Source organism: Carcharodon carcharias, chromosome 9, assembly GCF_017639515.1.
Source record: "Carcharodon carcharias isolate sCarCar2 chromosome 9, sCarCar2.pri, whole genome shotgun sequence".
Taxonomy (NCBI): Eukaryota; Metazoa; Chordata; class Chondrichthyes; order Lamniformes; family Lamnidae; genus Carcharodon; species Carcharodon carcharias.
Genome location: NC_054475.1, coordinates 6,400,407 through 6,472,495, shown reverse-complemented (window position 1 = coordinate 6,472,495; position 72,089 = coordinate 6,400,407). Strand labels below are relative to the sequence as shown.

The following is a 72,089-nucleotide window of genomic DNA, read 5'->3' as shown; positions in this document are numbered from 1 at the left end:
GATTGAGAATTCTCCAAGTGATTGGCTGCTTACCCTGCGGGGTTGTATCATTGCGGCTGGACACCTGGGGACCCCCTTGATTCAAATGAACATCCAAAAAGGTTAAATTCATGCCAGAGAGATCATTGGACAGCTTTTCCCTCTGGCCAGCAACGAGTGCCATCACTTTGCACTGACTGCAAACTCTAGACAATGACCTTTGCAGACCGTATCTAAGATTGATTAAATCCTTAACAAGCACAGTATAATGAGGCATTCAGCATCAACTCACAGCTGGCTGTAGTGACACCCAGCAGCTAAAGTTATGAACTACACATAATAGTGTAACAAGAAGCACAGAAATAGAGCTGGCTAGAACTTCTCAGCAGGTCTGATCATTATGCTTCCAGAAATTAATGGGACATGTCCTACGTTATGTTGACAGTACCCTATGCCAGGGTGTTTACTTTTGTTTAAACTTCAACCTGCCCAATTCTTTAAAATTTAAATAAGTTCAGACTATCGATGCACATTCCCCATGCCCGACTCAATTTCTCAACCAATCCAGTGCCCCCTGCCCTCCTCCCATTATCCTTCTCACACCCTGCTGGAGTAGGGCAAGCACCTTTAAACTGACCTGGCATTCCCATGCAGTATTGAGGAACTGCTGCACTGTTGGACATGCAATCTTTCAGATAAGGTGTCAAACTGAAGCCTATAGTCTGCTGTCACAAGTGGACATAAAAGATCCCACGGCACTATTTCAAGGGAAGGCAGGGGAGTTCTTACTGCTGTCCTGGCCAATTTTCATCCCCCAACCAACATGAGGAAAAAGAAATGACCTGGTCATTATCAGACTGCTGCCTGTGTGACCTTGTTGCGCGCAAATAGGTTCCTGCATTCACCTAGATTGTATCAGTGACTAGACTTTGATTATATTTCATTGGCTGTAAAGTCCTTTGAGACATCCCCATGTCAGACCCTGTGTGCAATGAAACTATAAGCTTGGTGCATGTAGCACCGCACCAGGATAGGGAGAGAGGTGACATAGCCAGGGTAACTTAAGAGCAACACTCAGTTCAACCCAGCAAGCTACCCAATTATATCTAACAGTGACTCAAGAAGGCATAGAATGGTTACAGCATGGAAAGAGACAATTCGGAACTGAGGAGCTGCTGCAGTGTTGGAGTTGCAATCTTTCAGATCAAGCCTCAAACTGAGGCCCAGTTTGCCCTCTTGGAGGAACATAAAAGACCTCATGGCACTATATCAAGGAAGGGCAGGGGGGGGAGGGTCCTTCCTGCTGCCCCTCCTGCGATAGTACGCCATGGGAAGTTTTGTATTTTTAAAGTACATTTGCAGAACAGTTTCCCATTTTTGCAAATACACACAAATCGGTAATTCAGAGTGAAAATAATGCAGAATTGCCAAAGCTAAGTAGCACAGCCAGTGTGAGAGGAAGATCATTGTGCCCTCTAGAGGCGTAGCAAAGGGACTGCACGTTGTGATTGGTGTGGGCAGATTCAGTGCAGGTTCATGAGAGTTCCTATATCACCCCACCACTCACACCAAGGAGAAGGAATTTTCCCTCGTCAGCCGGCCGGGGGTGGTCAGGGCCAATTGAGGCCTGCCCAGCGTGAAAGGCGCGCTGCAGCGCTCAGCGCTGCCTGTGGGGATGGGGAGGAGGAGGGCGAGTGTGAACTTTGCGCGAGTGCGTGAGATTTTCATTCGAGCGCAACAATCTCCCCGAGGCACCGAGGAGACGGACACTTCTCAAAATAAAAAAATAAAGGTTTCCAAACTGTTACAAAGCATGTCCCCTCATGTCACATGAGCAGGGACATATTATTAATTAAAGTTTAAATTTTTTACTTTATTTTTATTTGCTGTTGGAAATCTCGTCCTACCTGTGGATGAGGTTTCCTTAAAAAATACAAAGGCCACTTGGACTTTTTGGTGCTGCCAACCGTAATGAGTCAATGGGAACCAGGGGGAAAACTCTCCACTGGGTGGGAGTCATACCCAACACAAAGGAAGATGGTTGTGGTTGTTGGAGGTCAGTCATCTCAGCTCCAGGATATTACTGCAGGAGTCCATCAGGGTAGTGTCCTAGGCCCAACCATCTTCAGCTGCTTCATCAATGACTTTCCTTCCGTCATAAGGTCAAGAGTGGGGATGTTCGCTGATGATTGCACAATGTCCAGCATCATTCACAACTCCTCAGATACTGAAGTAGTCCATGTTCAAATGCAGAAAGTCCTGGACAATATCCAGGCTTGAGCTGACAAGTGGCAATTAACATTTGTGCCACACAAGTGTCAGGCAATGACCATCTCCAACAAGCGAGAATCCAACCATTGCCCCTTGATGTTCAATGGTGTTACCATCACTGAATCCCCCACTATCCAACACTCTGGAGGTCACCATTGACCAGAAACTGAACTGAACTAGCCATATAAATACTGTGGCTACAAGAGCAGGTTAGTGGCTAGGAATTGTGTGGTGAGTAACTCACCTCCTGACTCTCCAAAGTCTGTCCACCATCTACATGGCACAAGTCAGGAGTGTGATGGAATACTCTCCACTTGCCTAGATGAGTGCAGCTCCCACAACACTCAAGAAGCAGGACAAAGCAGCCCGCTTGATTGGCACCCCATCCACAAACATTCACTCCCTCCACCACCGACGCACAATGGCAGCAGTGTGTACCATCTACAAGATGCACTGCAGGAATTCACCAAAGCTCCTTAGGCGGCACCTTCCAAACCCACAACCAATCCTACCTAGAAGGACAAGGGCAGCAGATAGATGGGAACACCACCACCTGGAAGTTACCCTCCAAGTCACTCACCATCCTGACTTGGAAATATATCTCCATTCCTTCACTGTCGCTGGGTCAAAGTCCCGGAACTCCCTCCCTAACAGCACTGTGGGTGTACCTACACCACAGGGGCTGCAGCGGTTCAAGAAGGCAGCTCACCACCACCTTCTCAAAGGCAACTAGGGATGGGCAATAAATGCTGGCCCAGCCAGCGAAGCCCACATCCCAAGAATGAATTTTTAAAAAACATTTAATTACATTGTTAATGGCCTTAATAGGACTTTTAATTGTTGGTGGGCGCGTTGCTGACTCCGATGTGCACCCACTGACGGAACTATCGCTCTTCATTTAATGCTGGAGCGGGTCAGACAGGCACCCACCCACTCAGTGAAAAATTCAGCCCAAGAACTGAAGAAGGTGAGACTTGTATATACATACCACCTTACACAGCCACAGGATGGTCCAAATTGTTTTACAGCCAATGAAGTATATTTGAAGGATTGTCACTGTTGGAATTCAGGAGACACAGCAATCAATTTACGCACAGCAAGCTCCCACAAACAGCAAAGTGATAAGCAGATGATCTGTTTTGCTGATATTGATTGAAGGATAAATATTGAACAGGATGCTTGCGAAAGCTTCCTGGCTCTTCTTCGAAATAAGACATTTTTACATCCACATGAAAGGTTAGACTTGGCCTCAGTTTATCGCCTCATCTGAAAGAGGGCACATCCAACAGAGCAGCACTCTCTCAGCATTGCATCGGTGTGTCAGCTTAGCTTATTGTGCTCAGGTCCTGGAATAGGACTTGATCCCACAAGTCTCTGATAGAAAACATTTCATGGTCTAGATTTTCCACCTCCATAACCATACAATAAATAGCCCATTTCAAGACATAACTAGGGTTTCTCGGTGGAATTGTGGTGATGCACAAAGAACAACTCAGGAAATGTCACTTATGTTATGATGTGGCAGATGACGTGTGCCAGGCAGATTAAATCCACCAGGGAAACTTGATCCCGCTATCACAACAGTTTTGCAATTTGTATTTATTTTGCGATGTCTGCCCTGAATTCAGAAGTAATAAGTCCACCAAGACTTCAGATTTTTTTTAAATCTAAATTAAGCATTTATTAACAAAATAAAAGATCTCAAGCACATATATGGGTCTACAAATTACTACTATAATACTTCCTAAAACCCCTGATTAATCTGGCTTCTAGTTACACCCCCGTTAATGCAACAGTAAAAAAGAACTAGATTTTAAACAGATCCAGCAAGCTAAACACAATACCCTGTACAGTAGCTTTTCCTAGTTTTAGTTTCTGTAGACAGCAGGTTTAATGTACAAATACTGGAGACTTCTCACACTTCTGGTAGATCTTATAATGGCTTCCTTCTGACACATATCATCATTCTCATTTTTACATGTTTCTCCCTTTAATGTATAAATTCCATTGTCCATCTGCCTTTGGAACTTTACTTTTTTCATAATATAAATCTTTTCACTATATTGTCAATAACCCTTGAGAAAAATAAACATTCTTTAAGTTGCTTGTCTGGCTATTTGTAAACATATATATATATATATATAGTCTTCCCACCTTGTCATGGTACTTACTGAACATTAAATGACCAAGACATTGAATACTTTGAACCATAAAATTATACAGCACAGGGAAAGGTGATTCAACATATTACACCTACACGTGACAGGAAAATTCCTCTTGTTACCTCTGGTTCTTTTGTTAATTACTTTAAATCAGTGTCTTCATACTGACACTTTTGCCACTGGAAACAGTTTCTCCTTCTTTGTATAAAGGTTTAGCATAACTTCCTTATTTTTGTACTTTCTGGCTCTGTCTATGAAGCCAAGGATCTCGTATGCTTTTAAACAGTTTTTTCAACTTGTCCTGTCACCTTCAAAGATGTGTGTATATATGCCCTGAATGTCTCTGTCCTGCACCTCCTCTAAAGTTCTACAGTACTGCACCTCCTCTAAAGTTCTACAGTATAGCTTATATTGTCTCCCTTCATTCTTCCTTCCAAGTGTATCACTTCACACTTCAAGGTGCTAAATTTCATCTCCAGTGTGTCTGCCCATTTCACCAATCTCTCTATGTCCCCATGAGGTCTGTTACTATCCTCCTCACTACATTTCTTAGGTTTGTGTCATTTACAAATTTTGAAACTTTGTCCTATATGCCCAAGTCCATTTCATTAATATATAAAAAAGAGCAATGGTCACTTCTCTCCAGCCCTTCTCTCTTTTCTTTAGCTTATTTTGTATCTGTGGTGCCACTGTGCCTTTAATTTCAAGTGCTTCAAATTTGCAAATTACTCGATTATGTGATACGTTATCAAGGGCCTTTTGAAAGATCATATGGACAATATTAACTGCTCTACTCTCATCAACCCTTTCTGTTACTTCATCAAAATAACTCAGTCAAGTTAGTCAAATATGATCTTCTCCTTAACAAATCCATGCAAGCTTTTATTTATGAACACTCACTTTTCCTAAGTGTCAATTGACTTGATCCGAGAATGTCTTTTAAAAATCCCTCACCACTGGCATCTGGTGTCTGACTGCCCTGCAATGTTTATCCCTCCCTCTTTTTGAACAGGGGTGTAACATTTGAGATCCACCCATCCTCCAGTATTATTCCCATATCTAAGGAGGATTGAAAGATTGTGGCTGAAGCCTTCACAATTTCCACCCTTACTTCTCTCAGCAACCTAGGTTGCAATCGTTTGGACCTGGTGACTTTTCGGCTTTGAGTGTTGTCAACATTTTAAGTACCTCCTCTATTTCTATATTATCCAAACCAATCTCTCTACTGTAACGTTGGCAACTTCCTCTTCTTTAGTAAAGACAGATGCAAAGCACCTCAGCCATGCCCTCTGCCTCTATGTGATGATTGCCTTTTAGGTCCTTAATCGGCTTTGACCTTTCACTGGCCACCCTTTTACTATTTATATGTGTCATATCCCAATATATTCTAAACTTGGGGTTAAATTTTAAAAACTGACCACAAAAGGTGACAAAAAGGTGACTTCCCAAAGGTCACATGGTGGATTGAAACTCTCTAAAGAGGAAACAAAAGGAACTTTCCAGACTGATGTTGTATCAATGCCTTTCCTGAAACTAATTCATAGTGGTATTATCAATTGAATGGCCTTTCAAATACAAAGGCTGTCTCAAACTCTCATGGTGTGGAATCTACAACACAGGATGCACAAGGGTTTTGATCTTGTAGGAGGTCACATGATGAAGAAGCCATTCTGCTGTTGGCTTTTTAAAAAAGCAGCAAAAACCTGTTCAGCAGACAGAGTTCCACGAAAGCCATCGAATCCGCTGCAAGTCATCCAAGCAGCCAAGGTAACCAACAGCAAGGATAAAAGCAAAATACTGCCGATGCTGGAAATCTGAAACAAAAACAAAAATAGTTGGAAAAACTCAGCAGGTCTGGCAGCATCTGCGGAGAGGGACACAGTTAACGTTTCGAGTCCGTATGACTCTTCATCAGAACTAAGAAAAATAGAAATGAGGTGAAATATAAGCTGGTTGAGGGGGGTGGTGGGAGAGGTAGAGCTGGATAGAGGGCCGGTGATAGGTGGAGGCAAAAAAGAGATTGCCAAAGATGTCATAGACAAAAGGACAAAGGGGTGTTGACGGTGGTGATATTAGCTAAGGAATGTGCTAATAGGTGACATTAGGGGTAGAAAGCAGGACAGGCAAGGTACCGATAACCCTAGTGGGAGTGGGGTGGGGGGAAGGGATCGAAATAGGCTAAAAGGTAGAGATAAAACAATGGATGGAAATACATTTAAAAATAATGGAAATAGGTGGGAAAATAAAAAAATATATAAAAAATATAAAAACTTTATATAGGATTGGAAAAGGGAGGATCGGAAAAGGGGTGGGAATGGAGGAGAGAGTTCATGACCTGAAGTTGTTGAACTCAATATTAAGTCCAGAAGGCTGTAAAGTGCCTAGTCGGAAGATGAGCTGCTGTTCCTCCAGTTTGCGTTGAGCTTCACTGGAACATTGCAGCAAGCCAAGGACGGACATGTGGGCATGAGAGCAGGGTGGTGTGTTGAAATGGCAAGCGACAGGGAGGACTGGGTCATGCTTGCAGACAGACCGAAGGTGTTCTGCAAAGTGGTCACCCAGTCTGCGTTTGGTCTCTCCAATGTAGAGGAAACCGCATTGGGAGCAACAAATGCAGTAGACTAAATTGAGGGAAGTGCAGGTGAAGTGCTCCTTCACTTGAAAGGAATGTTTGGGCCCTTGGATGGTGAGAAGGGGGGAAGTAAAGGGGTAGGTGTTGCACCTTCTGCGGTTGCAAGGGAAGGTGCCGTGGGAGGGGGTTGAGGTGTAGGGGGTGATGGAGGAGTGGACCAGGGTGTCCCGGAGGGAACAATCCCTGCAAAATGCCACCGGGGGGGTGAAGGGAAGATGTGTTTGGTGGTGGCATCATGGGCAATACCTTGAATGTGGGAGAAGGACTCCCCTCCTCCCAGCCTGTTTCAACTTTGAGTTCGTCTGAGAACCAACCTCCTTGAAATTCAACTACAAGAAGCCTCACGGCTTACTGAGATCCCCCTGCTTTACAAGATCTTCACTTCAGCTAAAGTACCAATTTCATCCAAGAAACTATGGGCTTGCCTTGAAAGAGACTGAAATAATTAAATGTTGCAACCATATTATTTTTACTGTCATCTATATCTAAGCGATGTATGTATGAAGCAAGTGAGTGAGACATTGTGTTAAATTCCAGGGCAAGTGTGTGATAATAAATAACCTCCTTTACTTTTAAATGCACAGAAAGCTTGCTGCCGGAAATATTTAATTGGGATTTTCACCCTGAGGATAGGAAAACACACCCCTCTTGGACAAATATACTGATCATAGGCAATGGACAGAAATACGTAAATTCTGTCCATGACAGATGATTATAAAAGACTTTTGGGTTTCCTTTTATGTTACCCATTAAAATATTCTTATACCTACACCACATGGACTGCAGAGGTTCATGAAGGCAGCTCACCACCACCTTCACAAGGGCAATTAGGGATGGGCAATAAATGCTGGCCCAGCCAGTGAAGCCCACATCCCATGAATGAATAAAAACAAAAATTTCCGCTTTGTCCCTGTTAATTCCTGTTTCAGTTCTTCTCTGTACATCCAATATTCTACTGAACTATGACCCTGACACTTGTTGATTGAAAATAGATGCAGCAATTCACCCAGGCTCCTTCAAGAGCACCTTCCAAACCCACCACCCCTACCATTTAGAAGGACAAAGGCAACAGATGCATGGGAAAACCACCGCCTACAAATTCCCCTCCAAGCTTCACATCATCCTGACTTGAAACTATATCACCATTGCTTCACCGTGGCTGAGTCATACTCCTGGAACTCCCTTCTTAACAGCACTGTGGGCGTATCGACACTGTACAAGCTGCAGAAGTTCAAGGAGGCAGCTCACCACCACCTTCACAAGGGCAATTAGGGATGGGCAATAAATGTTGGCCCAGCCAGTGATGCTCACATCCCACGAATGAATAAAACAAAGTCATCAATCCATTAGGAATAGTCCATTTTAAGGGTAAAGTTCAGAGGGGGTGCAAAATGGTTGGTAGGAAATTGGCCACTTGTTATACAACCCACAATTTTGGAAAGGAAAGTTGATTCGGTGATGTCCCAATCCCACTGTCGGCAAAGGTTCTAGGCAGGTTTCTGCTACATTCCCTGGAACTGAGTCTACAGGAGACTCCTAATGACATGATGTGTGAACCAACAAACCAAAAACCAAAACAAAAACAGAATTACCTGGAAAAACTCAGCAGGTCTGGCAGCATCGGCGGAGAAGAAGAGTTGACGTTTCGAGGCCTCAAGACCCTTCGACAGAACTTGAGTTCGAGTCCAAGAAAGAGTTGAAATATAAGCTGGTTTAAGATGTGTGGGGGGGGCGGAGAGAGAGAGAGAGAGAGGAGAAGTGGAGAGGGTTGATGTGGTTGTAGGGACAAACAAGCAGTGATAGAAGCAGATCATCAAAAGATGTCAACAACAATAGAACAAAAGAACACATGGGTGTTAAAGTTGGTGATATTATCTAAACGAATGTGTTAATTAAGAATGGATGGTAGGGTACTCAAGGTATAGCTCTAGTGGGGGTGGGGAGAGCATAAAAGATTTTAAAATATTTTAAAATAATGGAAATAGATGGGAAAAGAAAAATCTATATAATTTATTGAAAAAAGGAAGGGGGAAACAGAAAGGAGATGGGGATGGGGGAGGGAGGATGGGGGAGGGAGGAAAAACCAAACATTATTCTTTGTCTCAGGAATGACAAGTCCAAAACTTGAATGTTGAGTTTTTATGGGATCCACAGGAGCATATCAGACTCTGATTCTGAAAAGAATACATGACCAAAATTAAGGTGACGAAGGCAGCCACCTTGGGACATAGATTGTAAGTAACTGAATAAAGTGCTGTCTTTGCAAATGCAGTTCTAAAAGAAGTGATTTATTTTGGGACCAAAGCCAAGAAATTACTGTTGGCAAGGTTATTGGATGAGTACTGGGATGATATTATACTTTGACCAATTCTTTAATCAAAATGTTAACCCATGTAAAATAAATCAGTTGATGTCTCTGAAGTTGTAGGCAAAGCTATTTACCCATGAACATTGCCAACATTAACTTGTAGAGTCAAAAAGTTTTGACATTGCAACAGGACACCGGAAGTGAGAGTACATAAATTTGTGAATGAAGTATTACCACAACTGCATGATTTATTGATGTGATTATAGGTTGTTTCCTGTCTAGCGCAGTGGGGAATGTCTTTCTCCATACACATAACAGAGGATGTGGTACATCTGCTCCAAACTGTCAGAAAATGCATCAAATAATGTCAAACGCCTACACTTCCTGGTGGAGGAAATATTAATCCCACTTCTCCCGTGCACGCCCTCTCAGGGATGAAATCCCATACATGATATCTAAAGTTAACACAGCCCATTGCTTCTTAACCAGTTCCCATTTTTTACTAAGACTAGTAGGTCTTCTGTGGTATCACTTAGGAGCAAGTCCAAGATCTGGGCTACTGCTCTTGGTGAGTAATGAGGACTTGCCCTGTTCCATTGTGACCTCCCAAATTTGGCTCCCTGATTCACCCCCTGGTGTGGTACACAGTTCATCAGCCCAATCAGCTACTGCTGGATTAATCAGAAAGCAAACAGGAGCCCTATAATCCCATAAAAGTAACAGCAGGTTGTGTCTTCGCTAATCATTTCTTTCACCCAAGCTTGGACATTTGAGGGCTGAATTGCTTCTTCTGTAAATTGGTGTAACCTGGCCAGGGGAAGAAAATTAGAGACTGAACCACTCCCCTCCCCTCCACCACCACCTCCCCCCACCCCCCAACCATCCTCCCCCTCTGCTCACCAGCTCCCAGTCCAAAGAGAGTTCAGGTGCACAATGTTTGTGCCCAAGTCTGATTGCTCGGGAGTGTTTAACTTCTGAATGGTTACCTTGATGGCTGCACATGATTTTGTAAAAAATCTAAAATATATAAAAAGGAAGGGAAAATTGTTCTATATTTTCCATGGCCTCTCTATGCTGCCGCAGGTACCCCAGCCTTGAACCACTCAGTCACCCTCTCCTGCCAAGTGAGGAGGGAATCTGAGCTGCAGTTCAAGTGGGGTGATACCATTCACATGACCCCAGGGTCAGATCTGAGGTAAAGAGAAGTTCCAATCCAACAAAGTTCTGCCTCCCTGTGGAGTCAAAGAGGCAAATCTGCCTGGTTTATTTGTGTCCTCCATCACAACCATTGTATGCTTCTGTTCAATGGGTTTAAGTTCCAACTGTTCTAATTCTAAATGTCACCCTCTAGTCTGTATGTTCCCCCATTGCTGATTATTTTCATAATAGGCAAAAGTACATTAAATGCCTCAATGGCAGATCATTAGGTTGGGTTAGGCACGGGATTTCAAAGAATATAACATTGCACTGACTGTAGATATAAAGGCCCAGAGAGATCCTTGGCCCTTTTCACAAGGCTGTTCTGTTGTCAAATCAAAGGTGGAAATTATCCTGAGTGTAAATGACTACATCCCTTCGCTTCCCATTTTATGCGATCAGTTCAACCCGAAACTGTTTTTGCTGGTTACATTAGAGTTAACTATGGCTCAGCAAGAAGAAGGTTTTGAAATCATTTCATTTATTTGCTTTGCTCTTTTTTCTAACGGTGTGTCACATGAGGTGAAAAGGGGAGTTTGGGGTGGAATTTTTTATCTTCTCAGCTAAAAGCCTGCAATTGGTCAAGCTAAAGTAAATGTTGTGGCCTCAATCTTCCACTCCCAGCTGTCCATTGTAGCAGTGTCAAAATTGATATCCTCATAGTCACAGGGTAGAGGAAACCTGCATCCATCAGCGTGGGCTGTGCTGACCCAGCCTAATGACTTATCACTTCATTTGTGAGGCAAATGTACATTTGATTGACTGCGGCTTGTGAGAGAGTAGAGTGGTGCACTGGGTTTAATGGAATGCCTTAGTGCTTTCAGGGAAGTATATGGGGTACTGGGAACTAGGTTACATGACTGTGCTTTTGTTGAATACTATACTGGTACATTGGATCAAATAACAGATCGACTGTTTTTTTGACCAGCATAATAAGAAATTCTGGTTGCATGTATGCACTTCTTAAATTATTTGTCACTTGGTCTGTAATTTTAGAGCTAACCCTTTTTTAATACTGCTGCTTTCAGATGATGAGAAAAGCTCATGTTGGGATACCTAATTTGGGTTTCCAGTCGATGGCCTCCTGAGGCTCATACTCGGAGAGCGGGTGGACACATCATCCATGCCCTGAGCAGAGTTGGTTGGGTGCTGTCACTGCCATCGAGAACTTGCCAAGAAATTTCATCAAGATGTCCCGAAAGTGACCTTCCTTTCTGAAAAGAGGGAAGACCTCTCACTTCCTTGAATCACAAGGGCCCCGTGTTCAAGCGCACTCCAGGGCTTGAGCACAAATGATCAAGACTGACATTCCTATACAGTAAACACATAGAAAATAAGAGCAGGAGTAGGCCATTCGGCCCTTCGAGCCTGTTCCACCATTCATTATGATCATGGCTGATCATCCAACTCAATAGCCTTCTCCTGCTTTCTCTCCTTATCCTTTGCTTCCTTTCACCCCAAGAGCTATATCTAATTCCTTCTTGAAAACATACAATATTTTGGCCTCAACTACTTTCTGTGGTAACGAATTCCACAGGTTCACCACTCTCTGGGTGAAGAAATTTCTCCTCACTTCAGTCCTAAATGGTCTACCCTGTACCCTCAGACTGTGATCCCTGGTTTTGGACTCCCCCACCATCGGGAACATCCTTCCTGCATCTACCCTGTCTAGTCCTGTTAGAATTTTATAGGTTTCTATGAGATCACCCCTCATTCTTCTGAACTCCAGCGAATATAATCCTAACTGACTCAATCTCTCCTCATATGTCAGTCCCACCATCCCAGGAATCAGTCGGGCAAACCTTCGCTGCACTCCTTCTATAGCAAGAACAACCTTCTCCAATAAGGAGACCAAAACTATGCACAATATTCCAGGTGTGGTCTCATCAAGGCCCTGTATAATTGCAGCAAGACATCCCTACTCCTGTACTTGAACCCTCTCGCTATGAAGGCCAACTTACCATTTGCCTTCTTTACCACCTGCTGCACCTGCATGCTTACCTTCAGCAACTGGTGTATGAGGACACCCAGGTCTCATTGCAATTTATAGCCATTCAGATAATAATCTGCCTTCCTGTTTTTGCTACTGAGGGAGTGCTGCACTGTCAAGGGTGCTGTCTTTTGAAAGAGACATTAAACCGTGGCCCCATCTGAATGCTCAGGTAAAAGGTCCTATGGCACTATTTTGAAGAAGAGCAGGGGAGTTATCCCCAGAGTCCTGGCCAACATTTATCCCTCAATCAACATCACAAAAGACAGATCATCTGGTCATTATCATACTGCTGTTTGAGAGTTTTCTTGGAGAGCAACCTGGCCTGCTGGATTTCCTACATTACAGTATACAGCCATTTGGTAGCACAGAACGAGTATTGCTGAAAACAGAGACATTTTTTGTTTTTTGTCAAAGCTTTTAGCTTGCACTCATCAGGACAATTCGTAAGAAGATACCAATGTCAGGGGAAACAACTTATTTATACTCTATGGGAAGAGAGTGCTGATTGGTTGGCAAGTGGACTCTGATTGGCAGAGGCATTGCCCTGGAGAATGCACCAGTTGATGGTGACTGACAGTTAACTACCAAGCATTCTCCGTGTTGAACTCTCCATGGCAACACCCCTACCAATTAGAGATCATCATATAGAGGCAGAAGAAAGGTTTCAACAAAAAATATCTCTTTTATCAACATTACAACAGTGATTACACTTCATTGGCTATAAAGTACTTTGAGATATCGGATGGTTATGAAACAAGCTATATAAATGCAAGTCTTTCTTTTTTAAAGTCAATCAATGGAAAACCTCCATTTGGAAGATATCAACACCTGCAAAACATTTTTGCAAATTCCCCCCCATGTATATTATTCTTTAACAATGCATCGTCTTATTGTTACTGATCATTTGTTTTTAGTGAAGTCAAAATCGGCTTTTTTCTCCCTTCTCACCCATGTGGAAGTAGAAAGCAGAAACGTAAAAGGTTGAAAAAAAATTAATAAAAAGGAGACATTTCCAAAAATAGTGATGGTAAGAGTGAAGGATGTCAGAAATGGAGCAAGAAACACAGCCCAAAGCATGTGGGGTGATGGCAGCAGATGGTAAGAATGGACAGAATTTGGATCTAATGGGGTCGTGGATATTGACTCAATAGTAGCCTTCAGAAGGAAATTGGATAAACACTTGAAAGAGAAGAAATTGCAGGGGAAAGAGCAAGGGAATGGAATCAACTGGATTTTCTTTCAAAAGAGCTGGCAGACTCCCAAAGGGCCAAATGGCCTCCTTCTGTGCTGCACAATTTTCTGTGTTGGATTTGCTTTACTGAGTGAACCTCATTTCTCCAACATTTCTTACCACACTCCTTCCAGAATAAGGCAATTCATGTAAATATCTACAGAAAGCTGCCTTCAAACCCATTGATATGCTTCTGCTATTTTGACTGTTTAAATCACATTTCTTTTTCGATATTTTTGCTGATTTTTCTTCTGTCTTGTTGTGTTGACATTGCTCACTGTGTTGTGAAACTTCAGCTGCCTAAAGTGCTGGTTAAAAATTAAATGTCTCCAAACAAACTATTGCATTATAGTCCTCGAATGCAGTGCCGCTGTGTTTAAGTGAGTTGTGCAATCTTTATTTTGTACTAAGAGTTTAAAACCCTTTTCACTCCACCTTGTCATGTTGGCTTGAAGAATATCTTTCCATCTATTGGATAATACTCAATGCTAAATATCGATACTTTGCTCACTCATTTTTACCACAGGAACTGCTGGCATGTCTCCTTCTGCTGAAAGTACTAGATTTGCACTTTTGCAGCATGGCTGCTTTCATATTGATTGAGAAGGAAACTGAATCATTTTAAGGAGTTTAATACCCTTACATTAGAATCTCAGTACTAAGATCAGCATTTATAGACCATCCTCAGTTGCCATGAGAAGGTGCATTGTTCTTTTTAATTCTTTCATGGGATGTAAGTGTCACTGGCAAGGCCAATTTTTGCTGAACTGACTGGCTTGCCAAGCTGTTTCAGAGGGCAGGCAGTTAAGAGTCAACCACATTGCTGTGGACCTGGAGTCATATGTAGGCCAGACCAGGTAAGGGTGGCAGATTTCCTTCCCTATGGGGCATTAGTGAATCTGATGCATTTTATCGCCAATCGATGATAGTTTCATGGTTGCTGTTACTAAGACTATCTCTATATTCCAGATTTATTAATTGAATTTAAATTCCACCAGCTGCTATGGTGGGATTTGTGCCCATGTCCCCTGGGCCTCTGGATTACTGGGTCAGTGATATTACCACTATGCCACTATCTCCCCATAATATGCACTTAAAAAATATTTTGCAAAATGAAATAATTAAGCTCAAGATCCAGCAATGTCTCAAATTTAAAATGCTCGTTCTTGTACACCAATCCTGTGTGACTGTGACTTGTGACTGTGTTATCTAATCATGTCACCAGGTAGCTGGGAGACCCCCATCTCTCCTTCGCCATTGGTCATGCACTCCAAGACTCTCCTCTCCAGCGCATCTTCCTCTGCAGCGGTCAGGATCATGTTAACTTCACCATTTTCTCCCTGATGTCCTGCGTAATCCTCTACTGCAAGGAGAGAAGGAAAAGAGCAATGAGTGTGAGAAATGGCTTGTGATTATTCATTCATGGGATGTCAATATTGGTAGACAAGGCCTCTGTATCTCCATAGCCTTCCTGTCTCTGTAACCTCATCCAGTAAGTCCACACCTTTCACTACAGCATTGGCGACTGGGCCTTCAGTTGTATAGGTCCTAAGCTCCAGAAAGCCTTCCCTTATGTCGAACCTCTCTCCTCCTTCAAAACTCTCCATAGAGCCTACCTCTTGAATCAAGCGTTCAGTCACTTGTGCTATTATCTGTTTATGTGGTTCAGTGTCAAAGTTTGACTAACCACGCCCCTGTGGAATGTCTTGGGATATTTCGCAATATGGTATAAAGGGATTATATAAACACGAGTTGTTACAGCTGTAAATATGCTGAGTTTAATACTTCCTCACTTCTTTTAATTCTGGTCATGTGTTGCAGGTTTTGCTGATTCATGTCCCTTCCTGAGATGATAAACATACTTTAGCTGTTGATACATCGCCGTCAGCCATTTTGGTAAAATTCAATTGGCTTAAATTTAAACCCAGCTGGCTGATCGCATTAAGGGCAGAATTTTATGTCCTGCGGCAGGCATGCACCCAACCCAATTAGGCGTAAAACAGCAGGCATTGGCGTTGGGCGAGTGTCCCGATGTCATCGCGCACTCGCGGGGTATTTCGGTCAGTGGGTGCTTGCGAGAGTCGGCAGCGTGCCCGCCGACAATTAAGAGGCCTATTAAGGCCATTAACCGGAGGTGGATTGGCTGAAATTAAGGCCATAACTCCACATTATTGTAAGGTAAAGGTCTTGTGTCCATGGAGACATGCGTGGAGAAGGATCATATATCCTGACACTCCCTTTGCGTACTGTCATCTGGCAGGTTTTCCTGTCTATGAGCCCTTATTCACAGATTGTATGTGACTCTGTCCACCTTGAGCGTTGCCAACTCTCTGAGTGCACATCTGCTAAGCTCAGCGAGAATTGTGAACACCTGCCCACCTTTACGTGCCAGAGCTCTGAACTTCATCGGCACTTCATTTTGCTGGTGCTCAAGCTTCCAACCTTCTGCCTTTTGAACCTTGTCTGCATTGCGTCCACAGGGCTCTTGTCACAACGTAGGGATGCAGAGCTGAGCCACACGTTCGGAGTAGCGCCCCATCACCTATACCCTCGCCGAGGTCATTGAAGATAAATACAAATGGTGATGGGTTGCGGTCAAAGGAGATTTACAGCACACTTATGACATTCTTGAGGGTATCTGATGAGCGCTTTTTATTATCAACCAAGTGTTACCTTGCGTGGTTCATGATGTCTTTTTATTTTGCAGCTGACAAGGGTCAGGGCTGACTATGAGGGCAGATTGACTGTGAACTTCACGATCCTCAGGTGGTAAAAATCCATGGAAAGGTCATGGTGAATGTGCACCCACATCCCAAACTGAGAGTTCCAGATGTCAACGCGATGGTGCAGAAGGTAGCACACCTGACTGGACGATGTTGAGCTTAAAGTTATACCTGAGTAACGTTCTCAGCTGCCTTGGCCCACGTGTGACCTTTCAGCTACACCATCAAGTTGACACGTAAAGCGTTGTCCCATTTTGGCAGATGGATCTCCTTGTGGAGCTTTGCCCAGACTGAAGGCATGCAGCAACCAGTGCACTGAGGATTGTAGGAGCAGCTCCTGCCTCTATAAGGACACCGTGGTGACTGGGATGCTGCATAGGTGCTAGAAGAGGCTGTACCTTTTGATGTGTGGTGCCGGAACCTCCCCTCAGCAAGGACACATGTTCCTGAGGCTTCATCATCCTTCAAAAGACTAGGAGAATGGTTGGCAAAATGGCTGAGCACTTACTCTCAGATTGAAGTACATGGTTGCAAGGAGAGTGTTAGCAACACTGGTGTTCATGTGGACTCATGGGAGAGGACACTTGTCCAAGATGGTGCAGACTACTGCTCATCATCCTCCTCATGGAATCTGGTGGCTATGGGGGCCTCAGGTGCACGCCTGTCTCGTCTGGCCTGTGCTACGGCCTCTTCCCCCACAGCCTCAGCTTCCTCAAACTTATCAACCTCAATCCTTCCAATGTCCTCCTCAATGGTGGAGATGTGCAGATCCTTCCCTCTTTGCTGCACCAGGTTGTGCAGTGTGCAGCAGATGGTGATGAACCAGAATACCCTTTGGGAGTGTACTGGAGTGATCCACCAGACCTATAAAGGCATCAAAACCATATCTTCAAGATGCCAATGCTCTGTTCTGCCAATGTTCGGAGCGATATGAGCATCGTTTTACCTTCTCTCTAGATTTTGTGGTCACCGACTGAACATCATTGGCCAGGTCCTTTGTCAAGGAGCCAAGCCTGATTCCATGTGGTCCCTCAAATATATCAGGGATCTGTGATCTACTCAAGATGTATGAGTCATGGCAGCTTTCTGGGTATCTCATACACACCTACATGATTTGCTTCTTGTGGTTGCAGACCAGATGAACATTGAATGAGTGGAATTCTTTCCTGTTTATGTATTGGAACGCCAGTTAGCAGGGAGATTTGATAGCCACATGAGTGCAGCCAATAGTACCCCGCATCTGTGGAAATCTGGAAATCTCAGAGAAGCCCAGTGCTCTGCCCTGCTGGCTCTCTTGATCCCTCTGGTGAAGTGTACATAATTGTGGGCGTTCACAGAAAGGGCATTTGTCACCTCAAGTCTGCATTTGTGCGTTGATGCTTGGGAGACCCCACACAGGTGCCCATTGGAGCCTTGGAATGAGCCATTGGTGTAGAAGTTCAGTGCGACAGTGACTTTCAGAACTACTGACAATGGATCCTCTCCCAGTCCCCATGATGCCAAATCCTGGGGAATGTGGCAAAGGTGAGTCACCATGAGTCACAGTGAGTCCCTGGACATGCTGAGGCGTCGGCAACACTGTCTCTCGCTCATCTGCAAATAAGACATGCAAAGTCTGTACATCCTTGATCTTGAGAGTCACCTACACACAACGTTCCTGTGAGCCTCATCCTCTGCACCCGGAGGGGACCCTGGTGGCCCATGCTCATGAGGGTGTAGCTCCTCCCTTTGGCAAGCCAGATGCCACAATCACAATCTTCTCCACCTTCTCTCCTTCCTGTGAGCAATTATGCAAACAGCAACAAATCCCCCGAATTTCTGTAGATTACTGGAGTGTGACTGTGGGTTCAAGGACATGGTTCCAGTGGCAGCAGCTATTCAACACTGAAATCCTGGCCAGCGCAAGGAACGTTTGATGATGCACCTTCCCCACCACCCCCCCACTCCAACCTTGACATGACCGACTGCTACGAGGTTGCTTTGGCCAGACGCTGTGATCCTCAATGACTGCTCTGTTATTCTACACTCTTCCTGATGCCCATGAGGTCTAATATTCATTGAGGAGCGGTGATTATTTGGGGGTGGTGGGGGAGGAGGTGCTGAGACTTCTCATCTGTGAGCCTGCCAGCGCCAAGGCCCTGAGCTTCTGCATTAAGGATGCATCTGCAGCTTGTCCAGTCGCCAAAATGCTCTAGACCTTGTTATCACTGTGGGAAATTGTTACACTTGGAACAAGGGGTTAAAGCAAAAAGTTCCATTAGTGCCATGATTCGTCATTAATCTGGCAGGAATGTGCTTCGTTACTTCATTCTCCTGATTCCCTGCATTATCATTGAAAGGCTCCTAACATGTCTCAGGTGTCCATCCCTCCTCATTTGGGAATGTACAGTTCAGTTGGCTGCCCCTTTAATGTCCTCCCCCACCCAGTGCAGTGCGCCACTCCTCCAAACGGCCCTCACCAGCCGATCTATTCCTCAGTTTAATTTTGTGCCGCACAACCGCTTCAGGTTGCAAGATGATGGTGCCAAGGCCTCACTATCAGACCAGCTTGGACCCTACCCCGTGTGAGTGCGGTGACCCCTGCATTATGTTCAGGTTTCCCCCCTCCAATAACTCTCAAGCCTTCCCCTCCAAGGCTTTATGTCATTTTGATTGTGGAGGATATCCCTGTGTGACCCCCCTGAATGCATTGAGGTAGATGTGCCTATGCCCTAGTTGCAGATCCCCATCTTGAGGCCGATTGCACAGTGAGATCCTGAATGCCTCCTCTGCTCCACCTTGAACCTCTGGAATGACCCTACAGTACCTTTACCCATCGATAGCCTACCCTGACTTTGAGAGTGGCATCTGCAGCCCATCATTGAAGCAGAAACCCTCCACCCAGACTGAGGCGCCTGTTATAACAACTAGGCCCAACGCACAACATACTGGGCATGACTGATATGCCCTCCCCCCTCCCTGGTTTGGGACAAAGACAGTCTTTGAAAAGTCAGCAATATAAACTGAAGCCCCCTCTTCACTCTGCCATTTCCCAATTCTGGCCCCAACTCGCTCATGCCTCTCTCTAAGACTCTGTTCCCCATTCTGGCCTAGAGGATGGTTCCAACTCGCAGTCCCTGGTCATGTGCCGGAGGCCCTCCTTTGCCACTTTTACCCCTCCCCCAGTGGAGGCCTTGTCCTGTGGCCCATTACCTTGCCTCTCCGTTATGATGAGTATTCATCATATTCAAATGTAATAAAGTGAGATTCCCGACAAGGTATGGCAGGAATCGTGCGCCTCCATTGAAGTCAGGTGTCAACAATCGCAACCTGATTTCCCACCAACATGAAACCGATTTTTTCACTCTGACAATATTTTCCACTCCTGCCTGCCTTGGTGTCGGCTGCAGGAAGGAGCAGAAAATCCTGGCCACAATTCCAAAACACAACGATCTGTTAAACCTCACGATTGTAACAGAATCAACCAGACAGAATAGACAAATTATATTAAAGTAATCTTTATTAGTGACTGTTACGGACAGGAGAAAGACAGGCAAACTGTACTTACTTTCTCTCATCAACTACCCAGAAGCAGAAAGTGTTTTGAGTTATTTTTAAATTATGCAGTGGCAAGTTTTGCAAAATCCTCAGTTTGTGTGATCCTATTTACTAATAACTCACAGCAAACTCACGTTATGATTAACTCAGAAGGTTGGTTTATTCCACATTCAAAACCCAGGGGACGAGCGCTTGCAACTTCCCACACCACTAACACACACACACACACACACACACACACACACACACACACTCTCTCTCTCTAAGGGCGGGGATAGAATAAAGAGCTTCACAGCTATGGATAGTAACAGTACAAGAACCACAGAAATTAATATTAGTTCATGTGATTTCCAGGATCTGATAAGTCAAAAGTCCAGAGTGTGTGTTTCCTTCGTGGCTGAGTTCAGTCTCAATGAGTTTCTGGATGGGAGACAACAACACCAAAACCCTCGAAACAGATGGTGCTGCAACACAATGGGCTTTCTGTGCTTAGACCACTTGGCAGGCATTAATCAGACACTTTTAAAATCAAACGCGTTTCATGGAGTTAAGAGATGGTAACCGACTGCTTGCTCAGCTGGACTGCTAGAGTCCTTTCCAGTTGATGTTAAAACAGCAGTCTGCCTGTGAGGCCAATGATGGAATGTTAAAACTGTCCAAAAGGCCTGAGGCTTAGATCATGTGACAGGCCCCATTAATGGTCAATTGCAGCTTAAAAATCGATTTCTGTGCCTCTGGCCAGAATTCCATTGTTCCTCCTTGGGAGAGAGACTCGATGGAATGAGTTTTGATCTCCCACTCTTGCAATAGTTCAGGTTGGGGGGCCAGTTCATCTGTACTTCTTCTGCTTGTATTGATTATAATCGGTCATTAAAATGAGGTGTGAGATTCCACAGGTTGAGAGAGGAAATATTTTGTTCCAACAACTCCTGGCAGTAGCTCCCGGAACAAAGCATCAGTCCTGTGATCATGTGACTTGTGGCAATCATTTTTTTTTTCAACAGAAAGTCCATTTTTTTTAAACATGGCAAAAGAATGAGGTTTTGGATTCCTTTTCATGTCATATGGACCAACAGTGACTATTTGATTCATGAATGGGGTATTGACAAAGGCAACTATAACAATTTGCATTTACATAACATACTAAAAATTGCAGGATGTTTCACAGGAACATTATGAAACAAAATTAGGTAATAAGCCACATAAGGCAATGTTAATAACAAGTTGACTAATAATGGCCATCCTCCCATTCAAACAAACAGCCTTAAGGTCAAGGGTAATGTCGCAAGCAATAGATTATTAAAGTTTGTTTGAAAGCTAGGCTCCAGTGTGATTGGAATAAAGTTCAAGAAACAACAAATGGCAGCAGAAACTTGGGCAGTTCCTCATTGAGCAATGTAGATACCAAAGAAAATGCACTGGAGTGGAAACTGATTAAAGTGACCTATCAGCAATGTTCGTCAATCCCTGCACCAGAACAGTTAGGCCCATAGTCTGATAGTTTTTGGGTCCTGAGCCTCATTTTAATAAGAGTGACAAGCTGCAGATGCCTATCGCACTGCCCTTGGCAACTCACTGACAAAGGCCAGATAAACGTTGAGCTGCTGTAATAGAGGTGGCAGCCCTCAGGTAAGCCATGGAACAGTTAGGCTGAAGAGAGGGGAGAGGGTGGGCAGTGATAAAGAGGGGGCTAGTGTCAGCCTCAGGAGTCCTGCTCCTTCTGGCTCTAAGTTAAAAGTGTGTCATTTAATATCATGATTCATTGATCTAGGCCAAGTGTTTCAGGTTATCTATGGTAGCTGGTGATTAACACATTGTCCAGCCAGCTACAAAAACAGGATAATTTGACATTCTCTTGATATTAGCACATTAAACCTCACTTTATTTGAACAAAAAACCCACAAATTAGATACATGCATTTCACTTTGCCAGACTTGCAGAAACAGCCAAACAAAACATTAAAAAATCTAATAAAGACCAAAACAGTTCAAACACAAAGTGCTTGAAATACTGGCAGCATCTGTGGAGAGAGAAATAGAGTTAATGGGCTGGATTTTCTCCTAATTGGGGTGACTCAGGAGCCCTTTAAAAATTGTAGCGGATTGCAACTCTAGGGTTTCCAATTTTTGGGGGTGCCTTTTAGGAGTGCCGACTAGCTCAGGTCCCAAGGGCACACCCTGCACTCCTGGCTCCAGATGTTTTAATACGCTAATGGATGAATGGGGTCTCAGCCAGGAATACAGGATAAGGCTTGGCAGAGAGCCCATAAATCCATCAGCCTGTTGAAACACAAGAGCCCAAGGACAAACGTTGCTTGATTAATGTTCCTAGCTCAGTAATTTATTTTACCTGCACAAGCTGAAGAGGTTTCAAGTGTTTGCAGTTTCTGCTATTGAAACTTTAAGGGGCTTGGATAATTCCCACTTTAATTTGACTGTAGTAAAAAGGAGTTTTACTTAAGGAAGTGGAAAGATGTCAATGAATAACTTATTTAAAAGCTTATTTTGCAATCTTACTGTCACCATCATTTCTTCTACAAAGTGTATATTGAATGAATGGGCTTGGAAGTGCCATAGCTTGTCATGTGGGCATGACGGGCCATACGGAACATGTGGGGGAGGGGAGGGTATGAAATGGCATGGATGGAGCATGGGGAATGAGTGAGGGTGAGGGCACTTGAGGGGTGAGGGCTGGAGCGCCTTTCTGTTTTTCTTTTAACTGGGATGGTGTCCCACAGCACCGAGGCAGGCCTTTTAAACAGGACACCTCCAGATCTGGCAGCCCCTGTGGCTGCCTCTGAATGTTTCCTGGGTCAGCTGGCCAGACTGCACCAACGATGAAAATCCCGTCCTTGCTGGCACTTTCTCCTGAGGCAGCTGGGCGGAGCCAGGAATTTTCCCAACTCCTGCTACCTGTTTCAGGGATGAAAATCCAGCCCAATGAATCGAGGCAAATATGAGTCTTTATCAGGACTGTACAGCAGTTCTGAAGAAGAGTCATAGTCAACTCGAAACATTAACTCTGTTGCTCCCTCCGCCGATACTTCCAGATCTGCTGAGTATTTCCAGCACTTTCCGGTTTTATTTAGATCTCTAGCGTCTGCGGTATTTACTTTTGCCAAAGAATTTTGTCATTAGCCCTTCCCCATTCCTCAAAATGCACTTCCTGTGAACTTGAGCAGTTGAAAACTAGAATCATCCCCTTGTTTTCAGTTTTATTAGTCAATAAAGCTGAGTGAAGCAAAAATAAGGAGGGGCAGTTCCATAGATATTTGTTCAACTTTAAAACATAAAACATGGATTTGTCATTTCATCTTTTCATGATCTCCTTCTCAGGTAAGAAACAAACAATTTCTAGGAGCTTCTATGGTGAAATGAGAATTGTGTGCATTAGTGCAAGTTTTATGGAAACATTAATTAGTAGCAGATCTTTCGTCTAGAATATTTGCCTAGTTATAAGTTTGTTAATCCTCCCTATCCAATTTTCCTATAGGAAATTCAATACCCCCAGGCATAGGAACAGGAAAATCCACTGCAGCATTCCTATCAACTGTGGCTCAATAGTGGAACAGTAGTTATGGTACCTGTGAAGGTTGTGGGTTCAAGTCCCAGTCCAGAGACTTGAGCATGTTGAACCAGAATAGCACTTCAGCTTAGTGATCAGGGCTCAGACATCCCATCTCCCCTATCAGGTGCATGTGAAAGATTTCATGGTGTTACCTTGATGTGTGATATAAAAGTAAATCATCTGGTCTTTCATTGTTATTTGTGGGATCTTGCTGCTCGCACATTGTTTACCTCTTTGACTACTACAATGAGTATACTTGCAGCATGTTTGTTGGCTGTAAAGCATTCTGATGTCATGAAAGGTGCAATACAGATTCAAGACTTGATTTCTTTTTCCATTCATTTTAATGCACTTTAAACTATCCTTTTGTGTTTTACTTAAACATCTCTTTCAAATAATTGAAGCCATTTTATGAATCCGTGCGGATTTATGTGTCAGCAATCTGCTGCTGAGAAAAGACTCTCTATACTGTGACAGGAGGGTAAACACCCGTTCATGTCATAATCTTTTTGATCATCTTTTTGCTTGCCACTGCTTCATGCGCTGAACTATTATGTCCTTCAGCCTTATTGCACCAGAGCAAAAGAAACTAAATGTCAATTTTTTAAAAAGTAATAACAGCAATTAACATTTACAGGTTAACGTCCCATGTACGCTCTTCCAAATGCAGAAGCGATGTTCGATATTCAGCAATGTTTGTGTCATATTATAGGAACAGTAGGAGGCCCCTTGAGCCAGTTCCAATATTAGCGAACACTTCGAATTTAAATGTGTGTATTGAGATTGGTAAACTTACTCTCCCAATTTGGTCATTCGAATGATGTAGTTGAGGTGCTTACTGTGTCTTGCAAAGGAAGTACAGGAAGCATTCTGTATTGAAACTGTGCTCTGTATCGTGTCCTGGAGAAGGGTTATGTTTGACTTGAAACATTGGCCAGGGTTTTCCGGCCCAGCCGTGAGGGATAGGGCGAGCCAATCAAATGCCCGTTGACTTCGATGGGAGATCCCGCCAGCAGAAGGGGCTGGAAAATTCCGCCCATTAGCCTCGTTTCTCTCCCCGTAGATGCTGCGGACCTGCTGAGTCTTCCCAGCACTTTCTGTTTTCATTTCAATGAGATCATGGCTGACCTATGACCTAACTTCATACGCCTGCCTTTGGCCTATTTCCGCGAATAGCTTTGGTTGATAAAAATCTATCAAACTCAGACCTAAAATTAGTAATGACCAGGTATCAACTTCCATTGCGCAAGAGAGTTCCAAATCGTGTGTAGGTGTACAGGAGGTGTTTCCTTCATTTCACTCTCGGAAGGGCAGGCTCTAGTTTTGAAACTATCTCCCCTATAGACTGCCAACCATGGAAATAGTTGCTCTCTACCTACCCTATCTAATCCCCTTAACATCTTGAAAATTCCAGTAAAATCACCCCTTAACCTTCTAAATTCCAACGAATACAACCTCTCTGCATGAATAATCTCCCCACTTAATCCAGTCCTTGGAATCTCTATTTACACAAGGGCAACTGAATTTCAATCCAGCATGTTTTTTTGGTGCTCCTTTGCGAGACACGTTGGCCTGGATTTTCACTGAGTCAAGTTGACTGAGGAGCCCTTGGAAAAAAGGCAGTCGGGTCCCGATTCCAGGATTCCCGACCCCATGCCCAGGCTGTGCGATTCTTGGGGGTGTTTTCAAAGGATGCGGGTTGCTTCCTGTCAGAAGCACGCGTCCTGGTCGGCTCCGTTGCGGAGGTAGGCATGTCCCGGTCCTCTGCAGTTTTCATGGAGCCGGGCCAGGTTTTTAAAGTGATTCACGGGCCGTGAGTGGATTCCTGAACCGTAGGGCAGAATTTTCCACACCTGCCCACCACTGCTATCTTCCGGACCCACCACAAGGCAATGGATTTCTGGCCGGGGCACTGCCTTGCCCATAGCTTGAGGTGATCTTTTAAAATGTAAGTTCAAGAGGTTCCCCTCATGGCTCCTACATCAATTTGTGCCCCCACCAACCCCTTTAGGCCCCTCTTGCCTCCTATCCCAAGCTCTGCCCTGAGGGGTTGGGTGGAAGGTGAGGGAACATAGGGGTGAGTCATGAACATGGGGTCATGAGATGGCATTGATGGGACATAGAACCATAGAATCATAGAACCATAGAACACTACAGCACAGAAAACAGGCCATTCAGCCCTTCTAGTCTGTGCCGAAATATTATTCCAATTGTCCCATTGACCTGCACCCAGTCCATAACCCTCCAGACCTCTCCCATTCATGTATCTATCCAATTTATTCTCTGTGGAGTATTTGGAGGATGAAGGAGATGAGAAAAGGGGGGGGTGGGCAACGGAGGGGAGGGCCTTTGTGTATTTTTTCACTGGAACAAAGTCCCATGGCACCGAGGTAGGCCTTTTAAAAAGCCCCTCCCCTGCGGCTGTCTCCGAACCTTTTTCCAGGTCAGCTAACCCGACTCCAGCCAGCAGCCACCTCCCAGCAATGAGGATCCTGCCTGGGCTGGGCACGTCCTCCTGACACAGGCGGGCAGATCAGGAATATTTCCCCAACTCCCATTATCCGCCTCGAGGGTGAAAATCCAGGCGTTAATACAGAAATCCCTCAAACGCCATCATTAGGACCATCAAATTGGGAGAGTGAGTTTACAAGCCTTAATGCACATTTTGAAACTTCAAGTGTTCAAAGGACACTTTATGCTGTTAAACTGTTGCACTGATTTATTTTTATTGTACTTTACAACGTGTGTTATAATTTCACACTGAACAGTTACGTACGCTGCATTAAATGGACCAGATGTTATCAATGCATTAGTTGGACAATCGATCCATGTCACATGTACATATGACAAATACTACAGCAATTATCAAAAGTACTGGTGCAAAGGCAACACCCAGGAAGCCTGTGCTATTCTCGTGCAAACCCACAGCCCGAGCAAGACAAATTCTGATGGCAGAATCACCATTGCAGCTGATAATGAATCAGGGGAGTTTACAGTCACAATGGAACACTTAACTCAGGATGATGAAGGCTTGTACTGGTGTGGAATCGAAAGGCCTTTCTGGGACCTGTTAAGCCCTGTAGAACTTAAAATCACTGAAGGTAGGATCTGGATGTTTCTGTTTATTTTGGGCATTTTCAGCTGCATAGTTTCGAGTTTATAACTTTTGCAGTATGGTTTAGCATATGTTCTGCAACATTTCCAAATCTTTGTGGTGGTAAGTTAGAATCCTGTAAAGAGGATCATGAAAAATAACAAACTGGGTTGGATTTAACAGCCCCCAACTCGCCGACTAAAACATCGGGGGTGGGGGGGGGCAGCCTGCCCAGCAGAAGACAATTGATTGGCCACTAATAAACTAGAGGTGGGATTTCCACCCCTGAAGTTCCCCCACAGAGAGCTGCTGGCCACAGGAGGAGGTCGCAACAGGTGAGAGTTTGGCAGTCTTGCAGGTTCCCGCAAGGGGGCTTGTGGTGGGTGGGGGGTGGGGTGGGGGGTGGTGGTGGTGGGGGGGGCGGATGCAAGGGTATGAGAGGTCACAAGCCATGGGAGGGTGGGGGACCTGTGGTGGTGGGGGAGTAAAACTTTGGGAGGACACTGTGATGGGTCCAGAGGGCCTGTGAATGAGGGATGTCCCTGCCCAACGCCAGGCCATGCGCTTGGTGTGAGCCTCTTCCCTGCCACTGGTTAGATCCCAGTGAGGGCAGGATGAGACCCTAAGTGGACATTAAATGCCCACTAAAGGGACTCAGTTGACCCACAGGCACTGACACTACCTCCACCATTGGTAAAATTGCAGTGGGGGCAGGAGTGGGGATTGGTGTAATATGCCTTTAAGGGATAGCAGCATGACATCACTGTCTGTGATCAGAATGCAGCACAGCTCTGATATCTTCAAGCTTTCTACCTTTGTATAAATATTCTCATCTGCCTGTTCTCAGTAAATGAACCAACAACGTTTTTACACAATCCCATATGAGTGATTGGTGCCTATATCATTATAACAACACAACAGTCAGGTAGGCAGCACCCACGCCACCCACTGCATCTAAAATGCCATCCCCAAATCAAAATACAGGAGAGCATTAAATTCAGACCAAAATATATAATTTTAGTACTAATTCTGCTCATGAAACTTTCCACTTTTTTTCATCACAAATTTGAAGAAATTTATCTCTGTTGACTTAGACTGATGTGTAACATAATTTGGCAGTATAATTTAATAACAATTATTTATATAATTTCTAACAGGTCCCGAAGTACTTCTTTCAATCTCCCCATCAGACAAGGAAATCCTGAGGTAAATGTCATGCCTATTTAAACTGGTCTATTCTGAACATTTATTCTGTCTCTCCACAATCATGATCACACTAAAGAGAGGGCACCGAGGAGGTTTATGAGCGTGTTGCTGGGACTGAAGAATATCACAGGCAGAAGTGGAACTAAGACTGGATTACATGACACACTTCCCTTCTAGTGATGTCCTGGTGCTATCTCTTAAAGGTATATTACAACAATCCCCACTCCTGCCCCCACTGCAATTTTACCAATGGTGGTGGTATGTCAGTGCCTGTGGGTCAACTGAGTCCCTTTAGTGGGCATTTAATGTCCACTTAGGGTCTCATCCTGTCCTCACTGGGATTTAACCAGTGGCAGGGAAGAGGCTCACACCAAACGCATGGCCTGGCGTTGGGCAAGGACATCCCTCATTAACAGGCCCTCTGGACCCATCATAGTGTCCTCCCAAAGTTTTACTCCCCCACCACCACAGGTTCCTCTCCCTCTCATACCTTCACATCCCACCCACGCCCCCCCAACCCCCTTGAGGGAACCTTCATAAGGAAAGATTGGGTGGGCTGGGGTTGTTTCCTTTGAACAGAGAGGTTGAGGGGAGATTTAATTGTGATATGTAAAATTATGAGGGGGCCAGACAGAGTGGATTTCCCTCAACAGAGACGTCAAAAACTGGGGGCATAGATTTAAAGAAATTGGTATGAGGTTTAAAGGGGCGTTTAGGATAGGTTTTTCACCAGAAGATGGTGGGGATATGGAGCTCACTGCTGGAAAGGGTGGCGGAGGCAGAGACCTTCAATGTATTTTTAAAAATGTTTGGATATGCACTTGAGTGCCTGAACTTACAGGGCTATGCACCAAGAGCTGGAAGGTGGGATTAGGCTGGAATGCTCCTTTTTTGTGGCAGGCACAGACGTGCTGGGCCGAAAGGCCTCCTCCTGTTCCAATTTCCTATGGGCAGAATTTTCCAGCCTCCTCCCCCTCACTGGCAGGCGGTGGGGTGGGGGCACAATGTGGCAGGAGCTAAAAGACTGGTTTTTCATCGATGCAAAATGGCAGCGGAAATGCCCCCTCCCGCTCATCATGGTGGGGTCACCATTCCCACCAGAGGTCAGCAGGAAGCCGTTTTGCATCCCATTAATGGGATACCGATGAAGACCCGACTGGAATTGTCCCACCCCGTCCAATTTTCCACAATGCCGGGCTAACGTGTCCTGGACAATCACTGCTCACCTGGAAGGAGAGGCCATGGGGCAGCAAGCAGACATTGGAAGATGGAGGTCTCCAGTGACTGTGTACCCTGGAGCACCACATGCAGCCATGGGTGGGTGGAGCGTCAATCACGTGGATCTTCTAGCCGCAGGAGCTTCCCAGCAGTGGATCTTCTCACGACAGGTGTTCGACTGCATGAGGTACTGTTGGGCGGCAATGGCCTATGCTGGCAGGGGAATTAGACAAGGAGGACAGGAATCCCCTCATGCCTGTTCATGCCTGCACATCCCTCACACCACCACCAACCCCACCCCCACCCCAACCAACGCTCCATTATGGCCCTTTATCCAGCCTCCCACTCCATACCAGCTCACTTATTCTACAACTCCTGCAGCATCTCTCTCTTTCCCCTACCAAGCCCAATCTCTCCTGCCCCACAACCCCCACACCCCACCCCCCAAGCCTCCACATCCATCCCATCTCTTCATTCCTGTCCTCCTTGTCTAATGCAGTGGGGTGTGTATGTGGTGTGGTGCACACAGGCATAAAGGGCTATGAATGGCAGATAAACCACATCCGACCTCATTAAAGTTAGAAATGTGTCATAGCATTGACAATCACAGTGCACCCACGCAACCACATGAAAGCAAGATTTAATCTTACATTTCCTGCCACTTCTGCTAGGTGCTCCCCTGACAGCCACAGCAGTGGTGGAGGCAGCTTGCTAACTAGTTTGCCCTGTTTTCTTAGAGGATCTTGGTGGGCATCCTCTGGAGACCTGAGGCCTGGACTGCCCCGGCTTACTTTGGCTGTCCTGCTGTGGGGCCTCTGCAGTCACAGAGGGCGGAGCTGAGAGGGGGTGTCACAGGCAAGGGGGATTCCGAAGGCCCGGCGTTCTCCGTGAGTCCTGACACAGTGTTCCGGTGAGGCCCAACAGCCACGCCTCCTCCCTTTGGGTGGCTGAAGGCCCCTGCCTGACTCCTTGAGGAGCAGGAGTGCCTGGAGGGAGGTCGAGGTGCCCCATCCCCATCCTATATAGCCACTGCAAAAGCTTAACCATGGCTACAGCAATGGACTGCAGATCTACACGCATCTCCAGGAGAAACTGGGCATTCCATCTTCCTATGGAGACCTCAATGCGTGCACATGTCGGCACCACTTCATCAGCCAGCAGGTGGACGGACTCCTTTGCCTCACGTGTCACTCTATTGAGGGCCTCCGACACCTCTACCTGATGTTGCCCACCTCTCGCAGGGCCCAGCCCTGAGGCTCGTCCTCTGACTTGGGCATCACAGGTACCTCTTCCCCAGCAGTCCTTCCAGTGCCAGTGAGCTTGGCTGACCCTGCCTTCTCCTATTGTGGACACATGTCTGTGCGGTGACCACCAGAATGTGAGGTCCTGACTGAACTATGTCTAGTACCCACTAAGGTGTGTGTCTCTGCGCTGGTGGAGGGTGCAGGTGACTGCTACAGGTGCTCCTCCCCAATGTCCTCGGTCCTGTGTGGGCTGGAGGATCTGTTGGGCAGGGTCCCCACTTCTTCCCTTGCCCTTTTCCTACAGGCACCTGTAAGTAAGAGAGGAGCGGGCGAGCTGCCTCCAACATAGAGGAACACATAAACCTTAGGTTTCTATGTGACTACATTATGCATGGCTCCTTACTGGATGGAGGCTGCCCTCTGACCTCTCTATCCACTCAGGCTCAGTCCGGTTCTTCCCCTGTCGGTGGGGCTGCCTGCTCCTCGAACTCAGTGATGGCCTCCTCCTGTCTTCCCTCTACCTCTCCTGTTGTCCCTCAACTTTTCTCAAAGAGAGGTGGGGTTGAAAGCAATTAGGGATCAAGTTTCTTTCTCGTGCTCCCATCTGACAAATAACCCATTGGATTTTGTGCCGTGTGATTGATGCACTGCAGGTTGTTCACAAGGGTTCTCGGGCTGCACCCGCCAGACCGCTGAGCCCATGGAGGTAGAAGGGTAAGGCTCACATAGGCATATCATTAGCTGGTGATTGCCCTTAACATCTAATCCCCTTTCCCCCCACCGCACCCATCTCAGACAGCATCTGAGTTCTCTGTGTGAAAGGGACAGGGACCCACAGTGGCCTCTCCACCTGCACACTGGATGGACTGCAGTGGGGCTGGGTGGCATCACCTTGTCACGTTGAGTAGCTCCATCATGCATGAGCCGCGTGGATGGTGTTCTTACCACTGAGGCCCATGTGCCTTCTCCTATTCAGTGAGGCGAGTGTAAGCAGTTGAGGCTCCATTTATCTTGGCAGCGCAGTTGAGATCATTCATCCGTTTCCAGCCTTGCAGGACAGTCTTTTCTGGTGGAGGCCCTGAGCACTGAGCACCCCAGGGACTTCCTCCCACGCAGGGTTGGTCATATGTCTCGGCCTCCTCCTTCCATCCTCAGGGTAGAACACACCCCATTGGCCTCCACTGCATTGAGCAGCACATCAGGGGGAAGCGTCACTGAATTTGGGGGCTGGAGCTCCGTGTGATCAACAGGCATCTCCTCCTTCAATGGTGGGTATGGAAGAAGTTGCTGTTCAGATGCCTTTAAAATACGGTGCCCGGATATGATGGCGTGGCACACCCCATCCAACCTGCCCCACCGTGCCATACATCAGCAAACCCCCGGCTGCATAATTAATTAGGCCAGCACAAATTCCTACTCACCTCCACAACAGGAAACACTCCCGGTTCCCATCCCACTTAAGGCCTCGAATGGAAAATTCCTCCCTATGTTTCTAAGTGTAAAAAGTGAGTAATGTCCCATCGGGTTATGAGGGATCTTAAATCGTTTCTCTGGGAAGCTGCAAGTTAATGATTGCCAAATGAGTGGGATAACAATGTGGCTGGAGGAATTGCATTTTGGACACTCATGTCGGAACCAAAACGGGATATTTCTGACCTTATGCGATAATGCATCATGCGTGATAATGGACTGGCAAATCTCTCCAGTTGAAGTCAATAGAAATAAAAGTCAGGAAAGACAGCACTATCAGCTGGCTGCCTCATGCACTCAGATAGTTAAAATCCAGAAGTGAATCCCCTGTTGCACCAATGATATATTTTTGCCATCCTTTAGCCACCAAAATCCTTCACCGTCACTGGGTCAAAATCCTGGCACTCCCTCCCCAACAGCACTGTGGGTTTACCCCGCCACATGGACTGCAGCGGTTCAAGAAGGCAGCTCACCACCACCTTCTCAAGGGGCAACTAGGGATGGGCAATAAATGCTGGCCCAGCCAGCGAAGCCCACATCCCTTGAATGAATAAAGAAAAACAATCATCAAATTGAATTTGAAAGAATTTCCAGGGCTTTTTGTTTTCTTTTGTAGATTATGGCAGCCAGCATTTACTGCCCTTCCCTAATTGGCCTTAAACTGAATGGCTACCCAGGCCATTTCAGAGTCAACCACACTTGCTTTGAGTCTGGATTCAAATGTAGGCCAGGCCAGGGTAGCATTATTGAGGATAGTCAATAATAGTTTCATGGTCACCACCACTAAGACTAGCTTTCAATTGCAGATTTAATGAATTGAGTTTAAATTCCACCAGCTGCTATGGTGGAATTTGAACCCATGGCCCCAGAAGATTAACCTGGGCCTCTGGATTACTAGGCTAGCGACATTACCACTATGCCAACATATCCCCCGAATTGCTGCCTCATTTTAGTTTAAGATCTAGTTCACAGTCTCTTATGAGGCTTTCCCCACTCTTCTGCCATAACTTTGACAGGAGACTGGCAAAATCCTGAATGAAACGGTACCAGCAACCATCCCAGTGGGAGATCGGCTGCAGAAATTCCAGGCACTAAATTCCCATTGATTGAAATTTCACATCATTCGTTCATTGCTTAGCCTGGTGGAGGTCCACCCAAGCCTGATACACCCTTGAGTCCTGCGGTTTATCAAATTTTGCAAGAAATATGTTAAAGAAAGTAGTTTATCTTGTTTGGGAGGCAATTTTAATCCAATGAGTCTGTCAAACAACTAATGGGATTAGGTGCAATATTGGCTTTACAACCAGCTCCCTACAGGAATTTTAATGGCCAGTGTAAACACAGTGTTCTGCCCCATCCCATATGTTTCTTTCCCACAGCGTGAGGCTAAGATTACCCCCTTGTCTTTTTGTTACCAGTAAGTATTGTGCTTAAAACCCACCTGCAGCAGCCCACTGTCATCTTTAGTTCACAGCGCCGGTTGCATGTTTAAATCAAGACATAAAAATCCATTTTAACGAGAACAAAAAGCAGAATCCCATAGATGCTGGAATTCAGAAACGAAATCAGGAAATTTTAGAAAAGACATTACTCATTTTAACAGTTCAAAACATAGAAAAAGGGAACATAAGGAGGCCATTCAGCCCAGTATGTCTGTGCTTGCCAAAAAAAGAGCATTCCAGCCTGATCCCACCTTCCACCTCTTGGTCCATGGCCCTGTAAGTTAGAGCACTTCAAGTGCATATCCAAGCATTTATTTTAAATACAGTGAGGGCTTCAGACTCTACCACCCATTCAAGCAGTGAGTTCCATATCCAAACTAGCCGTCCTCAACTCCCTCCTAATCCTTCTACCAATCATTTTAAATCTATGCCCCCTGGTTTTTGACCTTTCTGCTGAGGGAAATAGATCAGTCAGCATCTGTGGAGAAAACAGACATGGTAACATTTCAATGATAAAAACAAAAAAACTGCGGATGCTGGAAATCCAAAACAAAAACAGAATTACCTGGAAAAATTCAGCAGGTCTGGCAGCATCGGCGGAGAAGAAAAGAGTTGACGTTTCGAGTCCTCATGACCCTTCGACAGACCTGCTGAGTTTTTCCAGGTAATTCTGTTTTTGTTTAGGGTAACATTTCAGTTCTGACGAAGAGACTATATCTGAAAGGTTCATCTCAGCTGTTCTATCCAGCACTGCTGACTGACCATTTCCTCCTTTTCTAATCAAAGCAAGTATTTTTATAGCAGGGAGAGATCAGTAGAAGCTGACTCACGATGCTCTGCTGCCGTTAGGTTACAACATCTATTGAGAAAAGCAAATTTCATCACTCTTGGCACAGGTTAGAACTGGGATGTAACGCACCTTCCAACTCAATGTTTTGTCCTCACTAATTTAAATGGACGGACTATCACAGGTCAAAGTGTGTACCGGACAGTAATTAGCCAGGTGACCAGGAGCGTGAAAGTAGATAGGTTCGGCCACAAGTGTAACTAAATAAATCACACATCCAAGTTAACTCTGTGGATTCAGAAAACTATCTTGATGAAACCATTTTGTCTCCTACCTACCTAGGCAAAATAAATATCTGTACTATTTTATATGGAGCATTTTACGTTGGGCATTCTTCATCATTCTCCTCGTTTGGGCCATTTTTGTCAAACTGAAAATATAGGTGATTAAAAACTGGTAAGTTGTTGATTTGAATCATTTCTGTGCATTTAAGTTTAAGCACAACACATTTGGAGGAATTCCTTATAATCTGCTTATTATATTTCAGAAAGGATAGCAGAACCATAACAATATATTTCTGAAGTAAACGTGCACTCATTTTGTCTTGTATTGAGATCATTTTTTGAGGGGATTTTTTATTGACATTGATGCTAAAAGGTTAGTTAAGGAAAAAGTGGGACCTATCAGAGATGAAGATGGAAACTTGTGTGTAGATGCAGAGGCTGTGGGAAGGGTTTTGAATGAATATTTCGTCTCCGTGTTTACAAAGGAAAGGGAGGATGTAGATATAGTAGTCCAGGAGGAACACTGCGAGATATTGGACGGGATAGTCATAAAGAGAGAGGAAGTACTCGAAGGGCAGAAATCCTTGAAAGTGGATAAGTCACCAGGGCCAGATGGATTGTTTGCGAGGCTGCTGAAGGAAGCCAGGGAGGAGATAGCAGATGCTCTGAGGATGATTTTCCAATCTTCACTAGATACAGGGGAGGTACCGGAGGACTGGAGAAATGCAAACGTAGTTCCATTGTTTAAAAAGAGATCTAAAGACATGCCAAACAATTATAGGCCAGTTATTCTTACGTCGGTGTGAGCAAATTAGTAGAATCAATCCTGAGAGATAGGATTAACTGTCATGTGGAAAGGCATGGACTAGTCAGGGATGGTCAGCACGGATTTGTTAAAGGAAGGTCTTGCCTCACAAATTTGATTGAATTCTTTGAGGAAGTGACAAGAAGGGTTGATGAAGGTAGTGCAGTGGATGTTGTGTACATGGATTTTAGCAAGGCATTTGACAAAGTCCCACATGGTAGATTGGCCTGGAAAGTAAAAGCCCATGGGATTCAGGGTAATGTGGCAAACTGGATAAAAGGTTGGCTTTGTAACAGGAAACAAAGGTAATGGTTGATGGATGCCCTTGCGAATAGAATGTTGTCTCAAGTGGTGTTCCACAGGGCATGGTGTTGGGACCCTTGCTGTTTGTGTTATGTATTAATGATTTAGACTTGAACGTGGAGGGCACAGTTGGGAAATTTGCAGATGACACAAAGATTGGCCGAGTAGTGGATAGTGTAGAGGATAGCCATAATCTCCAAAATTATATCGATGGGTTGGTGGAGTGGTCGGTAAAGTGGCAGATGGATTTTAACATAGAGAATTGTGAAGTCATACATTTAGGGAGGTCAAACAGTTACAGGGATTACACAATAAATTGGAATAAACTAAGAGGGGTAGATGAAGTGAGAGATCTTGGCGTACAAGTACACAGGTCCCTGACGGCAGCAGTTCAAGTAAACAAGGTTGTAAAGAAGGCATATGGAAAGCTCTCCTTCACTGGCAGAGGTATAGAATATAAAAGTAAGGATATAATGTTGGATTTGTATAAAACACTGGTGAGGCCACAACTGGAATATTGTGTGCAGTTCTGGTCACCACATTACAGGAAGGACGTAATAGCTCTGGAGAGAGTGCAGAGGAGGTTTACAAGAATGTTGCCAGGGTTAGAAAAGTGGAGCTACGAGGAGAGATTGGATAGGTTGGGGTTATTTTCCTAAGAACAAAGAAGGCTGAGAGGTGACTTGATTGAGGTGTACAAAATTATGAGGGGAATAGATAGAGTGGACAGGATAAAATTGTTTCCCTTGATGGAGAATTCTAGATTCAAGATAAGTGGCAGAAGCTGTAGGGGGACATGAGGAAGAACTTTTTTACGCAGAGGGTAGTGGGTGTCTGGAATTTGCTGCCCAAGTTGGTGCTAGAGGCAGAAGATTTAAACTCTTTTAAAAAGTACCTGGAACTGCACCTTAAGTGCTGTAAGCCGCAGGTCTATGGGCCGGGTGCTGGAAGGTGGGATTAGAAAAGGCACCTGGGTGTCCTCGGGCTGGCATGGACAAGATGGGCTGAATGGCCTCCTCCTGTACTGTAACTTTTCTAAGGTTCTATGGTTAAGCAGCTTTCAGGTGAAAGGTAGATACAGTCAGCATTTATTTACTGAATCTTCTAAATGTGCAGTACTTTATATTCAGAATATTAAGTGCATTAACATTTTACCAAAGTAGAATGATTACTACAAAACATACATTTAAACATACCCCAAAACACAATGGGGAGAGTTTCAACTTGGGAATAAATGTGAGTGGGTTTGGTACAGCTGGTTAAAAGGGGCAATACTGGCGATGCATCAAGAAAATGGGGACAACCCCCAAACTTCCACCTTTAACTTCAGCGCGTTTTGTTGTGTGTGGCGAACTCTACCATGGGGCAGTAGAGTGGCAATTCTAATACCCAAAGATCTCATTTTCAGCTGTTTTAACTGGGATTTCTGAATTTAACTGTCTGCGCACATGTTTCACAAAACTTGCCAAGGATACGAAAGTAAGAGGACAGCGGAATTGAAGGGGACGGAACAAGTGACGGGCTGGAAATCCTTTGAATACTGAGATCTCACACCTGTTTTCATGGCCAGTTGAAAGCCTTTGACTCACAGGCCTGTTCTGAAAGTGTGCTTTCACAGTGCTAGTGGGCAGTGTGCATGGTCCTGTGACGGTACATCCCCAGAGTGAGTGGCCTCCTCTGAGGGTTCTCCTTCCTCTTCCTGCACCACATCCTATCTCCAGTCATCTGGAGGCCCCTGAATCTCCATCCCCAAGGGTAAGGCACACTGAGGATCAGCTCATTTCCTTATCTGAAGCTGTCAGTATGCAGATGGCCGGAGGGTCACCTCCGGTTTTCTGTCTCTCCCTGGGGTTCGGTGCTGTCTTCTCCTGCAAGGAGGAAACTAAAAGATGTATGAAAAATGGAATGTGCATATGAGCATTTGAATTAGGAGCAGGAGTAGGCCACTCGGCCCCTCCAGCCTGCTCCATCATTCAATAAGATCATGGCTGATCTGAATGTAACCTCAACCCCACATTCCTGCCTACCTCCGATAACAAGTCACCCCCTTTGTTAATCAAGAATCTATCCAGCTCTGCCTTAAAAATATTCAAAGACTCTGCTTCCACCATCTTTTGAGGAATAGAGTTCCAAAGACCCTCAACCCCCCAAGAGAAAAAAGTTTATCCTCATCTGTCTTAAATGAGTGACCCCTTATTTTTAAACAGTGACCCTGTTGTAAGGGTGGCTGAGTTGTACTATTAATGATAGAGTTGAGCTGCAGACACTTCTTGGGCGGAAACATTAAGTTTATTTACAACATACTCAGCAGCAACCACACGTGTGCTTTCAACTCCAACTCTATCTCTACATCGTCTGCTGAGGTAACCTGCGCTACTCTCCTGTTGGTTACTACAGATCATGTGGTCCTTCCTAATAATCATTATTCTTAAAGGTATATTACACTAAATAAAACCATCATTACTACATTCGTCCCCCTTTAACTCATCTACATATATTTACAAGTACATATTTTTCAAGGCAGTAGAATATTTACATTGGGTAAGGAATTTACAAGTTCAGTCTTTCAGGTGGTTTCCTGGTACATGTGGAACGTCACAGCTCCACAGCTTCAGATTCTTTGTCAGGAACCTCCTTTTCTTGAGTTGCCTGAACATCAGGTGCTTCGATGGGCTCTCACAGTTCTGTATCCTCAACTCTTACAGGAGCATCAGACATGTCAATCCTCAACAGGAAATGCAGACCCGGTCACGGTTACTGGTTGAACCAAATCTTGGTGATTTGTCTCTTTCCTCCTTAAATGGTCCACATGTTTACAGCGGATCTGGCCTTCCACCCCCATGTGGTAATTTAGAGGTCCAGTCACCGCACTTATTTCACCCAGTAACCACTTTGATCCTTCCCCGTGATTTATTACGTATACCAGTTCTCCCTCCCCAAAGTTTAGCACGTATACCAATTCTCCCACGGTAAATTTCCTCTCACGACTACGCCAGTTGTATGTAGTTTTCTGGCTTCCCTGACTCCTTTCCACCTTCTCCTCTAAATTCGGTATTATTCAGCTCAATCTCGTCCTGAGACAGCGTTTCAACAATAATTCCGCAGGTGTCACACCTGCTGTTGTGTGAGGGGTAGTCCTGTAATGAGAAAGAAAGTGTGCTAGCTTGGTTGCCAAGGAATCACCAGTTAGCTTTCTCATGCCTGCCTTAAATGTTTGATCGGCCCTTTCAGCCAGTCCGTTTGAGGAAGGGGGGTACGGTGTAGTTTTCACACGAGTGATATCGTTGAGGCTGATAAACTGTTGAAACTCAGCACCCATAAATGCCATGCCGTTATCAGAAACGACTACTTCTGGTGGTCCATGAATGGCAAAACTCTGATGTAGTTTCTCAATTGTAGCAGAAGACGTTGGTGACTTCACCTCATATACATCCAACCACCTTGAATGGACTTCAGCAATGAGCAGAAACATTGTTCCCAGGAAAGGTCCAACATAGTCAATGTGTAACCACACCCAGGGTCTATCTGGCCACTCCCATGGGTGTAACAGAGCTGTCACTGGCAGCTTTTGCAGTTGCTGACATTGCCCACAATTCTTTACCAAACTCTCTATTTCGCCATCCATCCTTGGCCACCATAAACAGTTGCATGCAATGGTCTTCATTCAGGAAATTCCTGGATGGGCACTGTGTAGTTCAATTAAAAGTGGCTGCCCTCCCTTTGGAGGAACTGTCACTCGTGCTCCCCACAATAAGATACCATCCTGGCTGGTTATTTCATGTCTGCTGTTGAAGTACGGTTTCATTTAATCAAATACGGGCTCCTGTGACCATCCATGTAGCACTTGTTCTCGTACTTGAGGTAGGGCTGGGTCCCGACTTGTCCAGTCTCTGATCTGTTGAGAACATACCGGTGAGGAATCTAAGAAACTTAACAGTAAAACAAGTTCCTGTGGAACTGGGATGTGCTCATCATTTTCTTATAAAGGCAAATGACTAAGGGCATCGATGTTTGCGATTTGATTGCCAGGCCTATGTATGAAAGTGTATTCATACGCTGACAGGATTAAGGCCTTATTATATTTCTGTATCTTCTTTTTACGTGTCTTCTTCTTTCTAGCACAGACTTTAATCTCGGCTTCCTTTTTGACTTCACCATTGGCCACACTTCTCTCAGATGCCAGCTCAACTTGCCTGAGCTCAGTAGCTGAGTCCCCCAAACTTTCATTATCTGTCTGCTTCTTGGAAAATTCTGCAACTTTTTCTTCCAAAGCCTCTTTGGCTTTATTTAACTGATTCTTCACCTCTTCCGTCTTGCTTTTGTATTTGTTGGCTGCCTCCTGGAAAATGAGCATCATTGTGTCTTCTCTGCCAACTCATCCTTCAGTTTGTTCAGGGAAGTGCTGAATTCTCTCTGTTCTCTTCATACTTTTCCAGTGGTATAAACTTTGACCTGAGGGAATCTTGTCGTGTGTGAAGGTCTTTCAGCAGGTTTTCTGATTCCCTGCGAAGGTTGTTCACTTCGTCACGAACTCTGTCATCGAGCAGGGTCCCTTCGAGTTCCTTCTGCTGTTCTTCCAGGTTTTGGCTTAAGACAGCAAGCATTTCTTCAGGCTGTTGAGTCCTTACACACTCCTTTTCCAAAACAGGAACACTTCCAGCTTCCTTTTGGAATCCCAGTGGCCAATCAAGATTGCTTTCCCTTAGCCAATTTCGCCCTAGAAGGCTTGGTCCTCTGCCTCTCAATACTAACACTGGTAGCTTTGCCGATTGGCTTCCATAATGGATAGTTAGTCTGCTTATGCCTTTTACTTGAATGTCTTCACCCGTATATGTTTTTAGCTTGGCAGCTTGTTCTAAGCTCAACTGATGTTCACCATTATTCAAATATCTGAAGGTATGTTTCCCAATTACTGTAGTGGAAGCTCCTGTGTCCACTTCCATTCTAACAGGTTTGCCATTTACTTTCACTGTGTGACAGATATAGGTTCTGTTTTTCTACCTTTCAGATTAAACAACGAATAAATGTCAGCATTTGCTAGTCCAGGCTCTTCTACATTGTAGATTTCATTGGGCTTCTTCTTTTGTTTACAAGCCTACTTGAGTATTTCCTCGCACTGCCTCATCGTATGTCCATTTCTGTGACAATAGTAGCATTCGATTTTTTTTAAACTGCCAATTGCTAAAAGATGGATTGCTTCCACCTCTATCAAAATGATTTTTCAATCTCACTGCTAAGTTATTTTTTTTTATTCTTCAGCAAGCGGGAGCTGTTTCCCACTTCTCGCCAGAGTCTCGCTTTCTCGCACCTCTTTCGGCTGAGGTTTCCCACCTGATCTGGAGGACGGCGCCATTTGGCACACCCTGCGTTGCTTTTGAACCTCTTACTGCGTGTTCCATGGCCAGTGCTAGCTCTAGCACCTTCTTAAAATCCAGATTCACTTCAGACAGTAATTCTTTTCTGAATAGCGTCCTCTTTCACACCACACACTAAATGATCACTAAGTATGTCGTTCACAGTCATACCGAACTCACAATGTTCCATTAACTGCTTCAGCATTTCCATGTAGCATGCAATTGTCTCAGCCGGGGCTCTATTTCACAAATTAAACCTAAACCTCTGCATCATGGCTGAGGGCTTGGGTTGAAACTGACTCTTCACGAGGTCCAGCAATCCATCGAAATTCTTAGAATCTGGGGCACTGGGTACCATCAAATTTTGAATCAAACCATGGGTGTTGGTCCCATAAATACTCAAGAGGATCACTCGCCTCTTCTCTTCCCCTGTAATCTCATTTGCTTGAAAAAAGAACATGAGGTGTTCTATGTATTGAGATCAATCATCTGTGGCTAGTTCAAAGGGATCAGTTCCCCCAAATTGTGGCATTTCAAGAGAGGGTAACTTCTTCAATTCTAACGGAGTTTGCTGCTTACAATCACTGGGCGAGGTACAGTGCTGACTTCTTTCTAACTTGATTTCTTCTGTTGAATCCTATCCAGTCCTCATCGCCAGTTTGTTGTAAGGGTAGTCCAGTTATACTATTAGTAATAGAGTTGAACTGCAGACATATCCTGGGTGGAAACATTGGGCAGGATTTTTAGCTTGGTGTGCAGGCGCGGGGCCCTACATACAGGAGCGTAAAATAGTGAGCAATGACGTCAGGTGAGCATCCCTGTGTCATATTTTGGTCAGCGGGCACACGCGAGAGTCAGCAGGGCGCCCGGCGACAATTGAGAGGGCTGTTAAGCTCATTAGTCAATTAACTGAAGCGAATTTTTCCCCACCCGGCGGGTGACTAGGCCAAGTGGCCTCTGCATTCTTTCGCGAAACCTCATCCACAGATGGGATGAGGTTTCGAACAGCGATTTAAAAAAACCAATAAAAATTTTTAAAACTCATTTTTCCCATGTCCCTACTCATGTGACAGAGTCACATGTTTTCCTTATTTTTAAAATCTTTATTTTTAATGTCAAAAATCTTCAGCTCCCTGAGGCAGCTCTGTACCTTCAGGGGGTTTACCCTGAGCTCACCCTCGCACATGCACTCACCTCAGCGCTCACACTCCTCCAGCCCCCACGCCGGCAGCGCTGAGGTCATCGGTGCGCATTTCACCCTCTCTGGCCGTTAATTGGCCAGCCAGCATGAAATCGCGGTGGGGGCCTGATCAACGGCAGCGGGTCATTGTGTGGCCAGTCCCTGGGCCTGCCCACCTAACCCGCCTGACAAGGGAAAATCCTCCCAATGAAGTTTATTTACAACATACTCAGCAGCACCTACATGTGTGCTTTCAACTCCCACTCTATCTCTACACTGCCACTAGCTCACGCTCTTCTCCCATTCGTTACTACAGATCATGTGAATCTTCCTAATAAGCGTTATTCTTAAAGGTACATTACACACTAAATAAAGCCATAAATACTACGGACCCTCCAGTACTAGATTCTCCCAAAGAGGAAACATCATCTCCACATCCACCCTGTCCAGACCCCTCAGGATCTTAAAGGCTTCAATTAGGTTGCCTCTTTCTCTTCTAAATACAAGCACAACCTGTCTAGCCTTTGATCATAAGACAACCCGTCCATTCCTGGTATTAGTCTAGTAAACTTCTCTGAACTGCTTCTAACATATTTACATCTTTCTTTAAATAAGGAGACCAGTACTGGACACAATACAGTGGTGTGGTCTCACTAATGCCCTGTGCAACTGAAGCATAACCTCCCTACTTTTGTAATCAATTCTCCTCACGCTAAATGATAATATTCTATTAGCTTTCCTAATTACCTGCTGTACCTGTATACTAACCTTTTGTGATTCATGCACTAGGATACTCAGATTCCTCTGAATCTCAGAACTCTGCAATCTCTCACTATTTAGATAATAAGCTTCTTTTTTATTCTTCCTGCCAAACTGGACAATTTCACATTTGCTCACATTAACCTCCATTTGCCTGATCTTTGCCCATTCACTTAACCTATCTATGTCACTTTGTAGCATCTTACATCCTCTTCACAATTTACTTCCAAATTTCGGTTTCCTATTAGCCAATCTTCTATCCATGACAATATGTTTCGCCCTACACCATGAGCTCCTATTTTCTGAAATAACCTTTGATGTGGCACTTTATCAAATGCCTTCTGGAAAACTAAGTGCAGTACATCCACCAGTTCCCCCTTATCCACAGCACATGTGACTCCTTGAAAGAACTCCAATAAATTGGTTAAACATGATTTCCCCTTTACAAAACCAGGTTGACTCTGCCTGATTGCCGTGAATTTTTCTAAATGCCCTGCTATAACATATTTAATAATATCTTCTAACATTTTCCCTTTGACAGATATTAGGCTAACTGGCCTGGTGTTGCAAGAATGGAAAGCCATTTGTGGAGGATCACTGTGAGGGATGGGTATGGTATTGTATTATGGTGGGGATGACTATCAGTGGTGGATGGTCAGACGGGGTGTGAGGAGGTGCATGGACAGAGAGGGATGGGTACTGGAGAAGGCTTGGGAAGGCAGAGTAAGGGGGACACAGATCAAGGTATATTTGAATGTGCCAAGTCACTCACCTTCCTGTTCTGATTAGATCATTAAACCACTCCCAGCAGAAGGAGTGTCCCAGTCCTGCTCATCCCCTCAGTGACTTTCAACCACACCTCTACACCAGGCTTCTCCCTCCCATTGGCAAATAACAGAAACTCACAACGGGCCCCTTCCAACCTAAAGCATCATCTCCAGGGAGGTATCAGTGAAGTTTGGTGCTGCCTTGTGACGTTGTGAGTCCGCAGCTCCAGGTTCTGACTCTGTTTAAGCAGCTGTACAGTTGTTTCAAATCACATCCTCTCAGGGTCCTTTTAAATAGTTGAGCTGAAATAGGCAGATTCAGGTCATCAACACACCCACTCGGGCTAATTGCTAGGACAACTGGAAGTTAGATGATAATGTAATGGCTGCTTTGAGAAGCTACTGACAAATGGGTTTCTGAACCTCCCTGACACCACTGCTGGCAGGTTGAAAAGTTAAAATCCAGTCCGATGCCACTGGCGATGTGCTCAGTGACCTTACCATAGAATCAGAGTGATAGATCAAAGGAGGAAGTCACTCAACCAACTGTTGACTATTTCTCCATGTTGCTCTCCTGCTGTCGGCTGTGGGCACTAAAAAGTGAGTTCTTCTGTAATCTGCCTTAACAGTGCACATTGGCCCAGTTTCAGAAGAGCAGAGCCTAGATAGGATTATATAATATGATATTGAGAAAAGGGAGCAAAGGTTCTTATTGCCAAGCATGTTGGTTTCAATCCCTAATGAGCACAGAAAAAGAAAGAGCCTGAACTTTCAGTTTGTGTTACAGTTAAAACTGATCCTTTCTCTTAACGCATTCCCTTAATTCAGTACTTTCAATTTTCCTTTAAAATGACTGTGCTATAACAAAAGCACAGATTTACTCTGAACACAAAGTTTGCGTACTGTATTGTCATATTTGAAACATCCTTTGTTTTTCAATTTCCAGGTTAATAAGATCTGTAACTTAACGTGACTATGACATCAGGACCTTCAGTGCATTGGAAAATTTCAGTCAACCGAACAGCAAAACTACCTTCATTGTACCCTGATTCACCACATGTATGGCATGGACAGACTGCGAAATATTATGCAAAAACCGTTATGTTCTTTGAAACTCACTCACTCTCTTTAAGGGCTACGACGACCCAATGCAGGGTAAATATTGCAAATAGGTGCAATTTGAAACTGCCAACAAGGCTAGTTCAACCCACAATGACAGAAGAGGGCTGAATAGTTCCAACCATGCCAGAAACATAGAATGTGGAAAAAATATTTGAATCTGTGCAGCTTTAACGTCGGGCTTCTCATTAAAGCTTTCCAAAGGGAGAGATTTGTGCCTGAAAGATGCATTATTACAGCAACACCTGTACCATAGCTCCACATTTCTGTTCTCATTCCTGAATTTATAGTCTCATTCTGACCGCAATTTCTAGACTTATAAATTTAAACTGACGCCACAACACTGATAGCTATGATTAGCTTTTACACAATAAATGTTTGCAGATTAACAATGGAAAAGTTTGTCAAAGCACCAATTCATCAGCCCTGAGTGTTGACAACTAAATTGCATTTTTTTCCATTCAATATGTTGGTACTTCCAAAGTATATTGTGGACTGGAAATTTTTCAGGGGTCCTGACCTCCAGCAGTAACTTCGCAGCATTTGTCCCCAATACCTCGTTAAGGTTACGGTGGAATCTTGGGAGAAAACCATGGAATTTCATGGAGTATACGTCAGATGTCATTTTCTGATTTTGCTCTTTGCCACGAGGCTCAGCAGCTTGGAAAGCCTCGCTGAGAATTCAGACATGCTTCTCCAATCCTTTAAAGTAATGGTCAGAAAGTTATGTGCTTGCACAATACGCACGCTTTTGATGCAGACTCCAAGTGGGTGAGGCTCTCTGCCAGAAGTGCGCAGTCAGGTTTTAGCTTCATTATGATCTATTTTTTGTGCTCCATAACTGTTGATATTGCAAACTTGTCCTCAAAATAAACTGTATCATTCTGCCTAATATTTAGTTACCTGCTATTGTAAAGTTAATTGTTTTTCAATAAACTAATGTATGAATACTGCTCATTTAAAAAGAAGTGCTTTAACTGATTTGTGGAAGAGGTCGCTGCAGTTCTGTAACTAATTTTAACTTATTTCCATTTCTTCATCGCCTGTTGCTTCAATACAATCATCGCAGGTGGAGAAGGATTCTAGTTTCATCACCACAGACATCAATGACACATGATTACCAGGTCACACAAAAACATTCAGGACCAACAATGCCACTTCGCTTATCCATTTCATACGAAACAGTTCCTTTGGCAAGTCTCCACTGACACAGTCCAAATAATGGACTGTCCAAAGTCTCAAAATGACCTTCTTTGCCTTAGTCTTGGATTAAATTTATATTCAGGTCAAGGTGAGAGTTAACAATGCAGAGGATTGAAGTATTTTGTATATTGAGGACTGTAAAGTTAGGTCCAGCGTCCTCAGACGAAAAATCCTCTCTGCTCTGCCTCAGCAAGGTTCCCGGGGGTAGAGTTTCCACCTTGAATGTTTTCTTTGATCTAGCTGCAAATTGTGCTCAAAACTGAGCTAGCTTTTAGAAATATATCTTTGCTCGAGTTTCCACTCAAACTCATCTCAGCCTTGAATATATTTAATGATTGAACATTCACAGCTCTCTTGAGTTAGAGATTTCTAAAGATTCACAGCCACCAGATTGAAGAAATTTCTCCTCATCACAGTCCTAAAAAGCTGGTCTCTTACCATGAGATTACATGGCCTCTAGTTCTAGTCTCTCCAACCAGGGGATGCAACTGCACAGCATCTGTCACCCATCTCAGAATCTTCTATGTTTCAATGAGATGACCTCTCATTTTTCTGACCTCCAGAGAATATATATCAATTCTACTCAATTTCCCCTCAAAGGCTAACCCACTCATCCCAGGGATTACTCAAGTAAACTTTGTTGCACCATCCTAAGACAAGTATATCCTTAGGAACCTTTAATATGTACACAGTACTCCAGGGTGGTCTCCCCAAAGCCCTATATAACTACAGCAAAACTTCCTTACACTTGTATCCTACCTCCTTGCAAAAAAGGCCAACATACTATTTGCTTTCCTAATTGTTTGCTGTACCTACAGGTTAATTTTCTGTGTTTCGTGCACAAGGGCACCCAGTTCTCACCAAACACCAACATTTAATACTTTGTCACTATTTTAAAAATATTCTGTTTTTTCTAAACTATTGCCTAAATGAATAACTTCACATTTCCCCAATTATTCGCCATTTGCCACCTTCTTGCCCACCACTTAACCTGTCAATATCTCTTTGTAGACCCTTTTATCCTCCTCACAACTTACTTTCCCACCTAGCTTTGTATCATTAGCAAACTTGGATACACTTAACTCCTTCCCCTAAGCCATTATATAAATGGCTGAGGACCTAATGCTTTTGATTCTCCCTAGTAACAGACTGCCAAGCTGAAAATGATCTATTTATTGCTAGTCTCTGGTTTCTGCCCTTTTACAAATCCTCTATTCATGAGAATATATTACCCAAACCCCATAAGTAACTTTACTGAATGCCTTTTGAAATCCAAAATATATTACATCCATTGCTTCCCATTTGTCTACCCTGTGAGTTATAACCTCAAAAAATTCTATTAATAGATTTGTCAAACACAGTTGCCCTTTCATAAAGCCATGTTAACTTGGCTTAATTTTGTTTGGGGAGATGATGGCTTAGTAGTAATGTCAGTGAATTAGCAATCCACCAGCCCAGTCTGATATTCTAAGAACACAATTCAAATCCCACCACAACGTTTTGTGCAATTCAAATTCAATCAATTAATAAGTCTAGGATTGAAAGGCTAGTCTCAGTAATGGTGACCATGAAACTATCATTGATTGCCATAAAAATCCATTGGGTTCATTAATGCCCTTTAGGGAAGGAAATCTGCCTTCCATAGCTGGTCTGGCCTACATGTGACTCCAGATCCACAGTAATATGGTTGCCCTCTGAAATGGCCCAGCAAGCAACTGAGTTCAAGGGTAATTAGGGATGGGCATCAAATATTGGCCATGCAAGTGATGCCCACGTCCCATTAAAAGAATAACTTCTTTAAAAATCATGTACTTTTCTAAGAACCCTTTCATGGATTAATAATGGATTCCAACATTTTCCAAACAAATGGAGCCAGAATTTTGTTTTTGATTTGGGTCCCGGCCATCAGATCCGTTTCCAGGTCCCAACCCCACATCATGTTGGCACTTGACGCCACTTACAATTTTTGCATGGAAGGCCACTGGGTGGCCAGGGGCTGAGCTCTCTGCCCAGTTGAGGACAGCAGGGGGGGGTGGGGGGGGGTGGGTTCCTTACATTGGAGGACCAGGAGGAGCCCCTCCAGCAGTGAAAGAGTGGCAGCCTGAAAAGGAGAGAGGGGAAGCTTTCAAAGTGATCTAATAAAAACTGGCTGCATCCGCCAGACTGTCCTCAATCTGCTACCCTGGCTTGTCCGGTTTTGGATGAAATGCGCTGAGAAACAGAACAATCTCATGAACCCTCCAGGCCCCCTGGCTGGGATTTTCCATGCCTGCTGGTGTTGAGCGTGTTGGGTGGCGTGAGCGGACAATTTGGCGAGGAGGCCAAAAATCAGTTTCAGGACGTCACGAAACCAGTTTGCGATCGTCTGCTCCGCCCGCCAATGGCGGGCTGCATTTCCCACCATCGGACCATCGGGAACCTCAGTGGAATACATCAGCATGTCATTATAAGGCCAGCCCGCCAGAATCGTCCCCCTCCGCTGGACCATCCGCCCACCAGCAATTGCACTGATGTGTTTCACAACAGCATATAAAAGGGGTGCACTTGGCGGGCTGCACTTTGAGGGGAACTCGGAGGTGAGTGGACAGTAACGTTGAGGAGTGCTCATCCGGGTCCCCTGTAGGACGTCATGGTTGAGACGTGTTGAGAGGGGTGGTGGGCAAGGGCTGCCCCTGCAGTTGAAGGTAGCGCATAAGCACGTGCAGGGTGGGGATGGTTGAGAGAAGCAGCCACATATGAGTGAAACCTTGTATAAAGTGACCATTCCTCTGCAGCTGAGACACTTCAGGTTCAGCCACACTGATATGATTGGAGTGGGGCCTTTAGCTTATCTGCCCACTCAAGCAGCACAGAGGCATCAAAGTGCCACTGAGTGCTCCAGATCTTCTCAGCCCCCGGGCACAGACTCCAAAGTCATGAGCATTTTCGTGGACTGCAGAGCAGTTGGACGACTGGACACCTTGTACAATCTCCTCGCTAAAGCTGGCCATGGAGCAGTCACTGCTGGAGGCGCTCACAACCCCTTACAATGTCATCATCCTGGTTTGGGCCAGTCTCCCTCATGGTTCAAGCTAACAGGGCAGCCTTGCAGCGCAAGTTAGGAGAATGCCTGTGCCTGAGCTGAAAGCACAGCCTGCAGTCCAATTGGCAAAGCTGCTGCCAAACGTTTGGTGGAACTGGGCGGAGGTGGGTGGGGTTTTGGGCAACCATGCAGCGCACTAATCTCTGGCCATCCAAGTCCTGGCCAGCACTCTCCGGGATGCACTAAGGAGCCTTCAGACTGAACCAAGTCAAGTTCTGAGTACACCCATGCTAACCCACAAGTCTCACTCTCATCCTGCAGGAGGTGTACATCAGGATCACGGAATCTGGTGACCTAGCTGTATGCCTGGTGGCTTACACAGAGCGAAGACAATGGAGAAGAGAATGACTGATGCTCCTAATTGCCCAGCGGGAGGGGTAGCACCCTCTGGAAGAATGGGCAGCTAGAGAGCCACAGCGAGCTGTCGCTGGTCAGTGCCAAGCTAGACCAAGGCTCTACAGGCACCGCCTTTCATTCCTGCAGATGACTGAGAACCAGTGTCGCTGAAGACTGCGCATGTCCAGGGAACAGGGTGATCACATCTGCCACCTGCTGCAGGATTTGGTGTCCCGGGGATATGGAGGGCACCCACTGCCAGTGGCTGTGAAAGCGACAGCGGCGCTCAATTTCTACGCCAGTGGTTCCTTTCAGTGATCCACAGGTCACCTCTGTGGCACATCACAAGCCTCCACCCACAATTACATCCATGAGGTCACAGATGCCATCCTTGCGAGGTCACACAACTTTGAGCATTTTGCCCATGGCCAGGGCAACCACGATACAAGAGCAATTGGATTTGCCCAGATTTTGGGTTTCCCACGGGTGCAGGGTGCCATTGACTGCCCTCACGCAGCGCTCAGATCTCCGTCACAACAGGCAGTCAACTATATAAACCGCAAGGGCTTTCATTCTCTGAATGCAGAACTGATGTGCGACCACCACTAATGCATCCGGCAGGTCAGTTGGTCACAGATCCCTGACGTCTTCCAGGGTCCACAGGAGCTGCAGGGTTGGCTCCTCGGGGACAAGGGCTACCCACAGAGGCCGTGGCTGATGACACCCGTGTGGTGGCCTCAGACTTCAGCAGAGTGACGCTATAATGAGGCTCATGCTGCAACTCACAACTTGGTGGAGCAGACCATCGGGATGTTGAAAATGAGGTTCCGGTGCCTGGACTGGTCTGGTGGAGCCCTGCAATATAGTTCACAAAGGGTGTCACACATCATCATCGTCCACTGTGCCCTTTACAACCTGGTGCTGCAACGGGGAGAAGAGCTGGCTGAGGAGGAGATGGAGGGAGCTGAAGGTCTCCTCCAATGAGGAGGATGTCAACAGGGGTGAGGAGGCCCTCGGAGGGGGCAATGACAGAGATGAGGCCCTCGTAATGGCCAGGCAAGGCAGGTGCGCTAGGGAGGCCCTCATGGCTGCTAGATTTGTGGCGCTTGATGATGACATGCAGTGAGGGCACTCCATACATCTTCACATCGCCTCTGAGAATGTCCTGTCTGGCCGAGGGCAGCTCACGTGTGGTCTGTCAGCAGGGTCAAATCATAGCAACGAAGCCATGAAACATTAGCAGCATTTGATCCTTTGTCAGCCTTCAGCACCTGAACCCTTCAGGAGCAAAGCATCACTGGTCACAGATGCTGAAGAGATGGGGGCCAACCCCACCTTAAGGGTGCTTAGAGCACACAGGGAGAATCTCAGAACTCTGTGGGGTCTGCCCACAACATTCTGGCAGCAATGTCAAGCACCGCCAAGGTGCAGGCATCAGTAACGTACCCGGGGAGTGCGAGGCCAGACAATCACTGTGGTCTGAAGGATACACAGAGCACAGGGAAGAGGCCCTGGACTGAGACACCTGCCTTTATCTTGTGCAGAAAGTGTTCACATCTGAGTGACATGAACATTGCTCATCAGAACAAGGAGCCACAGGCAGGGAGACATTCTTGGATGTTTATTGACAATAGTGAACTGTGTGTACAAGTAATGAACAGCCTTGCCCAGGCTGAGTAACTACATTTTCTTAACTTTCCTAAACCTGCCACTGCATCTTGGTGCTCCCTGGACATCCACAGCAGAGCTGGAGGCAGCCTGCTGACTGCTATACCCTGTCTGTGATGACTTTGGTGGGCATCTTCTGGAGGGCCAAGACCTGGGGGGCCCCGGCCTGCTTTTGGGGTCCTGCTGTGTAGCGCTGGCACTCTCCTCGGCCTGTGGAGCTGGAGCTGCCGAGGTCACAGGAAGAGGGGATTTGGATGGGCCGAACACTCCTGGATTCACCTGGGTTGATGGACCCAGAGGGGACACCTGCAGATCCTCTTCCCTATGGGTGCCCGGGGGCCCGTGGCTGACTTCTTGAGGAGCAGGGGTAGCTGGAGTGAGATCGAGCTGCCTGCACCCCTCTTGCATACACACTGTTCAACGCCAACTATGGCATCAGTGATGAAGTTCAGCCTACACAGCAGCGCAGGAGCAATAGTCTGGACCAAGATCTCCATGGCGGCCATCATCCTGCCAATGTTGGCCTCAGTGAGCTGGCATTACAGCCTGAAGGTTGACAGACTCCTCCATTGTGTCTAAACAATCTGAGGATTGCAGCGGGCATCCCTTCCTGATGTTCCTGAGCTTGCCTTTGCAGCTCCAGCAACTGCGACATAACCGAGCCCAGGGGCTCGTCATCTGACTCAGACTCACCAAATTTCTGGCCTCCAGCAGTCCTCCGAGTGCCACACACCTATTGGAAACTATTGGAAGCAATTCTGAGGGACAGAATTAATCTACACTTGGAAAGGCAGGGATTAATCAAGGACAGTCAGCATGGTTTTGTTAAGGGGAGGTCATGTCTGACCAATTTGATTGAATTTTTCGAGGGGGTGACCAGGTGTGTAGATGAGGGCAATGCATTTGACGTGGTCTACTTGGACTTCAGCAAGGCTTTTGATAAGGTCTTGATGAGGACAATGAAGGTGTGGGAGAGAGAGTGAATGGTGATATCCCTTGAACTAGTGACGAGTGAGAGCCCTATGAATGTGTGATGGGTTTGTGAGTGTGTGAGCTGAGAGTGATGACTCACCCTGGCGGAACAGAGGAGATCAATCATCCTCTTGCAGCACTGGGTGGCTGTCCTCTTTTGAAGGGCATTGGCACTGACCACCACTGCTTCCCAAGCCTGGTTGGTCAGACACTGCCCATCCTGCAGCCAGAGCGTGGGTAGAGGACATCACAGCAGGCCTCCACAGCACCCAATAGGCATTCCAGTGGCGTGTCACTAAACCTGGGGGCTGCAGTCTTTTTGCTTTTCATGTACATCTTTCCTGCAGTAGTCCTGGGCTGGAAGAACTGAGTTGTGCGTGCACGGCTGGACTTAAAATATGGTGTCCAGTGTAATGAAGCAGTGAGGCGATGGTGTGGCGGGTGAATGAGAGCTCACCGGCCATGGAGACAGCATGTTTCCTGGGGAATGCATAATTAACGCTACAGGTTTGGGATGAAATAGCAGCCAACGGATTAAACGTCATTTTACCCGGCCACCAACGCACTTTGTGCAAACCTGGGACAATTTCACCCCCCTATCTTCAACCTCCAATGCTGGTTGACTATTGTGATTTGATTTTACGTCTTTTACGACAGGAAGAACTTCATGTGATTGGAATCTGAGCCACCCAGCGCCAATGCTACTGAAGCACAAGCCGTTTCAAGTTGTGAGCCAGAAACTGTGGGTGTCGTCTGTCAAACGCATTTCAGGCACATGACCTTGAGCTCGGACTGAAAGGAGGCTTTAATCATATGGTGCAGATTTGGACTCAAGGACTAGTGCCAGCTAAATAATGGCAGCGAATTAATTCACTTTGCTGCAATGTCACATTAGCTCTTCCTGGTTTCTTGGGTAGTCATTTTATATCACATAAAAGTCGCATTTCTATCGCTTGAATTCCAATTTAAAAAATCAAACACAATACTTCTGCCGATTAGCAATAGATAAATCTAAGGGTTAACTGCTGTAAAAGGAAAAGAAAGATTGGCACTTAATTACGTAGCATCTATCGTTATCACCGGACACCCCAAAGCACTTTCCAGTCAATTAAACACTTTTTATTAAAGCATAGTCACTGTTATAATGTAGGAAACACTGCGGCCAACTTGTACACAGCAAACTCCCACAAACAGTAATGTGATAATGACCAATAATCTGTATTTCTGATGTTGATTGAGGGATAAATATTATCCAGTGCACTGGGGATATCTTCCACAAAGTGCAATGAGATCTTTTACGGCCATCTCCAAAGACAGTAAGAGCAGTCACATCCAAAAAACTTCACCTCTGACACTGCAGCACTCCCACAGTACTACATTGAAGCATCAGCCTTGATTTCTGTGCTCAAGTCCTGGAGTGGGACTACAGCCTTTTGACTCAGATGTGAGAATGCTGCAGCTGACACAGCCTGTGCATTTTGCTTTCTAAAAACTCCCATCAAGGCTTGCAGAGTATTGAAGTTGTGCTTCTAATTTTGGATAAATTATCCCAAGGAGGAAAATGGCGAGAAGCGAATTAAACGCATCACAAAGCACATTTTATGGAATACACTGTACAGAATCTAAATGGTTTAATAGAGATTGCAAAAAGCTGTACAATTTTAGCACTACCCGCAACAATCATTCTGTCACTAACAATTAAACAGTTGATCCAATGCTTCAAAAAACACTAAGAAATAAAACAATTAGGCTTTTATATAGCACCAGAGTGTTGTACCATGAATGCATTGGTACTTATTTATTCAAACTAGACATGTTGTAAGGTCTGAGGGTGTCACAACTGAAAACTGTCCTTTCTATTCTCAGCAATAGTCGTGGTCATGATCTCACGAGCATTAAAGAGAAGGAAATGACTGGTTAGATGTTGCAGTACAGAAGCAGGGCCACTGAAGTAAAGATCTGTGCGTGGAACATTAGTTGTAAAACATTAAAACAATGGGTTTTACCCTTCTCCTGTCCGTTGCTTTCCTATCAGGTAAGAAAATATTGGTCTCCTTCTGATTTTGAAAGTAATAGAAATGTGTAGTTACGTCAGTCTGACCAGAAATGTAATCTGATGAAAACCTTGTGACATTATTCACCTGCTAAGAAATATCTTCTGCTTGACAAGCCACAATTATTATTCAAGATCAACATTGATTGTCTTTTGAGAAAAGGATAAATATATGTCTCCTATTTCACACAACAATTAATGCAACGGAACCTCATTTTAACAAACTCAAGCCTCCTGCTTTAATGATCATTTTCTTTAGTCTTGATTGGTGTGAAACTAAAAATCCAAACCTGGAAATGGTGAATTTTCTGATCAGACAAGTTATCTTTCTGCTCATGTTGAATTTGTAACAACTGGACTTTACACTTAGTGCTGATCAAGCCTCTTTAAATGTACTGGCTTGTTCAATTGATCATTCTCATTATTTATAGCATTTTAGATGAGAAATATCAACTAATTTTGAGTTAGAGCTTTAATGCAGAGGTTTGTTTAATATCAACATATCAGCAAAATGTGGAAGAATATTAAGTGAAAATGAAATATTATATTGTAATCATTTGGAATCTTTTGAATGTTTCACTTCCTGTAACTCCCACAAAGGCCAAAACAAAGAAGGAGGAAGTTTTTAAAAATTTTTGTTATATGTTTTAATCACTGTTACTAATGTTGAGATTTTAATCACCAACATTTGAATAAACTTTCCAATGCAAAGTGGCAACAAAATCTGACCTGGTGAGAAATTCCTGTCTTCGGGGTTTCAAATAGACATGTCACCAGATATATAAACAGAGCAATGCAGATTTATGCTGGTGTTGACTAAAAGGGGAATTTCAGCCGCTTGTGTTAAATAGGCAGAATCTTGCAACTAATCAGTCCAACAGTTGCAAGCTCCTGACTTCTTAGTTATAGTTCTGACTGATTTATTTAAGTGACTCTTTTTACATAATGAAATATTTGCACGATTGATAACAAGCAATGTTTGTTTATATTTTGCACTATTGGGATATGCTTAACAAACAAGAGGACTCCATTTTGGCCCCATTCCAATCTTCTATATGTCTGTGGAGCGGTTCCCCCACGACCCAACCCCCACCCTTTCCAGCGCGGTATTCCAAGACCTCCACCAGAAATTGAATTCTTACTTACGTAAAAGAAACCACGACCCACCCCCACTCCCTCGCCGCATTGGGTGTCTTGCACTGCCATTTTCCTCTGCCCAGCCATATAATCCAGCGAAGCTCCCTCCATCAGAAAATATGAATTGCAACAATGGCCTTTAAAGAATGGCAGACACATGTATTGTGTCATCATTCTTTCTCCATAACCCTGGTTCTCCTACCTTCACCTAAATGTAAGCGGGACTCATTCCAATGTCCTGAAAGACCCAGAGCATTGCAGACCCACTTTAAATAAAGTTGGGACAGGGGTCACAACATCGAGGCAAAATACATAGATGAGAAGTTCTCAAGAAGTCAGGATAGAAGGAGACTTCAATAACTTGAAAATCAATTCAAAAATAATGAATAAATAATTGCTGCTTTATAGGAAAGGTGAAGTGTTCTTTCTATGGATCGTCCATTTAGGTTTTTATAATTATTGAGAAACTAAGATACAGAACTGAGGTCTACATCAACACAGAAAAAAAAACAAACCAAAACCATTCCACAGACTTCACCCATGTGTGTTGTAAAGATGACAAAGGATGTAGTGAGCTTCAGGTGTGGTCAATACACCTCCTTTCAATGCCAACATCAGCACCCTCTCCCAAGCTAACTTGCCCAGCACTGAGACATTAATCACTCAAAACCAGCTCCAGTGGGCGGGAAATGCCATTCGTATGCCCAACACCAATCTCCTGAAGCATCTGTTCCACTCAGAACTTGGTCACAGCAGGAAGCTCCCAAGGCCGATAGCAGAAAGACTTTAGGGAGTCTTCAAAATACCCCTGAAGAGGTCAAACATCTCTGCTGGCTCATGGGAAACCCTGGCTTGTGACTAACCAAAATGGAGAAGGTTTGTTCAAGAAGGCACCGAACACGTTCAAGAGATTTGGTCAAGGATGTGAAGAGGCGAATTCAAGGCATCAGAAGGAGCACACAAACCTCCAAACAATACATCTACCCAACCTTTGAAGCAGAACCTACTCTGCATGTGGCAGCATCTGCAGATCTCGCATTGGACTTATCAGCCATCTCAGAACCCATCAAACTGGAGTGGAAGCAAGTCATCCTCAATCCTGAGGGACTGCCTAAGGGGGGAGAGATGATACACCGCTCTCTGAAAACCCCTCAGATTGCACTTTGGTGTAACCCACATTAGCCTGTGACGGCTAAGTTCACAGCCATTATTACAGTGGGTTGCATCAGTGCCTGGAACAGCAGCAACTAGCTGAGAATGTCTGATTCCAACATGGATATAGATGTTATAATTAACCACACAAACAGCCTCACTTGCTGTTTGTTGAACCCAATAAGGGGAAATCCGAGAATGACTGAGAAGGAACAAACTGTTCTGCAAAACATCACATCTAACTCCTATAATTTAAATTATATTCCAGACCACATCTCACAAAATCTTCCCAGGTATACCTCCCAATCAAAACTTTGATAAATGTACCACTTATTCGCTCTCTCATTTATTCCCACTCCATCTGCCCCAGGATTGGGAGTGGTTTAGAATTCAGCAAAGGAGGACCAAGAGACTGATTAAGAGGGGAAAACTAGAGTATGAGAATGAACTTGCAAAGAACATAAAAGCGGACTATAAAAGCTTCAATAAGTATGTAAAAAGAAAAAGATTAGTGAAGACAAATGTAGGTCCCTTGCAGGAGAATTTATAATAGAGAACAAGGAAATGGCAGAACAATGAAGCAACTACTTTAGTCCTGTCTTCAGAGAGGAACATAAATAATTTCCAAGAAATACTAGGGAACCAAGGGTCTAGTGAGAAGGATGAATTGAAGGAAATTAGTATTACTAAAACAATAGCGCTGGAGAAATTAATGGGACTGAAAGCCAATAAATCTCCAGGGCCCAATAATCTACATCCCAGGGTACTAGAGGAGGTGGCCATGGGAATAGTGCTTGGTTGGTTGTCATCTTCCAAAATTCTGTAGATTCTGGAACAGTCCCGATAGATTGGAGGATAACAATTGCAACCCCACTATTTAAAATGGATGGCGGGAGAAAACAGAGAATTACAGACCAGTTAGCGTAACATCAGTTGTAGGAAAAATGCTAGAGTCTATTATAAAGGATGTGATAACAGGACACTTACAAAGTATCAACAGGATTAGACAAAGTCAACACAGATTTATAAAAGGGAAATCGTGTTTGACAAACCTACAGGAGTTTTTTGAGGACATAGCTAGCAGGATAGGTAAGGGAGAACCAATGGATGTGGTGTATTTGGATTTTCAGGAAGCTTTTGATAAAGTTCCACATAAGAGGTTAGTGTGTAAAATTAAATCACATGGGATTGTGGGTAATATATTAGCATGGATTGAGAATTGGTTAGCAGACAGGAAACGGAGAGTAGGAATAAATGGGTCTTTTTTGGCGTGGCAGGTGGTTACAAGTGTGGTGCTGCATGGATCAGTGCTTGGGCCCCAGCTACTCACAATATATATCAATGATTTGGATGAGGGAACCAAATATAATATTTCCAAGTTTGCTGACAACACAAAACTTGATGGGAATGTGACCGATGAGGGTGTTAAGAGGCTTCAAGGTGATTTAGACAGGTTGAGTGAGTGGGTAAATACATGGCAGATGCAGTATAACATGGATAAGTGTGAAGTCATCCACTTTGGTAGGAAAAACAGAATGTCAGAGTATTATTTAAATGGTGATAGATTGGGAAATGTTGATGTACAAAGAGACCTGGGTGTCCTTGTACACCAACCACTGAAAGCAAGTACGCAGTTTCAGCAAGCAGTTAAAAAGGCAAATGATATGTTAGCCTTCATTGTGAGAAGACTTGAATAAGGGAGCGAGGATGTCTTACTGCAGCTGTGTAGGGTCTTGGTGAGACCACACCTAAAGTATTGTGTGCAGTTTTGGTCTCCTTACCTAAGAAGGGATATACTTGCCATAGAGGGAGTGCAGCAAAGGTTCACTAGACTGGTCCTTGGGGTGGCAGGATTGTCGTATGAGGAGAGATTGGGCCAACTAGGCCTATATTCACTGGAATTTAGAAGGATGAGAGGAGATCTCATTGAAACATATAAAATTCTGTCAGGGATGGACTGACTGGACGCAGGGATGATAATTCCTCTGGCGGGGGCTGGGGGGGTGGTGTCTAGAACAAGGGGTCACAATCTCAGAATATTAGGTAGACTATTTAGGACTGAGATGAGGAGAAACCTCTTCACTCAGAGGGTGGTGAACCTATGAAATTCTCTACCACAGAGGCTGGTCACAGAATATAATTAAGAAGGAAATAGATAGATTTCTGGACTCTAAAGGCATCAAGAGGTAAGAGGAGAGCACAGGAGTATGGCGTTGAGAGGGAGGATCAGCCATGATCATATCGAATGGCAAAGCAGGCTCAAAGGGCTGAGTGGCCTACTCCTGCTCCTATTTTCTATGTTTCCAAGTTTCTTCCCCTGCAGGGCCAACTTAATCATTTTAGATCTGTCTGTACTCCCTCCCTCCCACCAAATTCTGTTTCTGTTTTGCCAGTTCCATTGCCTTCTTCTTCACAGCAAAATGGCTTCAGTCCTATTGTTCTACATGTCTGAAGTCTTATGTCCTGCTGCAACTTACCTTCTCATTATCTCTTAGTCTGATAAAGTACCACATAACAGGCTTGTCAGCAAAGTGAAAGTCCATCGAATAAAAGGGACAGCAGCAGCATGGATAAGAAGTTGGTTGAGTGACAGGGAACAGAGCAGCACTGAATGGCTGTTTTACAAATTGGAGGAAGGTACATAAGGGATTCCACAGTGGTCAGTGTTTTTACACTACTTTCCCTGATTTATGCGATGCAGACTTGGCTGTGACAGGCACAATTTCAAAATTTGCAGGTGACACAAACCTTGGAAGTGTTGTGAACTGTGAAGAGGATAGTGATAGACTTCAATAAGAGAGTATGATGGAATGGGCAGACAATTGGCAAATGCAATTTAATGCAGAAGAGTGGGAAGTGATTCATTTTGATAGGGAAAACAAGGAGAGGCAATATAAAATAAAGTATACAATTCTGAAGGTGTTGCAGGAGCAGAGGACCTGGGGGTAAATGTGTACAAATCATTGACTGTGGCAGGGAAGGTTGAGAAAGTGATTATAAGGCCTTCATAATTACAGGCATAGTGTGCAAAAGCAAAAGAGTTATGCTGAACCTTAAGAAAACATTGGTTCAGCCTCAACTCATGTCCAATTCTGGGCATCAGGATTTAGAAAGGATGTGAAGGCATTTGAGAGAGTGCACAAAACATTTACAGGGTTAAGTGACCTCAGTTACGTGGATAAATTGGAGAAGCTAGGTCTGTTCTCCTTTAAAAGATTGAGCAGAGGTTAGAGAGGGGTGCTCAAAATCATGAGGGGTCTAGACAGAGCACATATAGAGAAACTGTACCCATTGGCGCAAGAGTTAGTGAACGCAAAAGGTCATGGTGTAAAACTCTTTTATGCAGCAAGTGGTGAGGATCTAGAAAGCATTAGTTGACAGCGTATTAGAGGCTTTCGAAAGGAAACTGGATAATTATCTAAAAAGAAAAAGAATTGCAGGACTATGAGGTAAGGGTGGAGCAGTGGGACTAGCTGAGCTGCAGTGAGCCAGCACAGTCTGGGCTGAATGGCTTCCTTCTGTGTTGTAATCATGCAACAACATAATATGAAGCTTCTAAAGCCTCACACCGAAAGTCTAACGTTATGGTACAGTGGTGCTAAAGATTTAGGGCATAAGGCAGATCGCCTCACTCTAATTTGGGGCTATTAGATTTGTTGCCCCCCCCACCTCCAGTGCTTTTCAAAATTAAACTGGAGAAACAGGATCAAGGAAATCAAATGGAGCCTCATCTTAGCACTCGCACTAAGAGTCGATCATGTACCTAACAATACATTCAATGCCCTTGCAGCATTCCTCTAACACAAGAACTCTCACTATCATGAACTTTCCACTTTTAGCCCCAGGGGCAAACTCTAACCTCTTGCTACTTTCCCCATACCTTGCCCCATTCTCGAAAAATATGGGTTCACTTCTCTACCATCTAGCCTCTCACTCCTACTGAAATTTATGCCACCTGTTTCGGTCTCATTCATATATGTTGCATCAGTTGCATAAGTTTTGGGCATATTTTCAACTCTGGACCCACTACAACTTCAATTGGTCCAGAATGCGATTTTGGATCCCAGGACAAACTCAACCCCCAGATGTTCCAACGAGGCCCCTACCCACAGCTTCTTTGAAATCCATGTGCAATTTGGAATCTCCCAGTAGCCCTCTCCCCACCAATGTCTGATCCAAATCCCCTTCGCCAACCCAGTACATTTATGTTTCTTGCTGTGCCTTTGCCATTAAACATGTGAAAGAAACAGAACTTGGTAAACTGCTAACAAGCACGTAGATACGAGGGGCAATACTGAAGCCAGGGGGTGAGTTAGTGAACAAAAAACAGACAACTGCTGGCAAAACAATGAGGGAGCCAGTCAGAGAGAATAAAGGAGTGAAAAGCCAACAAAGAGCCAAAGGTCCCAGGAAAAACAAATGAGTGGAACACTTAAGAGAGAAAGGAACAAATTTTAATTTATTTATGCTTCTCTGAAATGTTTAACTTTAAAGTTTATTATATTTTCACACTTACAGTCACGCACGCTTCAATAAATGGGCCAAGCTCAAAAGATGCCACAGTGGGGGAATCATTCGAACTCATATGCAATTTCGACACATCTTATCACGATTATCAGAAGTATTGGTGCAGAGGCTACTACCAAAGGAGCTGTAATATCTTAGTACAAACCCAAGGCTCTGAAAGGAAAAGCCAAGACGGCAGAATAAAAGTGAGAGCTGATAATGCAAAAGGAGAACTTAGGGTATATATGGAACAAATAACAGAAAACGATAAGGGGTGGTACTGGTGTGGAATAGCAAGACACCACAATCTGGATCTACTAAGTCCCATAAAACTTAACGTTGTTCAAGGTAGGACACAAATATCTGTTTATTTGCATGTATATATTTAATGATATATTTATATTATACAACAGGTTTATATAATTTGATGCAGACCTTGGTACATATTTTGCAAAATCTCCAAGATCCTGATTTCTCAGTCAGGTGTTAAAATTTTGCTAAAAAGGTAGGACAATATTGTAAAACTACGTGCTATGTTTTGATCATTCTACCAAATGAAGAATTTCAATCAGCAATCCCTGCAAATGTATCTTGATAATGAATCTGTAACATGAGGCTAGTAAATTATCAAATAATATTTTTGTACATCATTTTGAACAGCTCCAAAGTCACTTACTATGGACAAGGAAAGACTAAGGTAAATGACAAATGCATTTGAACTGGTATACTCTGAGCATTTTTTTATGTATATCTGCACTAGTGTAATAATGAGAAATGTCCGTTTGCCATATGCGAGATTGTGCTTTTGTTGTTCGGGTGAAGTTTAGGTAGACATTTCCCCTAGATGAGGAATGTCAATGATGTAGAATGAACATCCCTTTCAGCATCAACACCAGCTTAAATTGTTCTTGAATTTCCTGGGTGTTCCCCCCAATCCACTAGTGCAACTTCAGCAGAGGTTCAATGGAAAATTCTTGTTCTCACGTATGAACAATTTTCCTGATGAAGCAACAGCGCTGAAGGAATTCACCCCTTAGACTCTGAAGGCAACTTCCTCCTTCACCAATTCCATTTGCGTCCAGCCATTTGGTTGGCCTAGTTGCCAACAAATTGTCAACAAGTGCTGAAAAACGGGTGTTGTGCACCAAGCTTAGGCTAATCAAACTCAAACCTTTCGAGTATTGTTTTAAATTTATCCTTTCAAGGGATGTGGTCATTGCTGGGAAGCAGGGCATTTGTTGCTCATTCCTAATTACCCTTGAGAAGGTGGTGGTAAGCTACTGCAGTCCATGTGTGTAGGTACACCCATAGTGCTGTTGGGAAGGGACCTTTATGGTTTCAAGCCATCAACAATGATGGAATGGTGATATAGTTCCAAATCAGGATGGAATGTGGCTTGAAGGGGAACTTGTGGGTGGTGGCATTCCCATGTATCAGCTGCCCTTGTCCCTCCAGGTGGTAGAGGTCACATGGTTGGAAGGTGCAGTCAAAGGAGCCTTGGTGAATTGCTGCAGTGCATCTTGTAGATGGTACACGCTGCTGCTACTGTGCATCAATGGTGGAGGGACTGAATATTTAAGGTGGTGTTTGGGGTGCCAATCGAGCAAGCTGCCTTATCCAGGATGTATCAAGTTTCTCGTGCGTTGTAGACTTGTGCCTTGCAAATGGTGGACAGGCTTTGGGGAGTCAGGAGGTGAGTTACTCACTTCAGAATTTCCAGCCTCTGACCTGCTCTTGTAGCCACAGTATTTATACATAACTGGTCCAGTTCAGTTTCTGACAAATCGTAACCCCCCAGGATATTGATAGTGTTTATGGTTGATAGTAAACAAGGAGAAGAGATCATATTTCAATTAGTTTGAGTTGGATTCAAAGACAGCCTCATAAATGAAAAAGCATTTTTCTACCATACAACCTCACAGTCCTGTTCATTGTATTAGTTTATGTACAGCAATAATGCCTCAGTAAATATGTAAGATTGATTTCTTTTTGTTTTGCTTTCAATTCTGGTGTAGGTATCGTTATAATTATATGTGTGCCAAGTCAATTTTGCCAATTTTCAGCCATCAGTCAACTGTATAACTGGATCCTTAAAGGTTTGTGGTACTAGTGAGGAGTCCTGAGTGCATTGGAAATTAAAATGATTGTTCCTTGCCATGAGCATGAATTAGTAAAATTATCCCCATCACTAGTAAAAGCTCAAGAAATAGGAGTGATCTGCAATGTGATTTCACCTATTATGAGCATCTCAAATGAGTGCCACTGCAACAACATAAACTTGCATTTGTATAGCACCTCTAACTCAGTAAGGCATCCCAATGTGTTTCACAGGGGCTTTATTAAGAAAAATTTGGCTTTGACATAAGCAGATATTGGGGCTGATGACCAAAAGGGGTAGGTTTTAAGAAGCATCTTAAGGAAGGAAAGAGAGGTAGAGAGGCAGGGAGCCGTAGGGAAGAAATTCCCAGGCAGCCAAAGACATGGCCTCGCCAGTGGTGGAGCAATTAAAATGAGGCCAGATTCTTAGGAATGCAGGTATCTTGAGAGGTTATGGGGCTTGAGGAGGTTACTGAGATATGGAGGCATGGAGGTCATGGAGAGATTTGAAGACACAGGTGAGAATTTAAAAAGTAACCAGAAAAAAACTTGAAGTGACAGAAGTGAATTATTTAAAAGTATAATTGTTAAGTTATTTTTTGCTACAAGTTTAATTATAAGCTTTAGAGAAATGTAGCTTTCATACCATACTTTGAGTGCAGTATTTTGCACATCAACTAGAGCTACAATAGCTAAACATCCTCACCCAAAACCACTTGTAATATTCACCATTACCCTACTTAACAGCAGATCATCACTGTTTGCAGTGGTAAGACAATTTTGTGATGATATGTGTTGATTGAAATGCATTCCCCTGGGTTTTAGCGTGATTCAACATTTATGTAATGAGTGCTATCCTCTACAAGGCTCAGGGGTGACCCAGTGCAAGTCAGACTGGGATTCATTGCTCCTCTGTTTACCCAATGGTTAAGTGACAAAGTAATAAGCTCTTGATTGTTTTATGGATACAAAAGAAAGACAGTATTGGGGCTTGCTTGACACTTATCAGAGTCAGTTAAAGACTATGCAGTCAATACACACTCAGTTTTCATGGTCTATGAGTGATATAATGTGGCCTGGGGGCTGAGTTTAGGAACATAGGAATTACTAGAAAAAAGGGAGAGCGAGACCCACCTAGTTAGTCTTCTACCACCCTGGCCAGCCCACAATATAATGATAATGGAATTGTTGATTAATCATAATCGATCTCCAACAATTAGCTTACAGCAGACATGGGCTGGAATTTTACTGGCCCATTGTGGCAGGGATGGTGCCATAAGATGCAGCAAGCCATTCTAAACTCCATTGACTTCGATGGGACTGTAAAATTCCACTAGCATAAAATTCCACACCATGAACATGATGTGATGCAACCTCCCCCCCACCACCCTGCCCCCTCCCCCGCAACCAACCCCCCCTCCCCCCTCACCCCCTCCACCTCATGCCTGCCAGTGGTGGTAAACAATGGAACATTGGAAAGTTTAGCCTTTTCTAACATGTTAGAAAAGCATATTTTGCGTTATTTGCTATGCAGTGTTTTCTAAATTTTAGCCATTTGCATGCTGGGGTGTTTCAATTTTGCGCATACAGTTTTTTATTTGATGATCGTTTAATCCTTAGGATTTTCACACTGTGGTGGTGAAATAAATGATTCTCTTGCAATCAATGTCAAAATTAATTTTATTACTGTAACATTAACCTTCATGACTTAAACTGTGCCGAGAACTCAGTTTTATTTCACTCCACCATTGGCTGCCATACCTTCAGCTGCCTAGGCCCTAAATTCTGGAATTTCTTCCCTAAACCTTCTCACATCTCTACTATTTTCGTTCTTTAAGTTACTCTGTTAAACTTTTCTCTTTGACTAAGCTGTTGATACCTGTCCTGATACCTCTTTATGTGGGTTAGTGTCAAATTTTGTCTGATAATACTCCTGTGAAAAGCCATGGAACATTTTGCTACATTAAAGGTGCTATATAAATGCAAATTGTTGGTTCTTACGGATGTCAAGTTGTATTAAGCATTTACTACTGCTGGTCATGTTGTCAGAAAGGCTCAGAAAGGCAGGTAAGTGAAAAAGAAAATCAATGTTTTTTTTAAATGGGTTGGGCTATTTCTCTAGGGTTTCGTTTACTGAGGTCTTGCTGAGAGGTGGGAATAGCCCTGCATGAATTTAATTCCATAATGGATTAGAAAGAACTGTGACATAGTTAGAAAGTTAAAAATAGGAGACAGCGGAAGAGGGGCAAGATTTGATGGTGGGAAAAGGCATCAGTTGTCCTATGTTATCATCTGGAAGATTCGACAGATTTTGAAATAAGTTGCATTATTGTGCATGTTAGCATGTCCTGGACCACGTGTGGCTGATTGCATTTGTCCCAATACTCATGTAATTTTTCACTGTCTTTCATTAACCACCAAGACTTTTCCTGACGCTTGGACTAATCTTTGGAATTTTGACGGTGATGCTTCTTGCACTTGTGATCCTAGTCATCAACAAAATAAGGAAGCACAAATATAACGGTAAGTTCTGAAATAAAACCAATTTTCCCACGCAACAAAATAAATCCATCTTTCAACCGAGTTAAACAAAAAAAGAAAAAAAACCAATCACGTGATATGGGGGTGACCTTTAGCGGATCGTGCAAGTTGAGCTCCCACCTACATAGGCATTTCAAGAGTATGTACCCTTTGTCAGGGCAGGAATCTCCTTGTATTTTCACTTCAACCTGGCACCAAGCTCAGTAGTGAGCCAACAGTGACGGTACTTCCTTTATCTCCTTGGAAGAATAGGAACTCTGTTGCAGTGTCCATTCAGCACAATATAATAGTGACAGGATTGCCAGTAACATTGTGGCAATTTGTATGTGGCACATAGCAATGTGTATTGTTTCTTGCTGATAATTTTAAAATGCTTGGGAGTCATTTTAGCAACACAAAGGTGATTTTATTTCTTAATTAAAAGGACCACTTGTCTGTATTTTCTCTATCTTTTGTGTGTGGAGAAACAAGACCATGCTCCAGTTTGGTACTGGATAAAGAAGTGAAACAATTATAATTTCTCAAACAAATATCGAAAGCAAGATATATGAATGAGCTGTCAAATATCAAATGATCCCTTTGTAAATAGAACTACCAGTATTAAATTAGCTGATGGATCATCACGTGCAGAATTGCTAGTAATTTACTGACTTGTTAATACTATTCAGAGTTAGATTCCATTAGAATAATTGAATCAGGCAGATATTTTTCAAATCCAAAGACATACAGAAAACAAAAAGAGATTCTGTTTATACAGGCTTCTCTGTACCCTGATACCCTGAGATACTTCACACTCAATGAACTATTTTTTTTGAGTATGGCTGAAAAAAGAGACATGCTGTCAAAGCTTTTCATCTTGCACTCATCAGGACTAGATTCACAAGAATGCCAAATCTCAAAGGCAATAACAATTTATGTCCTTGCAAACCTGTCCAGATGGGTGCAAGACAAAAATGTCTCTTCGACAGAACCTCTTTTTTTTTAGCAATACTCAAGTTCTGTACTACCAAGTGGCTAATTCTTAAGTGCCATCATTATTGTTAAATAGGACAGGATGCTCAGCAAGGTCCTGCAAACTCCAAGTGAAACAAATGACCAGGTAAAGGGGCCAATTCCTATATTGTTAACACAAGCTAGTTCACCAGTGCAAATCTCACCAGATCGTAATCTCTCGATGACACTCAATCTCTACAGCTCAGCCTTTTGTGCTGAATGACTTACAGTTCCAGGTGAAGATTAGGATGGGTGCAGCTTAGAATTCAAAGAGATGTAGTCAATTAAAGGAAGTCACAGTTTAGTATGTCAGATATCCTTCCAACCATTGGAAAGGCTCAAAAAAATGCATCTTAATTGGTTTTACATCATTTATCAAACCAACAGCAGGAGAGGATTGAAATATGAAAGGCATAAATTTGAGGATAGGTAACCCAGTACAACTGCAGATAAGTGACAGATCAATCCTCATCTGATTCCTTATTCTATGGTTACCAATATTAAGGTAACCTGGTATAAAGTGGGTGTGAGAAGGTTACAGATGGTTTATATTCCATGGCAGCCTTGCCATAAGTCAGCATTGTGCTATGCCTGGATGAAACTGGGAGTAGTTTAGGTCTACAATAAAAGTGAAGCCTGCAACTTAAGTTACAAGAATGTCATAAAGTCCATATTTTTGCCTGTCAGCTTTTTGGGGGATTCTTATAAATGATATTGTGTCAGTTTTTGCTGGATTTCTGGATGGATACACGTGAAATTAATGTAAAATCTCTCCAATGGTTCAGTTGAATGACCAGTTCCCCACTCTAATTCTGCGGCGGAAATATCCAAGTATTGAATGAGGGTATGTAACGTTTGCAGACAGGCAAGCATGTTTATTTTCGAAACCTTTGCAGCAACACTTATTTATTGTTATTCACAGTGAATCGCAGCAAGGCCACTGAGATTTGCGTGTAAGGGAACATCCATTTTTCTAACAGAGAGGGAGAAAAAAGAAACAAAGGCCGGAATTTTCCGGGTGTCAGGCGCACGCGATCGGCGGGCCCAGGAGCAGACAGGAAATGGGCACTTTTGGCCGCGATCGGCTCCCAACCGCGATTTCACACGGGCTGGCCAATTAAAGGCCAACCCACGTGACATGTGCACTGAAATGCTCAGCGCTGCAAGGGTGAGGGCAGAAAGAGGGCGGGTGCCAATGTAACCAAGGCCGTGGGTGAGCGCTTCGAGAGAGCCCCCTGAAGGCAGACAGCTGCCCCAAGAAGCTGCGGACCTCCACAGACTAAAGGATACGACAAAAAAAAGTCCAACACAATCAAGCACCTGAAAGCACACCTCATAAAAACCAGTACCCAGATTATCTCTTTTTATTTCATTTCCCCACGGAGATTTCATCCTGCCCCGGATCGAGGTTTGAGCAAAAATGTGAACGCCGCCTGGGAGAAGCCAACCATAGATGTGGACGGGTCACGTAAAATCGCTGTTGATTTCCTCGTTGATGGGCTTAATTGCCCACTGCCATGTGCACCCAGCGAGCGAAATATCGCGCCAGTGAGAGGTGACAGCGGGACACTCGCCCGACGTCGTCTTGCTCTATTTCACATTCGTTCAGGTCACCCACAGGGCGTAAAATTCTGGCTAAAAGAGATAGAGGCAGCCAGGAGTGAAAGTCAGCGAGAGCCTCACGGAGATAGATAGGAGTTTCAATGAGTGGAAGGCAAACAAAATGGCAGAGAAGGAACAGGAAGAATGTAGACTGTGGACAATGTTCCTGTAAAATGTTGTTGTTGGGCATGGCCAAATTTTTTTCACTGCATGGTACCTTTAAGTTATTTTGCTTTGTGAACACAGAACACGGCCTGTACAGTATTTTTCACAGCCACGCGCACACACACAACTTTAAACATGGGCCGGGAAAGACATTTTCACCTCGCCACCTATGCATATAACCACTGATGTAGATTTGTCACCCACTCTAAAAACCATCTACTTTTAAGTTCCATTCATTCTAATGGAGATGAAAATTGGTCAGTTTCTATAATAGGAAACTTATTGTCCTGGGTGAAAAGTGTTAAACCTGTCGTTGCAGTGGGGGGTGGGGGGAGGGGGAATGGGGGACAAGCTGAGATATAGCGACTGGAAGGCTAAGGCTTTTTTTTCCCTTTGATTTCATCCAAGAGAAATATTAAAAGTGATCGATTCATTAATTCAAACAGAAAAAAAAACTTCACAAATAGCTAAACATTAAATTAATTATATTCAATTTGCAGTTAATGAAAGGCAATTGAGTAGAGAAGCGATATCAGAATATATTTTGAGATTTAATGCAACTGCCTGACACAGACTGGAAGCATTTTATCTAACAATATGCATCTAATGTAAACCCATGTCTGATGTTAATGCCTCCTTATGTAATTAATTGTGAGCCAAGGTTTTAACTGAAGTTTTCAGCTACTCAGGAAGTATATTACCTCAACACTCTCATTTATCCCCATATTTCATCTACTGTTGAATAGGGAATATCAAAGAGTGCAATTTAATTTTTTAAAAACTCAGCATTTAACACCACACAAAAACAGTCACATTTTGAATCTTCCTGCTGCTTTGCTCATGTTTTACGTTTGGATTTTTCAGACAACAGAGAGAAGGAATCAACAATAGAAAATTCCATTCCGAAGTCAAACTCTGTGGTAAGGCTATAACCTGTTGACAATACTGGGTGGTCTCATATACTTGTGGAATCTCCTGGCCTGTGAAGTTGGTATGATGGGCATACATGTTTCGCACATTCATCTGAACTTCCTTTTAACCAGGTCTTTCAGAAATGAAGTTAGGAAACACTTCTACACACAAAGAGTGGGAGAAATTTGGAAATCGCCTCTGCAAATAGCAGTTAATGCTAAATTGATTGTTAATATTAAATCTGAAATGATAGATTTCTGTTCACCAAATGTATTAAGGGATTTAGGGCAAAATTGGGTACATGAAAATAGGTCACATTTCGACAAGATTTCATTTACTGATCTAAAACCATGGCGCTGGATTTTACACTCTCCCTGTCCCTGTAGCAGGTTTGAAGGCAGGGAGAGTGCAAATTCCAACCCTACACCACAATGTTACTGGCAACAGGGGTGGCATTGGGTGGCCAGTCATCAGTGGGCTAACTGAGACCCTGAAGTGGGCAAATTACGCTCACTAAAGACCTCATCCCGCTGAATTAAACTGGCAGCGGGAGAGGCCCATGGCAAGTGACGACCCCACCAGGCTGGCAGGGGGAACAGGGTCTCTTTTTAATGATCCCGGGGCCCATCAGAGGGGCCCATTGAGGTGTTATTCCACCCCCCACTCCCAACAGGGTCCCTTCCTCCCCATGGTCTCTCAAATCAACTCCCCTTGTTGCAGCCTGCCAGCTTGGAACCCAGCGAGACCCTCAAAACACTTACAACTCAATACAGCGCAGCTCACCTCCTCAAGTGCAGTATTGGCAGTGGCCACCACTTACGTTGGTGCTGCCGGTACTGGAGACCTGCCTGCCTCTGATTGGATGGCCGCTGTCTGAGGTGGAATTGTAGGGTAGCAGTCCCATCTCGAGCCAATTACCAGCCTATCAGCTGTTAACTGGCTGCAAGACAACCTTTCTTCACCTGGGCAGGCTGTTCCCTGACATTTTAACCAGGTGTTGTGGTGGTGGTGGTGGGGAGTGGTGGCCAGGGACTATGGCACCCCATAAAATTCCAGCCCATGAGTTCAAATCCCACGATGGCAGGTGGGGAATTTAAATTCAGTTCATTAAATAAACTTGAATCAAAAGCTAGGATTAGTGACTTGAGACTACCACTCTGTTCATTTGGTTCATGAATGTCATTTGGGAAAGCATACATGCCATCCTTAACCCAGTCTGACTCCAGACCCCCAGCAATGTGGCTAGCTCTTATATCTCCGCTGAAATGGCCTAGCAAGCAACTCGCTTGTACCAAACCAGTCTGTAAAAAAAAAAGAGAACGGATAGCAGATCAAGAAGGCTTTCCAAGGACAATTAGGGTCATGCAAATAAATTCTGGCATTCTGACATCACATGAATGAATTTTTTAAAAATGGTGGATCAGGATCAAGGAGCTAGATGGTCTCCTCCTGTTCCTATGATGGAGGAAAGCCTAGAACACAGAACCAATCCAAGGCATGGAGTTTGCTCTATATTCACAGCAGGCCAACTATGCCTGCAAAATTGAAAATTGTAGCCCATGGGGGCTCTGGGCCCCTTGCATTAATCGGCTGTCTTAGGCTGCAAGTATTTTCAGGTCTTTTCACAGGGCCCCAGGAGCACTCACAACATCTTCCAGCTGGTGGAAACTTATGTCCCCATGAGGGAATAATGGAAATAGCTCCCTGCCAACATGCCCCCTTGACATTGAGAGGTCTGGGGGTCGAATGGGGGGTTGGGTGGTGGGTAGCAGGGGGGACAATAGAAAACTCACCCCCTTTGCCATCCTCCACGTTGTGAAAAATTTCAGCTGTGCAATTCCTCCCCCTCTTTCTGGTCTCTGTCTGTTGCAGAAGAATACATCCAAGGCCCAATCAGGATTTTGGGGCCTAGGTTTTTGTTGGTTGGAGAATTGCTTTGAAGCTAAGATACATGATCCTGCAATACAAGCAACCAGATCAGTCACTTATTAAGTTTTATACATCAAATTGTGCAAAAGGATCCGCCAATATACTTTTCTATGAGCGTGACAGTGGTGCTGAAATGGTTAAAATTCTTTCCAAAAACAAAGTTACTGATTAACTCAAGCAGTTGCATGTAATATTGATTTCACTACCTATTTATTTTAGAGTTTCACAGTGCGTTTATTTTCTAAAATGAAGGATTACCTAAATTTTCACTTTTGTATTTTAGTGATGGATTGACTCATTGCTTCATTTCCCTCAATCACATACTTTTATTCTTTATCTTCAGTTGTCCAGAGTGTTGGAAGGAGGAGTTACTTATGCCACTGTGACAATTCAGCCCATCAATCACCCTCAGGAGGACTCCGCTACTTACAATAATGTGAAACCTTCCAACAGTCAGGAAGCAATCAAACCATCAGTTACCGAGCATCCTGCATCAGAACCTACAGAGTATTCCACAGTTGTATTCAAAAAGTAATGTTCTTCCAACATGATCTCTACAAGCTGCTTTTGACCCACTTTCTGAAGAATGATATTCCTGTAAATTGTAAATTATTCCTTTACAGCATGAGTATAATTTTGCACCTTGTGCATATTGGAAATATCTTAGGCAGAGTGCCTGAATTTTTCCAATATTTACCAGTGGCTTGAATCCTCAGAATTTTTTTCTCTAAAGTGCCCTCTGAAACAGATAGTTTCTCTCTACCTACCGAATTTCTCTAGATGGGGTTTGGGGGTGTTGGGCTGGAGGGAGGGGGGGGTGCAGTGGGGGGATGTGGGGTTGGTGTCCAAAGCAAGGGAGCAGAACCTTAAAATCAGAGCTGTTCAGGGGTGATGTCATGAATCATTGCTTTAAGCAAAGGGTGGTGTGGAAATCTGGACTTCTCCCCCAAAAAGTTGTTAAGGACTAAAATTGGGATTGACAAATTTTTTTAAGCAAAGGCATAATTTTTTTTTCTCTGATTATGGGTAGGCAAAATAATATTCTTTGAAATATTTAGCAATTTAATGTAAAAAGCATTGTTGTGAAGTAGCAATAATTGTGGCTCATG

The 72,089-nt window shown here is 44.2% G+C and overlaps 1 protein-coding gene across 1 annotated transcript; it reads left to right on the top strand.

Annotated features, from left to right (window-relative positions):
- Positions 1 to 53,808: 53,808 nt before the first annotated feature.
- On the top strand, positions 53,809 to 71,741 carry LOC121281729 (CMRF35-like molecule 1). Its single transcript, XM_041194637.1, has 6 exons — positions 53,809 to 53,928; positions 60,754 to 61,089; positions 61,402 to 61,438; positions 65,261 to 65,361; positions 69,004 to 69,059; positions 71,324 to 71,741. The coding sequence occupies exons 1-6, from the start codon at positions 53,889 to 53,891 to the stop codon at positions 71,513 to 71,515; spliced, it is 762 nt and encodes a 253-aa protein (XP_041050571.1). The 5' UTR covers positions 53,809 to 53,888; the 3' UTR covers positions 71,516 to 71,741.
- The last annotated feature ends 348 nt before the right edge of the window (positions 71,742 to 72,089 follow it).

Coding starts and splice junctions, on each gene's coding strand:
- LOC121281729 (XM_041194637.1), top strand. CDS start 53,889: ATGGGTTTTACCCTTCTCCTGTCCGTTGCTTTCCTATCAG. Junction 65,362..69,003: donor AAGGAAGCACAAATATAACG/GTAAGTTCTGAA, acceptor TGGATTTTTCAG/ACAACAGAGAGAAGGAATCA. Junction 69,060..71,323: donor TTCCGAAGTCAAACTCTGTG/GTAAGGCTATAA, acceptor CTTTATCTTCAG/TTGTCCAGAGTGTTGGAAGG.